General features: G+C 36.9%; 2 protein-coding genes across 6 annotated transcripts; one reads left to right on the forward strand and one right to left on the reverse strand.

Moving 5' to 3' along the window:
* The first annotated feature begins 34,200 nt into the window (after positions 1-34,200).
* Positions 34,201-36,372, forward strand: LOC109789326 (zinc finger (C2H2 type) family protein). Its single transcript, XM_020348244.2, has 3 exons — positions 34,201-34,534; positions 35,076-35,138; positions 36,151-36,372. Exons 1-3 carry the CDS (start codon positions 34,341-34,343, stop codon positions 36,251-36,253), a joined length of 360 nt encoding a protein of 119 aa, XP_020203833.1. The 5' UTR covers positions 34,201-34,340; the 3' UTR covers positions 36,254-36,372.
* A 770-nt stretch (positions 36,373-37,142) lies between these two features.
* On the reverse strand, positions 37,143-53,124 carry SAR1 (SUPPRESSOR OF AUXIN RESISTANCE1). Of its 5 annotated transcripts, none has more exons than XM_020348240.3 (28): positions 52,834-53,124; positions 52,625-52,757; positions 52,258-52,528; positions 51,907-51,967; positions 51,619-51,776; positions 50,222-50,307; positions 48,432-48,536; positions 48,246-48,340; positions 47,533-47,653; positions 46,759-46,941; positions 46,476-46,665; positions 45,733-46,304; positions 44,994-45,156; positions 44,438-44,712; positions 44,132-44,319; positions 43,586-43,662; positions 43,150-43,496; positions 42,540-42,608; positions 42,168-42,453; positions 41,555-41,683; positions 41,304-41,412; positions 41,129-41,200; positions 40,791-40,914; positions 39,927-40,034; positions 39,471-39,611; positions 38,099-38,272; positions 37,901-38,018; positions 37,143-37,806 (listed from the first exon to the last, which is right to left on the reverse strand). In XM_020348240.3, exons 1-27 carry the CDS (start codon positions 53,016-53,018, stop codon positions 37,980-37,982), a joined length of 4,461 nt encoding a protein of 1,486 aa, XP_020203829.2. In that variant the 5' UTR covers positions 53,019-53,124; the 3' UTR covers positions 37,143-37,806; positions 37,901-37,979. The 5 variants fall into 5 exon arrangements, with proteins under 5 accessions (XP_020203829.2, XP_020203828.2, XP_020203827.2 ...); XM_020348239.3 differs by having other exon boundaries at positions 41,555-41,686; XM_020348238.3 differs by having other exon boundaries at positions 42,135-42,453.
* Positions 53,125-72,089: the final 18,965 nt, after the last annotated feature.

A 72,089-nucleotide genomic window follows, 5' to 3' on the forward strand; every position in this document is an offset into this window, starting at 1 on the left:
TTAGGCGAGCCTCTCCAGGCTCAGTTATTCTGAGAGAGTATTGTTTCGGCAAGCCTCTCCAGGCTCAATTATTCTGTATGATGAATTGGTTTTTTGTTCAGCCCAAGAATGCAAGCTGAGATGTCTTTTGGAGAGTATTATTTTGGCAAGCCTCTCCAGGCTCAGTTATTCTGTATAATTTGTTGGATTTTCTGTATTTTGCCTTTTTGTTGATTTTGGCTTTTTCTGTGTTTTCGCCTTTTTTGTTGATTTTGGCTTTTTCTGTGTTTTTGCCTTTTTTGGTTGATTTCGGCTTTTTCTGTACAGAAATGTCTCTGAGAAGTATTATTTTGGCAAGCCTCTTCAGGCTCAGTTATTCTGAGAGAGTATTATTTTGGCGAGCCTCTCCAGGCTCAATTATTCTGTGAGAGTATTATTTCGGCGAGCCTCTCCAGGCTCAATTATTCTAAGAGAGTATTATTTCGGCAAGCCTCTCCAGGCTCAGTTATTCTGAGAGTATTATTTCGGCGAGCCTCTCCAGGCTCAGTTATTCTGTATGGTGAGAGAGTATTGTTTCTGCAAGCCTCTCCAGGCTTAATTATTCTGAGGAAGTATTTTTTCAGCAAGCCTCTCCAGGCTCAATCATTCTGTACAAACTGAGGAGTATTGTTTGTATCCTTGCCTTTTTTCGTTTTCGGCTTTTGTTGACTGCTGTCATACACAAGCAATTTTCTATTTTTTCTATTTTATGCAATTGCCTCATGATGAGGTCTTTGAATGTGCAATTAATGTGCGCGATGCACAAAATGCAAGTTTAATTATTTTATTTTTGGAAAAAATGAATGGCTCCCCCTATCCTCTTCTTCTTGGAGGAATTTTGTCATTGATGTGAGGGAGGATTTCTGTTATTGCCAATACGGCCGTTATTCATTTTAGTATGCCCGTATTGAATTGAAAATTTGTTCATAACCCTAATTTTGGTACGGGCATACTGAACATGATACGGGCGTATTGTTTTTCTGAAGTTTATATATATTTTTTTTTTGTTTTTTTCAATAAACAGAGAATAAGTGATCTTCCATTACACCTATCATCTGTATGCATGTATGCAGTATGATGCACCTAATTCTATTTGATTCACTTTTCAAAAGAATTAACCGATGCGTTTCTCTGTTTGGATTTTTGCCATTCCTCTAGACGGGCTGTGTGCTGCCGATTTCTGTAACCGAGGAATGATGCATGTTATATTGAGATTTGGTGTCATCAACCAAATGATCCTTCCCTTCCTTTAAAAGATATGTCAACCCTCCTATTGACCACTATATCTCCATGTTTCCACTAGATTATCCTAAAATCGTTTGGGACAAGAGAGAAAAGAAAGGAAAGGTATATTCTTTTTTGAAAGTTTGTGTTTTAGAGGGGATTATTTATTTTTTGAAAAATGGATTTTGTAAGAATGGCTTGGCCAATGGTAGGCTTAAGTGTTTAGACTTGTTTGATTAAACACTTATGAAGTTAAGCACGTCTTGGTTATTAACATTTGTGATTTGACAACTTGGATAGCTTTTCTTGAGCCCCTTTGTTGAATTCAGTTGGTGGTACCATCATGGATTTATTCTGTTTTTCGATTGCCCTAACTTTTGCCTAAAACACCCATTTGTGGAGTTTTAGCGGGCTTTTGTTTTTGTTCATTATTTTGTAACCCTAATTTTTTGCCTAGGTCACCCTTTTGTGGGATTCCTAGCGGGTCTTTTGCTCTTATTTTTGCGCAGTCCCCTTTTTGGGTTTCCTGCCGAGCTTTTTGTTTTTTAGGATTTTTGTCCTGAATGGATTTCTTTTTATCCATGACGGCACTTATTGAGGCCAAGGAAAGGTGCTCCAAGTTGTCACACACACTTCCACATAAAAATGATGCGGGTTTATTGATTATTAAGACGATTTTAACCTCACTTATGTTCATTCAAACAGGGTTAAATAATGTGGTTTAGAATTTTTATTGCAAGCAAGAAAAGAAGCAATAAGAAAGAATGATTTTATTATAATCATAGTGGAAAACATGTGCCCTATCGAGGCTCGGGGGTCGGGCTGTCCCCGAGGAGTGATCTCTAATAGTCACTGAATTTACACATCCCTATTAGAAGGAAAAGGACACTTGATGACGACAGCTGGCCTTGACGTTTGTGAACCAGCCTTCCTAAAGATCTGGCTTAAAGAACGTCGAGAAGGATCTTGATTCCTCTTCGTTCTTTGATCATTAACAGGGTTGTATCCTAACCCTTGTTTCCCCGGATTGTCCTTGATAATGGGTAGCTCCGGGATTCCTTGGGAGTCCTTGCCTAATCCTTGTCCTGGCAAGTATCCGTTCTTAGTGAGCATATGGGCTACTTTCTTCATTTCTCGGGGAAACGTCTCAACATTGGCAATTTCCAATGCTTGGAAGGCGGTTTCCAAAGCTTCCTCTGCTGCATCCACATAAGGTATGGTGGATGGCTTGCTGATGAGTATGTCATCTTCAGCTTGTACGGTCACCAGTTTGTCACCCACTATGAACTTGACTTTCTGGTGGAGCGTAGAGGGTACAGCTTTCGCATCATGAATCCAAGGTCGGCCAAGGAGACAGCTGTATGCCGGAGTAATGTCCATCACTTGAAATTCGACGTTGAAGATAGTGGGTCCAATTTGGATTGGAAGATTGATTTCTCCCACTACTTCTCTTTTAGAACCGTCGAAAGCTCGAACGATCATGTTGCTCGGGCGCATTTGGACTCCCTTGATTGCCAATTGCTTGAGCGTTCTTTTTGGCATCACATTCAAGGAAGATCCATTATCTACCAAGACTTTAACGATGTGATACTCCTTGCACTTTACAGAGGTGTGCAAGGGCTTGTTGTGATTTGGTCCCTCAGCGGGGATCTCTTCATCGGTGAAGGTGAGGTGATCACTAGCCGTGATGTGACTAACAATCCCCTCAAACTTGTCTTGGGAGATAGTGTGCGACACATATGCCTCGTTCAAGACTTTTAACAGAGCTTGCCGATGCGGTTCGGAGCTTAGGATCAAAGACAACAGCGTAATCTTTGCTGGCGTCTTATGAAGTTGATCCACGATGGAGTACTCGCTCTGTCAGATATATTTTAACAGCTCGTCTGTCTCCTCCTCGGATTCTTTTTCCTCGGTTTTCTTTTCTTCTTTTTCTTTATTCTTGGGGGCTTTATCATGAAGATCTTCGGGAGTGTAGATCCTGCCACTCCTAGTCATGCCCCCAAGTCCAGCGATGTTGGAAATATCGCTGTCGACAGAAGAATGGATGTCGTATATCCATGGCACAGCCTTATTTGATTCGTAGGGAAAAGGCCTTGGAGCGATGATCCTTAATGGCGTTGGACCTTTCCCTTCGTCTGTCTTGATTACCAACAACGGAGTTGACGTGCGCTCGCTTGGCGCGGTTGTTGGCTTACACTTAATAACAAATGGCGTGCGATCCATCTTGAACATACGCATCGATTATTTCTTTCTTTTTATTAATGTTTATTAATGAATTACTAGGAGGGATGTATGAAATGAATGACTCCTAGATCCCTCCATGATCTATATGCATGATATGAGATGATGATGTTGAATATGCATGCATTATGTTTATTGAACTAAACATTATCATGTTTTCGGGATGTCCCTAAGATGATGCATGATATTGCTTGGTTTTGGGTAAATATCATTTTTCTTTTGGATATTTAATTTGTATCTTTTTTGTATTTTTTGGGTGAAAAGGGAAACTACCTATATGAATGCAATGAAGGTAGATGTTAACACCATGTACTAGAAGATCTTTATTTCTATTTATTCTTTTTATTTAAAAAAGAATGTTGTATGTTTAAAAGGTGCAATGTATGCTCATACAATGTCACATAAAAATGCACAAACAATTCACTCATCCACGAACAGTCACGAGCGAATCACGAGGTAGGGGTATCCTGCAGAAAAGTGCATATTCAAGGTGGTTCTAACTGTTCTCACCGGTCTGAGGCCCCCAAGGTGCCCCCATTATAGGGACCCAATTCCTCTCGTCGTAAGTCGATGGAAAGCTCCAACGCACTGTCGGACTCGAGTTCATGGTTATCACCTTGAGTGATGCTTTCCGACAACGGTCTACGGGCACCTATAGACCCATTCGACAACCGGCCGTACTAACATCCACTCCCTATGGCTTACCACTCATGCCCCCGGGTATAGAGGGAACTGTTGTGTGCAAAGGTTTGTGTGCAATTTATATTTCAAACAATTGCGAGAATTTAAACATACAACAGTTATTAAAGCCAAATAGATAAACATGTTATCATACAAGCAAGGGGTAATGAAGTAATTTTAACTTTTATTTGTTAAAAATAATCTGTCACTAAATGGGACTGACTCTCGAGGCTTCCCCAGTGGAGTCGCCATCTGTCGCCACCGGCCCGAAACGGGCTTTCGGCATTCGCGAAGGATGGTTGGACTCTTTTATTTGTTAAAAAATATGGATTGCTAGAATGACTTATTCTCAAACTGAGACCTCGTCAAACGAGCAATTTTATTAAAAGGCTCACCAATCCATGTTAATCCCAAGCGGGACCCTCCATGGATTAGCGGTTTTCATAAAAAGGAAGGGTTCATGGAGTCGCCACCAATGTTTTACTCAAAACATTGGAAAAAGAAGTTTAAGGCAATCGATTCAAAAATCGACTTCGGCCATTACAACCAGAGTCGGGTAAGGGAGTCGGTTACGCGTGGGGAAGGTGTTAGCACTCCACAGCGCCCCTTTCGGGTTCCCTATGACAGATTATTTAACAATTATAGTGCGAAATTACTAAATTACCCCTATCTATTCTAAGCAATTATAAATTAACTATCTACATGATGACAGTTTAAATATGTACAATCAGAAAGCAGTAAAAGAAGGGATTTTTAGAAAAGACCTCTTGAAGCGTGCTTTTTATATATCAAGTAAAACTGGGAAGCTTTTTGGCGTTCCCTCGCTCTACAAGCCCGCTCACTCCTTCCTAAAAATTTTAACTATGGAAATCCGGAGGATTTCCCTTCGACTAAGTTCGAATCTCCAAGCTAAATGCTCGGAATTCCAGAACTTCGTCGGATCGACTCCCAGAGAGACTTCTAGGGCAGAACACTGCTCAAAAACCCCAGAATACTCAAGGAGGGAGTCAAAACTCAGTGTAAAAGTGTAGAATGACGTCCCATTGACGTCATATTTATAGGGATGAGGCTCAATACGGTCTCTGGGGGTCAATACGGTCCGTATTGAAGTTTTGAACTACAATACGGCCGTATTGAATTCAATACGGCCGTATTGAAGTTCAAAAACCTCAATACGGCCGTATTGAAGTTCAGTGCAGCCGTATTGAAGTTCAGTGCAACCGTATTGAATTCAATGCAGCCGTATTGAAGTTCAGTGCAGCCGTATTGAATTCAATGCAGCCGTATTGAAGTTCAGAAACTTCAATACGGCCGTATTGAGTTCAGTGCGGCCGTATTGAAGTTCAAAATGTTCAATACGGCCGTACTGAACCTCTGGGAGGCCGTATTGGGCTTCATTCCTCCCACTTTTCTTATTTTAGCTATCCTAAGACCTCTAGACCTATAGAGAACCCTCCTTGGGCCTTCTGGAAGTCCTTCTGGCTGATCTTCCTTCAGTCTTCGAGAGTCTTCAAGCTTTATTTCCGATCCGGACAATTTTAGGGGTCTACAGCCACCAATGTTTTACTCAAAACATTGGAAAAAGAAGTTTAAGGCAATCGATTCAAAAATCGACTTCGGCCATGACAACCAGAGTCGGGTAAGGGAGTCGGTTACGTGTGGGGAAGGTGTTAGCACCCCACAGCGCCCCTTTCGGGTTCCCTATGACAGATTATTTCTAAAAATAATAGTGCGAAATTACTAAATTACCCCTATTTATTCTAAACAATTATAACTTAACTATCTACATGATGACAGTTAAATATACACACAGAAAGCAGTAAAAGGAAGGTCTTAAGAAGAAACCTTTGAAGCGTGCTTTTATATTCAAGTAAAACTGGGAAGCTTTTTGGCGTTCCCTCGCTCTACAAGCCCGCTCGCTCCCTCCTAGAAAATTTTAACTATGGAAATCCGGAGGATTTCCCTTCGACTCAGTTCGAGACTCAAGCAAAAAGCTCAGAACTCGAGAACTTTGTCGGATCAACTCTCCGAGTGATTTCTAGGCAGAGCACTGCTTAAAAACACCCAGAATACTCAAGAAGAGGGTTAAAACTCAGTGTAAAAGTGTAGAATGACGTCCAAATGACGTCTTATTTATAGGGAACAGGCGCAATACGGGCCCTGGAGTCAATACGGCCCGTATTGAAGTTTTGAACTACAATACGGCCGTATTGAATTCAGTACGGCCGTATTGAAGTTCAAGAAACCTCAATACGGCCGTATTGAGTTCAGTGCGGCCGTAGTGAACTTCAATACGGCCGTATTGAGTTCAGTGCGGCCGTATTGTAGTTCAAAATGTTCAATACGGCCGTACTGAACTTTTGGGAGGCCGTATTGGGCTTCATTCCCTCCACTTCCTTATTTTGAGCTATTACAAGACCTCTAGACCTACAGAGAATCCTCCTAGGGCCTTCCATGAGTCCTTCTGGCTGACTTTCCTTCAGTCCTCAAGAGTCTTCAAGCTTTATTTCCGACCCGGACAATTTTAGGGGTCTACAGCTGCCCCCCCTTTACTTAGTCAAACGGCCTTTTGGTGTACCGTTTGATAAGTAAAGGAGTTGACCCAATTGTCCGGGGAATGTGCCATCCTTCTGACTTGTAGTGTCTTCAGGTGGGAAAATTGTTGAGTAGCCTCTCCAGGTTGGTGCATACCTCCGCGCTTCTAGTCACTTTGGTAGCATGAGTCTTGCCCTCTCCAGGGTGAGTTTGCCCTCTCCAGGGTGGCTGAGTTTGCCCTCTCCAGGGTGAGTTTGCCCTCTCCAGGTGAGTTTGCCCTCTCCAGGGTGGCTGAGTTCGCCCTCTCCAGGGTGAGTTTGCCCTCTCCAGGGTGAGTTTGCCCTCTCCAGGGTGGCTGAGTTTGCCCTCTCCAGGGTGTTGAGTTTGCCCTCTCTAGGGTGTTGAGTTTGCCCTCTCCAGGGTGGCTGAGTTTGCCCTCTCCAGGGTGGCTGAGTTTGCCCTCTCCAGGGTGAGTTTGCCCTCTCCAGGGTGGCTGAGTTTGCCCTCTCCAGGGTGAGTTTGCCCTCTCCAGGGTGAGTTTGCCCTCTCCAGGGTGGCTGAGTTTGCCCTCTCCAGGGTGAGTTTGCCCTCTCCAGGGTGGCTGAGTTTGCCCTCTCCAGGGTGTTGAGTTTGCCCTCTCCAGGGTGTTGAGTTTGCCCTCTCCAGGGTGGCTGAGTTTGCCCTCTCCAGGGTGAGTTTGCCCTCTCCAGGGTGAGTTTGCCCTCTCCAGGGTGGCTGAGTTTGCCCTCTCCAGGGTGAGTTTGCCCTCTCCAGGGTGGCTGAGTTTGCCCTCTCCAGGGTGAGTTTGCCCTCTCCAGGGTGGCTGAGTTTGCCCTCTCCAGGGTGAGTTTGCCCTCTCCAGGGTGAGTTTGCCCTCTCCAGGGTTTTGAGATAAGTTTGTCTCCACAGTCCACGATGCTGCTTCGACGATTTGTTTTTGATTTTGGTGCCGCTGAGGGCTGGATAACGCAGGGATCCGTCTAGGGGATGTGCAGTTACTCATAGGTTCTTGTGTCCCAACTTTCCATTGCGTAGTTGGTACCCATTGAGGAATTTCTGTTTCCTTGGGGTGTAGACACGAAGATGCTCTTTCTGATGTGAGCGATGCCTTATGATTGGCTGACGTCCTTTGACGTTGGTGGAGTATCCCGGTTATCCTTATTCGGGTGACTCTTTTTGTTTTTCTGGTTTTGTTGCCTCTATGTAGGCTATCATCCACTGGGGGATTTTGTCGTTTTGTTGTGATTAGCCTCTTCTGTTAGGCGGATCATCTTGACGTTCAATGATTGGCTGAATGCCGAATTCCGCTTGGGGAATGATTATTGATCTTTCGATTTTTCCTCTTTTTGAAGGAGTGCCTCTGAGTAGGCGAATTATCTTGATGTTTGGTGTTCGGCTGAGTGCCGGATTCCGCTTGGGGAATGGTTATTGATTTTTTTTATTTTTCTCCTTTTGTAGGGGTGCCTCTTGAGTAGGCGACTGGGAATTTGGGGATCTTATGTATCCCAGAGTATTATTTAGGAAGCCTCTGCAGGCTTAGCCTCACTCAGCGCTTGAGTCAGAGAGCTATCTTCCACTGAGGAAGTTTCAAGTCCTTTGACTGAATATTTTGCTTGGATGATCGCGCTTCCATTGGGGATTTTGACGATCTTGCTTTGATAGCTCTCGCTGGGGATTTGTTCCATGAGCTTAAGCTGAGGTTTCTCTGGGGAGTATTATTTCTGCGAGCCTCTCCAGGCTCATTTATTCTGTACAGTTGGGGAGTATTATTTCAGCAAGCCTCTCCAGGCTCAATTATTCTGAGAGAGTATTGTTTCGGCAAGCCTCTCCAGGCTCAGTTATTCTGAGAGAGTATTATTTCGGCAAGCCTCTCCAGGCTCAGTTATTCTGAAGGAGTATTATTTCGGCAAGCCTCTCCAGGCTCAGTTATTTCTGAGAGAGTATTATTTCAGCAAGCCTCTCCAGGCTCAGTTATTTCTGAGAGAGTATTATTTCAGCAAGCCTCTCCAGGCTCAGTTATTCTGTATGAGTATTGTTTCAGCAAGCCTCTCCAGGCTCAGTTATTCTGTACAAACTGAGGAGTATTGTTTGTATCCTTGCCTTTTTTCGTTTTCGGCTTTTGTTGACTGCTGTCATACACAAGCAATTTTCTATTTTTTCTATTTTATGCAATTGCCTCGTGGTAAGGTCTTTAAATGTGCAACTAATGTGTGTGATGCACGCGATGCAAGTTTTTATTTTTGTTCTTTTATTTAGAAAAGTGAATGGCTCTCCCTATCCTCTTCTTCTTTTAGAGGGACTTCTGTTATTAACGCGAGGGAGTATTTTCGTGAGCCTTTTAATGCAGGAGATTACTGATTTTTATAGGAACCCCTCCAATTTTCTTTATTTGACCGATTATTAACAGAGTTTCGTACAATTTTTGAATCATCAATTTAAAGGCATAATCACATGGTCAAGAGAGAAGAGAAAATGAATAGATATTTTATTGATATTCACAAGTGTTTTTACAGAAAGATATACAGAAGGAATTTCTGAAGAATGGCTGGCCAGGGTAGGCTATATACATTGGGCTTAACAATTATATCTGTAATTGTTGCTCTTTACATTCCCCTAGTTGCTTCGGGTGAGATGCCTGAGCCAGGAGTGTAGATGCTGCAAGACGCTTGCTTCTAGAAGATAATCACTTGAGCCGCCTTTCGGTTTTCGATTCAAGTGATCGTTGCTTGCTTTGTTTTTGTATCTTATTCTTTTGCCCCTAATTTTTGCCTAGGACATATCCTAGCGGGGATAAATTCGCCTTTGTTTTGCCTAGTACCCTTGTACTGGCGGGCTTTTTATTTTGCCCTAACTTTTGCCTAGGACGCCCTTTTTGGGTTTTCATCCTAGCGGGCCTATGCAAGCAACGTCTTCAAGCATAGTACTTCTTTACCACGTCAGCGTTGACTGGGTATCGAAGTTCTTTTCCATCCATGTCTGTGAGGATCAGTGCTCCTCCTGAGAAGGCTCGTTTTACCACGTATGGTCCTCCGTGATTTGGGGCACACTTTCCGATTTTGTCCTTTTGAGTTGGTAGCAATTTCTTCATTACCAACTCTCCCTCATGGTAGACTCGAGGGTGGACTTTCTTGTCAAAAGCCTTTTTGATCTTCCTCTGATAGGCTTGACCATGGCATATGGCGTTCAGCCGTTTTTCTTCAATGAGGTTCAACTGGTCATACCGGCTTTGAACCCATTCTGCTTCGGAAAGTTTTGCTTCCATGATTACCCTTAGAGAAGGTATCTCGACTTCGACGGGTAGAACTGCCTTCATCCCATAAACGAGGGAGAATGGAGTAGCTCCTGTAGATGTACGTACTGAAGTCCTATAGCCATGAGGAGCGAAAGGTAACATCTCGTGCCAGTCTTTAAATGAGACAACCATCTTTTGCACTATTTTCTTGATGTTCTTATTGGTTGCCTCGACTGCCCCATTCATCTTTGGCCGATATGGGGAAGAATTATGGTGTTGGATCTTGAATTCTTGGCACAGTTCTTCCACCATTTTGTTGTTCAGATTAGATCCATTATCAGTGATGATTTATTTCTCCATGCTTCCACTAGATTATTCTAAAATTATTTGGGACAAGAGAGAAAAGAAAGGAAAGATATTTTTTGTTCTGAAGTTTGTGTTTTAGAGGGGATTTATTTTTCAAAAATGGTTTTTGTAAGAATGGATGGCCAAGGTAGGCTTATGTGTTTAGGCTTTGTTTGATTAAACACTTATGAAGTTAAGAAAATCTTTGTTTATTGACGTTGTGATTTGACAACTTAGATAGCTTCCCTTGAACCTTTCTTTTTGAATTCAGTTCATGGTACCATCATGGATTTATTTTCGTTTTTTGATTGTCCTTATTTTTGCCTAAAACACCCTTTTGTGGCGTCTTAGCGGACTTTTGTTTTTGTTCATTTTTGCAACCCTAACTTTTGCCTAGGTCACCCTTTCGTGGGGTTCCTAGCGGGTCTTTTGCTCTTATTTTTGCGCAGCCCCCTTTTTGGGTTTCCTGCCGAGCTTTTTTGTTTTTATGGTTCTTGTTTTTAAAGGATTTTCTTTTTATCCATGATGGCACTTGTCGAGGCCAAGGAAAGCTGCTCTAAGTTGTCACGCACACTTCCACATAAAAATGATGCGGGTTTATTATTATTAAGATGATTTTAACCTCATTCATGTTTATTTAAACAGGGTTAAAAATAATGTGGTTTAGAATTTTATTATAAGCAAGAAAAGAAGCAATGAAGAATGATTTTATTATAATCATAGCGGAAACATGTGTCCTTATTTCATCACTGATATGGGTCCCAATGTTGACCTCTTATATCTCTCGGCCATGCCCCAAATTCACAGTCTCCAATTTCTCTTGACGAGTTGGAGTAGGTGAGCTTCTCGTTCTAGCAGTCTTTGCAGATCCGGAGAGATGGTCTCCTCATCACTCTCCAACTCAACCCATTCACTTTCGGATCCCGGTCAGAGCGAACAATTACAGACATAATTATTTTATTGGTTCTGTTTAGGTTTAGAATTTTTAATGAGGAAAGAGAGAAAAGAACAAAAGAGAGAATGATATGTGAAAAATGCCTCTTTATTGATATGTATTAAAACTGTACAAAAACCCTTATTTACATGAAAAGGTTCTCATGATCTCGGGTACTGATCATGAGTCCCTAAAAGAAGAATATGGAGGGGCCCTATTGTGGCTTGCTCTTCTCTCTACTCCTGCTTCGACAGAGGATTCTTGCTCACGTCGGGCGCTGTTGAATTAAAAGTGATCCACCCTGCATCGATAAGGTCTTGGACCTTATTTTTGAGAGCTCTACATTTCTCCGTTGAATGCCCCGATGCCCCCGAATGGTATAGACATTTGTCTTGCGGTTTGTACTAATAGGGATGAGGTGGATCAATCTTCTTTAGTGGAACGTAAGCTAGAAGACGTGCTTCCACTAGCTTCGGCAGGAGGTCGCTATATGTGGTCGGAAGTTTATCAAACTTCTTCACAGGGTTGTATTGCGACTTTCCTGACTTCGAAGTGGAAGAAGATGAAGAAATATTTACGGCATTGACTCCTCCCTCCTTCTTCTTCCCGTAGGTCTTCTTGGCTTCAAATGATTGGGAAAGCCCAGCTAGCTTCCCACTTTTCAGCCCTTGTTCCACTCTTTCGCCAATGGTGATGATGTCCGAGAAGAGTGTTGTCGTGTTCCCTATCATCTTGTCATAATAGGGACCGGTCAACGAGTTTATGAATAGGGACACCGTCTCCTTATCCGACAGCGGGGGCTCTATTTGTGCCGCCAACTCCCTCCATCGTTGGGCGTACGCCTTGAAGGATTCATCATTTTTCTTACTCAAGGCTTGAAGATCGGACCTATCGGGTGTTAGGTCGATGTTATATTTATAGCGCTTGAGAAAGGCGTCGGCCAACTGCCTCCATGTGCACACTTGACTTCCATCCAGCTGCATATACCAATTGAGTGCGGTGTCAGCCAAGCTCTCTTGGAAGCAATGGATCAAGAGCTTTTCATTGGTAGCATATGCAGCCATTTTTTCGGCAATACATGGTGAGATGACTTTTGGGGCAAGTCGATCCCACATATTTTGGGAAATCGGGCACTTTGAATATGGGAGGGAATTGGATGTCCCTCACTAAGCACATGTCGGCGGCATCTTTAATATCAAAATCATGCCCCTCCATAGCCCTCAGCCGGTCTTCTAGAGCGCGGAATTGGTCTTTTGAAATTTCAGGCTCTCTAATCGTAATCCCCGCCCCAAGGGGTACAGCTCGCGGAGGGTCTTGTTCTTCCTCATGATCCTCCTCATGATGGGACTCATGGTCACTGTGCTCAGTCCCTTGTATGTTGTGGTGATGCATGAGTTCCATCATTTGCGCCATTTGCTCCTTGAGCTGTGAGAGCTCGGCTGTAAGCTTCTTATTTTGTTCCTCCAACGCGTCCATCTTCTTGATTTTCTGCGCGCGCGTGAGGACAGAGAGATGACCAGCCACTTTCTAAAATGAATGTTTAATTAGTTTATTTATGGGATGAATACGCTCTTGACATGAGCTTGATAACCCTCCATTTTTAAGGCGCTGCCTTTTTAAAACAGAGTGTTACTACCCTCCTTGACTTATGATCTCTCCTCAACGGAGAATCTCGATAATTATGGGTCTCTTTTACTCATTGTCGCCACCGGCCCGAAACGGGCTTTCGGCATTCGCGAAGGATGGTTGGACTCTTTTATTTGTTTAAAAATATGGATTGCTAGAATGACTTATTCTCAAACTGAGACCTCGTCAAACGAGCAATTTTATTAAAAGGCTCACCAATCCATGTTAATCCCAAGCGGGACCCTCCATGGATTAGCGGTTTTCATAAAAAGGAAGGGTTCATGGAGTCGCCACCAATGTTTTACTCAAAACATTGGAAAAAGAGGTTTAAGGCAATCGATTCAAAAATCGACTTCGGCCATTACAACCAGAGTCGGGTAAGGGAGTCGGTTACGCGTGGGGAAGGTGTTAGCACCCCACAGCGCCCCTTTCGGGTTCCCTATGACAGATTATTTAAAAATAATAGTGCAAAATTACTAAATTACCCCTATTTATTCTAAGCAATTATAAATTAACTATCTACATGATGACAGTTTAAATATGTACACACAGAAAGCGGTAAAAGAAGGGACTTTAAAGAGATAAACCTTTGAAGCGTGCTTTCTTATATATCTTGACAGAAATTGGGAAGCGTTTTGGCGTTCCCTCCCTCTACAAGACCGCTCGCTCCCTCCTATAAAATTTTAACTATGGAAATCCGGAGGATTTCCCTTCGACTAGGTTCGAGACTCAAGCAAATGGCTCGTGACTCAAGAACTTCGTCGGATCAACTCTCCGAGTGATTTCTAGGCAGAGCACTGCTCAAAAAAACCCAGAATACTCAAGAAGAGGGTTAAAACTCAGTGAAAAAGTGTAGAATGACGTCCAATTGACGTCATATTTATAGGGATGAGGCGCAATACGGCCTCTGGGGGTCAATACGGTCCGTATTGAAGTTTTGAACTACAATACGGCCGTATTGAATTCAGTACGGCCGTATTGAAGTTCAAAAAACCTCAATACGGCCGTATTGAGTTCAGTGCAGCCGTATTGAAGTTCAGTGCAGCCGTATTGAGTTCAGTGCAGCCGTATTGAAGTTCAGAAACTTCAATAGGCCGTATTGAGTTCAGTGCGGCCGTATTGTAGTTTAAAATGTTCAATACGGCCGTACTGAACTTTTGGGAGGCCGTATTGGGCTTCATTCCCTCCACTTTCTTATTTTTTGTTACTCTAAGACCTCTAAACCTACAGATTGTCATCCTAGGGTCTTCCAGGGTCTTCCAGGAGTCCTTCCGGCTGACTTTCCTTTGATCTTCGAGAGTCTTCGAGTCTTATTTCCGACCCGGACAATTTTAGGGGTCTACAGCTGCCCCCCCTTTACTTAGTCAAACGGCCTTTTAGTGTACCGGTTGATAAGTAAAGGAGTTGACCCAATTGTCCGGGGAATAAGGCCATCCTTCCGACTTGTAGTGTCTTCCGGTGGAAAATTGCTGAGTAGCCTCTCCAGGTTTTGCTTCGCTCGTCGCCCGAGCCGGAAGCTGCATACCTCCGTGCTTCTGAACACTCTGGTAGCGTGAGTACCGCCTCTCCAGGCTCAACTTCACTCGACGCCCGAGCTGGAAGTTGTGAGTACCGCCTCTCCAGGCTTAGCTTCGCTTGCCGCCCAAGCTGGAAGCTGTGAGTACCGCCTCTCCAGGCTCTGCTTCGGTGCTTCTGACATCCTAGGCAGTTGAGTTTGCCCTCTCCAGGGTTAACTTCACTCGACGCCCGAGCTGGAAGTTGTGAGTACCGCCTCTCCAGGCTTAGCTTCGCTTGCCGCCCAAGCTGGAAGCTGTGAGTACCGCCTCTCCAGGCTCTGCTTCGGTGCTTCTGACATCCTAGGCAGTTGAGTTTTCCCTCTCCAGGGTTAGCTTCGCTTGCCGCCCAAGCTGGAAGCTGTGAGTACCGCCTCTCCAGGCTCAACTTCACTCGACGCCCGAGCTGGAAGTTGTGAGTACCGCCTCTCCAGGCTTAGCTTCGCTTGCTGCCCAAGCTGGAAGCTGTGAGTACCGCCTCTCCAGGCTCTGCTTCGGTGCTTCTGACATCCTAGGCAGTTGAGTTTGCCCTCTCCAGGGTTAGCTTCGCTTGCCGCCCAAGCTGGAAGCTGTGAGTACCGCCTCTCCAGGCTCTGCTTCGGTGCTTCTGACATCCTAGGCAGTTGAGTTTGCCCTCTCCAGGGTTGTGCATACCTCGGTGCTCTGGACATCTGGGTAGCTGAGTATTGCCTCTCTAGGCTTGTGCATACCTCGGTGCTCTGGACATCTGGGTAGCTGAGTATTGCCTCTCCAGGCTTGTGCATACCTCGGTGCTCTGGACATCTGGGTAGCTGAGTATTGCCTCTCCAGGCTTGTGCATACCTCGGTGCTCTGGACATCTGGGTAGCTAAGTATTGCCTCTCCAGGCTTTGTGCATACCTCGGTGCTCTGGACATCTGGGTAGCGTGAGTTTGCCCTCTCCAGGGATTTGTGATAGTTTTGTCTCCACAGTCCACGATGCTGCTTCGACGACTGTTTTTGATTTTGGTGCCACTGAGGGCTGGATAACGCAGGGATCCGTCTAGGGGATGTGCAGTTACTCATAGGTTCTTGTGTCCCAATTTTGCATTGCGTAATTGGTGCCCATTGAGGAATTTCTGTTTCCTTGGGGTGTAGACACAAAGATGCTCTTTCTGAGATGAGCGGTGCCTTATGGTTGGCTGACGTCCTTTTGACGGTGGTGGAGTATCCCGGTTATCCTTATTCGGGCGACTCTTTTTGTTTTTCTGGTTTTGTTGCCTCTGTGTAGGCTATTATCCGCTGGGGATTTTGTCATTGATTTTGTCTCCACAGTCCACGATGCTGCTTCGACGGTTGTTTTTTATTTTGATGCTGCTGAGGGCTAGATAACGCAGGGATCCGTCTAGGGGATGTGCAGTTACTCATAGGTTCCTGTGTCCCAACTTTCCATTGCGTAGTTGGTACCCATTGGGGAATTTCTGATTCCTTAGGGTGCAGACACAAAGATGCTCTTTCTGATGTGAGCGATGCCTTTTGATTGGCTGACGTCCTTTCGACGTTGGTGGAGTATCCCGGTTATCCTTATTCGGGTATCTCTTTTAGATTTTCTGATTTTTGCTGCCTCTGTGTAGGCTGTTATCCGCTGGGGATTCTGGATGTTGATTTTGATTGGCCTCTTCTGTTAGGTAGATCATCTTGATGTTCAATGATTGGCTGAAAAGCCAAATTCCGCTTGGGGAATATTTATTGATATATTTTTTTTATTTTTCTCCTTTTGTAGGGGTGCCTCTTGAGTAGGCGACTGGGGATTTGGGGATCTTATGTATCCCAGAGTATTATTTAGGAAGCCTCTGCAGGCTTAGCCTCACTCAGCGCTTGAGTTAGAGAGCTATCTTCCACTGAGGAAGTTTCAAGTCCTTTGACTGAATATTTTGCTTTGGATGATCGCGCTTCCATTGGGGATTTTGACGATCTTGCTTTGATAGCTCTCGCTGGGGATTTGTTCCGTGAGCTTGAGTTGGGGTTTCTCTGGGGAGTATTATTTCTGCGAGCCTCTCCAGGCTCAATTATTCTGAGAGAGTATTATTTCGGCGAGCCTCTCCAGGCTCAATTATTCTGAGAGAGTATTATTTCGGCGAGCCTTTCCAGGCTCAGTTATTCTGAGAGAGTATTATTTCGGCGAGCCTCTCCAGGCTCAGTTATTCTGAAGGAGTATTATTTCGGCAAGCCTCTCCAGGCTCAGTTATTCTGAAGGAGTATTATTTCGGCAAGCCTCTCCAGGCTCAGTTATTCTGAGAGTATTATTTCGGCAAGCCTCTCCAGGCTCAGTTATTCTGTATGAGTATTATTTCGGCAAGCCTCTCCAGGCTCAGTTATTCTGTATGATTTGTTGGATTTTCTGTATTTTGCCTTTTTTGTCGATTTTGGCTTTTTCTGTGTTTTTGCCTTTTTTGTTGATTTCGGCTTTTTCTGTGTTTTTGCCTTTTTTGTTGATTTCGGCTTTTTCTGTATTTTTTGTTGATTTTGGCTTTTTCTGTATTTTTGCCTTTTTTGTTGGTTTTGGCTTTTTCTGTACAGAAATGTCTCTGAGGAGTATTATTTTGGCAAGCCTCTTCAGGCTCAGTTATTCTGAGAGAGTATTATTTCGGCGAGCCTCTCCAGGCTCAGTTATTCTGAGAGAGTATTATTTCGGCGAGCCTCTCGAGGCTCAGTTATTCTGAGAGAGTATTATTTCGGCGAGCCTCTCCAGGCTCAGTTATTCTGAGAGAGTATTATTTCGGCAAGCCTCTCCAGGCTCAGTTATTCTGAGAGTATTATTTCGGCAAGCCTCTCCAGGCTCAGTTATTCTGTACGTTTTATTGATTTTCTGAATTTCTGCATTTTGTTTGCTGCTGTCATACACAAGCAATTTTTCTATTTTTTCTATTTTATGCGACTGCCTCATGATGAGGTCTTTGAATGTGAAATTAATGTGCGTGATGCGCAAAATGCAAGTTTTTATTTTTGTTCTTTTATTTAGAAAAGTGAATGGCTCTCCCTATCCTCTTCTTCTTGGAGGAATTTTGTCATCGACGTGAGGGAGGATTTCTGTTATTGCCAATACGGCCGTTATTCATTTCAGTATGCCCGTATTGAATTGAAAATTTGTTCATAACCCTAATTTTGGTACGGGCGTACTGAACATGATACGGGCGTATTGTTTTTCTGAAGTTTATATTTTTTGTTTTTTTTTTCAATAAACAGAGAATAAGTGATCTTCCATTACACCTATCATCTGTATGCATGTATGCAGTATGATGCACCTAATTCTATTTGATTTACTTTTCAAAAGAATTAACCGATGTGTTTCTCTGTTTGGATTTTTGCCATTCCTCTAGACGGGCTGTGTGCTGCCGATTTCTGTAACCGAGGAATGATGCATGTTATATTGAGATTTGGTGTCATCAACCAAATGATTTTCCTTTCCTTTAGAAGATGTGTCAACCCTCCTATTGACTACTATATCTCCATGTTTCCACTAGATTATTCAAAAATCGTTTGGGACAAGAGAGAAAAGAAGGAAAGGATATTTTTTTCGAAAGTTTGTGTTTTAGAGGGGATTATTTATTTTTTGAAAAATGGATTTTGTAAGAATGGCTTGGCCAATGGTAGGCTTAAGTGTTTAGGCTTGTTTGATTAAACACTTATGAAGTTAAGCACGTCTTGGTTATTAACATTTGTGATTTGACAACTTGGATAGCTTTTCTTGAGCCCCTTTGTTGAATTCAGTTGGTGGTACCATCATGGATTTATTCTGTTTTTCGATTGCCCTAACTTTTGCCTAAAACACCCATTTGTGGAGTTTTAGCGGGCTTTTGTTTTTGTTCATTATTTTGCAACCCTAATTTTTGCCTAGGTCACCCTTTTCGTGGGATTCCTAGCGGGTCTTTTGCTCTTATTTTTGCGCAGCCCCCCTTTTTGGGTTTCCTGCCGAGCTTCTTTTATTTTAAAAGATTTCTTTTTACCCATGATGGCACTTGTCGAGGCCAAGGGAAGGTGCTCCAAGTTGTCACACACACTTCCACATAAAAATGATGCGGGTTTATTGTTATCAAGATGATTTTAACCTCACTTATGCTTATTCAAACAGGGTTAAAAATAATGTGGTCTAGAATTTTATTGCAAGCAAGAAAAGAAGCAATAAAGAATAATGAAGAATGATTTTATTATAATCATAGTGGAAACATGTGCCCTATCGAGGCTCGGGGGTCGGGCTGTCCCCGAGGAGTAATCTCTAATAGTCATCAGGTCTATACATCCCTATCAGAAGGAGAAAAGCACTTGATGACAACGACCGGCCTTGACGTTTGTGAACCGGCCTTCCTAAAGATCTGGCTTAAAGAACGTCGAGAAGGATCTTGGTTCCTCTTCGTCCTTTGATCTTTATTAGGGTTGTATCCTAACCCTTGTTTCCCCGGATTATCCTTGATGATGGGTAGCTCCGGAATTCCTTGGGAGTCCTTGCCAAGTCCTTGTCCCGGCAAGTATCCATCTTTGGTGAGCATGTAGGCTACCTTCTTCGTTTCTCGGGGAAACGTTTCAACATTGGCAATTTCCAATGCTTGGAAAGCGGTCTCTAAAGCTTCCTCTGCTGCATCCACGTAAGGTATGGTGGATGGCTTGCTGATGAGCATGTCATCTTCAGCTTGTACGGTCACCAGTTTGTCATCCACTATGAATTTGACTTTCTGGTGGAGCGTAGAGGGAACAGCTTTCGCATCATGAATCCAAGGTCGGCCGAGGAGACAGCTGTATGCAGGAGTAATATCCATTACTTGGAATTCGACATTAAAGATGGTGGGTCCAATTTGGATTGGAAGATTGACTTCTCCCACCACTTCTCTTTTAGAACCGTCGAAAGCTTGGACGATCATGTTGCTCGGGCGCATTTGGATTCCCTTGATTGCCACTTGCTCGAGCGTTCTTTTTGGCATCACATTCAAGGAAGATCCGTTGTCTACCAAGACTTTTGCGATGTGATACTCCTTGCACTTTACGGAGATGTGCAAGGGCTTGTTGTGATTAGGTCCCTCGGCGGGGATCTCTTCATCGGTGAAAGTGAGGTGATCATTAGCCGTGATGTGACTAACAATCCCCTCAAACTTGTCTTGGGAGATGGTATGCGACACATATGCCTCGTTCAAAACTTTCAACAGAGCTTGCCGATGCGGTTCGGAGCTTAGGATCAACGACAACAGTGTAATCTTTGCTGGCGTCCTATGAAGTTGATCCACGATGGAGTACTCGCTCTGTCGGATAAACTTTAATAGCTCATCAGTCTCCTCCTTGGATTCTTTATTTTCCTCGGTTTTTTTCTTTTTCTTTTTCCTTTTCTTTATTCTTGGGAGCTTTATCATGAAGATCATCGGGAGTGTAGATCCTGCCACTCCTAGTCATGCCCCCAAGTCCAGCGATGTTGGAAATATCGCTGTCGGCAGAAGAATGGATGTCGTATATCCATGGCACAGCCTTATTTCATTCGTAGGGAAAAGGCCTTGGAGCGATGATCCTTAACGGCGTTGGACCTTCCCCTTTGTTTGTCTTGATTACCAACAACGGAGTTGACGTATGCTCGCTTGGCGCGGTTGTTGGCTTACACTTAATAACAAATGGCGTGCGATCCATCTTGAACATACGCATCGATTATTTCTTTCTTTTTATTAATGTTTATTAATGATTTTTTAGGAGGGATGTATGAAATGCAAATCTAGATCCCTCCATGATCTTTGATAAGAATGCATGATATGAGATGATGACGTTGAATATGCATGCATTGTGTTTATTCAACTAAGCATTATCATGTTTTCGGGATGTTCCTAAGATGATGCATGATATTGCTTGGTTTGGATAAATAACCCTTTTTTTCTTTTTTGGGTTTTTTTATTTATTATATTTTTTTGTATTTTTGGGTGAAAAGGGAAACTACCTATATGAATGTGACGAAGGTAGATGTTAACACCATGTAACGGAAGATTCTTATTCCCATTTATTCTTTTTTTTTTTAAAAAGGAATGTTGTATGTTTAAAGAATGCAATGTATGCTCAAACAATGTCACATAAACAATGCACAAACAATTCACTCATCCACGAACAGTCACGAGCGAATCACGAGGTAGGGGTATCCTGCAGAAAAGTGCATATTCAAGGTGGTTCTAACTGTTCTCACCGGTCTGAGGCCCCCAAGGTGCCCCCATTATAGGGACCCAATTCCTCTCGTCGTAAGCCGATGGAAAGCTCCAACGCACTGTCGGACTCGAGTTCATGGTTATCACCTTGAGTGATGCTTTCCGACAACGGTCTACGGGCACCTATAGACCCATTCGACAACCGGCCGTACTAACATCCACTCCCTATGGCTTACCACTCATGCCCCCGGGTATAGAGGGAACTGTTGTGTGCAAAGGTTTGTGTGCAGTTTGTATTTCAAACAATTGCGAAAATTTAAACATACAACAGTTATTAAAGCCAAATAAATAAAGCATGTTATCATACAAGTGAGGGGTAATAAAGTAATTTTAACTATTATTTGTTAAAAATAATCTGTCACTAAATGGGACTGACTCTCGAGGCTTCCCCAGTGGAGTCGCCATCTGTCGCCACCAGCCCGAAACGGGCTTTCGGCATTCGCGAAGGATGGTTGGACTCTTTTATTTGTTTAAAAATATGGATTGCTAGAATGACTTATTCTCAAACTGAGACCTCGTCAAACGAGCAATTTTATTAAAAGGCTCACCAATCCATGTTAATCCCAAGCGGGACCCTCCATGGATTAGCGGTTTTCATAAAAAGGAAGGGTTCATGGAGTCGCCACCAATGTTTTACTCAAAACATTGGAAAAAGAGGTTTAAGGCAATCGATTCAAAAATCGACTTCGGCCATTACAACCAGAGTCGGGTAAGGGAGTCGGTTACGCGTGGGGAAGGTGTTAGCACCCCACAGCGCCCCTTTCGGGTTCCCTATGACAGATTATTTAAAAATAATAGTGCGAAATTACTAAATTACCCCTATTTATTCTAAGCAATTATAAATTAACTATCTACATGATGACAGTTTAAATATGTACACACAGAAAGCGGTAAAAGAAGGGACTTTAAAGAGATAAACCTTTGAAGCGTGCTTTCTTATATATCTTGACAGAAATTGGGAAGCGTTTTGGCGTTCCCTCCCTCTACAAGACCGCTCGCTCCCTCCTATAAAATTTTAACTATGGAAATCCGGAGGATTTCCCTTCGACTAGGTTCGAGACTCAAGCAAATGGCTCGTGACTCAAGAACTTCGTCGGATCAACTCTCCGAGTGATTTCTAGGCAGAGCACTGCTCAAAAAAACCCAGAATACTCAAGAAGAGGGTTAAAACTCAGTGAAAAAGTGTAGAATGACGTCCAATTGACGTCATATTTATAGGGATGAGGCGCAATACGGCCTCTGGGGGTCAATACGGTCCGTATTGAAGTTTTGAACTACAATACGGCCGTATTGAATTCAGTACGGCCGTATTGAAGTTCAAAAAACCTCAATACGGCCGTATTGAGTTCAGTGCAGCCGTATTGAAGTTCAGTGCAGCCGTATTGAGTTCAGTGCAGCCGTATTGAAGTTCAGAAACTTCAATACGGCCGTATTGAGTTCAGTGCGGCCGTATTGTAGTTTAAAATGTTCAATACGGCCGTACTGAACTTTTGGGAGGCCGTATTGGGCTTCATTCCCTCCACTTTCTTATTTTTTGTTACTCTAAGACCTCTAAACCTACAGATTGTCATCCTAGGGTCTTCCAGGGTCTTCCAGGAGTCCTTCCGGCTGACTTTCCTTTGATCTTCGAGAGTCTTCGAGTCTTATTTCCGACCCGGACAATTTTAGGGGTCTACACTCATGTCAAGAGGTATTGGTGAACCTAAAATGCATGGTTTATGAGGATGCATGATGTCTTATTGGTAATGATGTACATGCTCCTCACTTTTATTATATTTTCACACATGGTCTTTTCTCTCATGTCATGGCATTTTCATGCATGGGGATTTATTCTTAGACCTTATCACGAGGTTATTTATTAATGCACAAACAATTGCACATAAGCATTTACACAAACAATTCACTCATCCACGAACAGTCACGAGCGAATCACGAGGTAGGGGTATCCTGCAGAAAAGTGCATATTCAAGGTGGTTCTAACTGTTCTCACCGGTTTGAGGCCCCCAAGGTGCCCCCATTATAGGGACCCAATTCCTCTCGTCGTAAGCCGATGGAAAGCTCCAACGCACTGTCGGACTCGAGTTCATGGTTATCACCTTGAGTGATGCTTTCCGACAACGGTCTACGGGCACCTATAGACCCATTCGACAACCGGCCGTACTAACATCCACTCCCTATGGCTTACCACTCATGCCCCCGGGTATAGAGGGAACTGTTGTGTGCAAAGGTTTGTGTGCAATTTATATTTCAAACAATTGCGGAAAATTAAACAAACAACAGTTATTAAAGCTAAATAAATAAAGCATGTTATCATACAAGTGAGGGGTAATAAAGTAATTTTAACTATTATTTGTTAAAAATAATCTGTCACTAAATGGGACTGACTCTCGAGGCTTCCCCAGTGGAGTCGCCATCTGTCGCCACCGGCCCGAAACGGGCTTTCGGCATTCGCGAAGGATGGTTGGACTCTTTTATTTGTTTAAAAATATGGATTGCTAGAATGACTTATTCTCAAACTGAGACCTTGTCAAACGAGCAATTTTATTAAAAGGCTCACCAATCCATGTTAATCCCAAGCGGGACCCTCCATGGATTAGCGGTTTTCATAAAAAGGAAGGGTTCATGGAGTCGCCACCAATGTTTTACTCAAAACATTGGAAAAAGAAGTTTAAGGCAATCGATTCAAAAATCGACTTCGGCCATGACAACCAGAGTCGGGTAAGGGAGTCGGTTACGTGTGGGGAAGGTGTTAGCACCCCACAGCGCCCCTTTCGGGTTCCCTATGACAGATTATTTCTAAAAATAATAGTGCGAAATTACTAAATTACCCCTATTTATTCTAAACAATTATAACTTAACTATCTACATGATGACAGTTAAATATACACACAGAAAGCAGTAAAAGGAAGGTCTTAAGAAGAAACCTTTGAAGCGTGCTTTTATATTCAAGTAAAACTGGGAAGCTTTTTGGCGTTCCCTCGCTCTACAAGCCCGCTCGCTCCCTCCTAGAAAATTTTAACTATGGAAATCCGGAGGATTTCCCTTCGACTCAGTTCGAGACTCAAGCAAAAAGCTCAGAACTCGAGAACTTTGTCGGATCAACTCTCCGAGTGATTTCTAGGCAGAGCACTGCTCAAAAAAAACCCAGAATACTCAAGAAGAGGGTTAAAACTCAGTGTAAAAGTGTAGAATGACGTCCAAATGACGTCTTATTTATAGGGAACAGGCGCAATACGGGCCCTGGAGTCAATACGGCCCGTATTGAAGTTTTGAACTACAATACGGCCGTATTGAATTCAGTACGGCCGTATTGAAGTTCAAGAAACCTCAATACGGCCGTATTGAGTTCAGTGCGGCCGTAGTGAACTTCAATACGGCCGTATTGAGTTCAGTGCAGCCGTATTGTAGTTCAAAATGTTCAATACGGCCGTACTGAACTTTTGGGAGGCCGTATTGGGCTTCATTCCCTCCACTTCCTTATTTTGAGCTATTACAAGACCTCTAGACCTACAGAGAATCCTCCTAGGGCCTTCCATGAGTCCTTCTGGCTGACTTTCCTTCAGTCCTCAAGAGTCTTCAAGCTTTATTTCCAACCCGGACAATTTTAGGGGTCTACAGTCCCGCTTGGGATTAATATGGATTGGTGAATCATTTAATAAAATTGGTAGCTCAACAAGGTCTCAGTTTGAGAATAAGTCGTTCTATCAATCCATCACTTTCCAAAACTTTAAAAAGAGTCCAACCATCGTCGCGATTGCCAAGGTCCGTTTCGGCGGGTGGCGACAGGGCCACACCTTGAGATATCCAATTTCTGTTATTTTGTATATATTATATTAGTATAGGATTCATATATTTTGGGTCTTGTATTTTGGACCACATAGAGTAGCATTTTGGGCCACAGGCTTATTGGGCCTAGTTTTGAGCTTCATGAGCCTTTGGGATTTTGGTACCCAATACTGGGCTCATTTTGATTCTTGTAATTTTTCTTTTCCATTGTATTTGATTGGCCATTGTATTTAGGCCATTAGAGTAGGATTATGGAAGGATTAGTTAAATAGGCTAATTAGGCAAAACTAGGTTTAATTTGAAAGTCATTTAAGTTGCATTTGAGTCACATGTTTTTCACCATGAGTGGCTGAACATGTGCAGACTCAAATCAACCCTAAATGCTTGCCAAATTAAACTTAGATGCATGGAAGCACCAAGATTCACGGCCAAGCACATGTGGGCTGAAAATTTGAATTCAAATTCAAATTTGAATTCAAATCTAGGCGTCAACTTGTGAGCTTTGAACTTGGCGCCAACTAGCTTCAAATTCGTGCCTATATAAGCTTCCTTCCTTCATTCATGTAATCACTTTTGAGCTTAGAGAATTTTGAAATAAAACTTAAGTTATTTTCTCTCCAGGAGTCACCCAAGTTCTAGTCATAGCTTTAGGGATCTGAAATCTCCTAAAGCCTTTTGTGAGCTTTCCTTGGCATTCTTTGCTAGAGTGCTTCCATCTTAGGTTTGGACCATCCAACCTAGTCTTCTTTTTCATTCCTTCCGCTCAAATTCAAGGTCTCAAGGAGGAGATAAAGTTCGGATATAAGCAAGGGAGATTCATCCATTCATCTCTTCTACTTGCATCCATCAAATCACCTGGGTGGTTCATAATACTCACTGCTAGCCTGAAGAGGTTGAGAAGAATATACTAGCATTGATGAGTGAAGTCAACGGGCCAAAAGTGGTCAACAATACTTGAGTACTTCATTTCATATCTAGTGGAACCCTTCAAGTTGAAGGAGACTGGACGTAGTTCAGTTGAGCAAACCAGTATAAAAGTGATTACACTACTCTATCTATATTTTAGATGCAGATTATTGTCAATTGTCAAATCATAATTAATCTTCGTCTACTGTCTATTCTTCATTAAAACTGTTTCTTAGACGAAGACGCAAATTTTGTTTAACAAACATATTAGACTGAAAAGCCTTATCCTCTACTTGTCTTCAAATGAAACTATCTTGAAAAGGAAAATGTTAGAACTTCAATAATTATCATTATAAAACATTTTTCTCAATAGACGATAAATTCTTCAAATGCAATGACATTATGTTAACCAAATTCTGTGTAACCGTTTGACATTCAAAAGTGCATTAGAGAATAACATTACTCTTGCGAAAACGTTTCTAAAATTCCTTCATACTAATACACACATATTCAACCCCCCTCCCCCTTCTATGTGTTTTTCCGCTAACTTCATGATTTAGTTTTGTCCATCGTTCGTGGTTTTGTATCATCTAAGGCTTCACTAATTTTCTTTCTTATGCTGGGCTTGTTTTTGCTTGATTTCTTCATCTGATGTCTTGTAGCTTTTTCCCTTTATCTTGGTTGCTCATGCTCTGTTCTTTATTTTGCGTTGTGTCTGGTATGTTTCCTTCTTTTGATCAACATTTATCCGGTGCTTAGCTCATTATGTATTTGTTCTGGTGTAGAAGGTGGTACATGCATATTCTCTATTCTTTAACTTGCTTGTACTTATGTTTTTATCTGAAACACTAACACATTTGTTAGAGATAACAATATGCATTATATTTATCTCATTCAAAACCTTGCTGGGAATTTCTTCGTCTAACTTAACACTACAATGCCAGGAAAGTACAAAGATGTCTAGGTCATGATTAATTCCAGACATAGAAGTAAACAAATAGTACAAAAGAATTGGTGAAACGTAGATTCTGCAAGCAAACATTTAATGCAAGATCAAATGCATTAAATGCAAGATCTATGAAGCCTAGACAAACTAAACAAGAGAATCAGATGATCGCTACTCAAGCATCAAGATCAGGTCCAATCACAGACGGAAGAACATTCAATAAACACTAGATGAGGCTTACTACAAGTCGAGACATTGAAGCATCAGATGAAAAGCCAAAACAAGGCTAAACCTGGAAAAATAAATAGATGGGTTAAACATCAGATGAAACCAGATGGTCAACTCTAATAAAAGAACAGTCAAGGCAAGGCACATCACACCAAACAAATCAAATTGAAAAAGACAAAGTACAACATGTGCACCAGACAACTATGAGTCCAATATCAAATGAAGGTGTGTCAAGGACAACCTCCAGTGCAACATAAGGAATTAAACGAAGCATGAGACAAAGAATAGAAGAAAGTCAAACGAAGGATAGCACAGATTGAAAGACACGTCAGACAAAGAACAAAGTCTGTCAACCTAAAATGTTGACCAGACTACGAGAAAAAGTCAAAACACTAAACCCAGATGCTCAGACGAAGGCCAAGATTAAGATGCATTGGACCAACAAACGTAGAAGAAGACTTCCACCTAAGCAATTAAAGAATCGAGTCTTAAAAGACAAATCAAGGCAGTGTCTACAATCACTCAAATGCTCTCAACGTAAAACTCATGATTAAAGAAAAGAGAAGAAGAAGAAGAAAAGCACGCCAAAGCAAAAGCATGCATGTGTCAGAAAATGTACATCACTTTTTCAAATAAGGACAACACTTAAAAACTATGTGACCAGATAAGGACAAAAAGGTTCCTAGGTATCTGCTGAACTCAAACACAACTGCTAACAAGGCAAAGAAGACTACACGTAATGTCTATCACATGAAGCAACATTTAATGCAAGAAATCAAGCATTAAATGAGAGATCAAACTAGTCATGAACGACTATATCTACTTCAACGGACACTTGCAAAGGGCAGATTCTACAAGATAATATATATATCAGTATCTCAAACCTTGAAAGGTTGGCTTCCATTTTTGTAATCTTAACAAAGTGATACCAAGCCCACAAAACAACGAAACCAGAGATAGAGCGTATAGAGTCAAATGTACCATAGTGTATTCATCTCTGTAAACTAAGGAGTTCCAAACATGTGCATCCTGGGAACAAAACCTTAGTGAGTGTGCCAATTTGTGTATCCTCTCTGTGAGAGTAAGCCAAATACTCAATCATTGTAAAGACTAAGGTTACATACCTTAGTGAGTGTAGAAACCTATGTATCCTTTTTATGAGAGTAACCCAAACACTCAAACCAAATCTATCCAGTTGATATTTGTAAAGCCTGAAGAGGCTAGGGAAAGAATACTTGTAAATCCTGGAGAGGCTTGTCAAAGAATACTCACTATGAGCCAGAAGTGGCTGAGTAAAGAATACTAGCGTTAATGAGTGAATTCAACGGGTCAGGAGTTGGTCAAGAATACTCACTAGGAGCCAGAAGTGGCTGATCAAAGAATACTAGCGCTAGTGAATGGAGCTGGCAGGCCAGGAGTTGGTCGATAATACTCACTAAGAGCCAAAAGTGGCTGAGCAAAGAATACTAGCGTTTATGAGTGAAGCTGACGAGCCAGAAGTGGTTGAGAATACTTGGGACCAGGAGTGGTCGTGACCTGGGTGGTCTATAATACTCACAGCGAGCCTGAAGAGGCTGAACAAATAATACTTGTACTTTATTGATTATCTAGTGGAACCTTTTGATTGAAGGAGACTAGACGTAGTTCAGTTTGAGTGAACTAGTATAAAAATATTTGCTCCACGCTTTAATGTTTTAGATGCATTTTATTTTATTGATATTATATATTGAAAACTTCGTTTAATGCTTATCGTCTATTAAATTTGTCTTCAGACGAAAACTATATTTGCTCAACTGATTATCCTAAAAGAACAATTTTTATTCATGAAGCATTTTTCTCTTAGTAGACGATGAAACTCCCAAATGCAAAACGATTTTGTTAAACCAATCCTGGGTAGTTTATGTTCAAGAATTCACTAATATTATTTTTACTGGACGGAAGAGAGTGTTATTGCGAAAAGATTTTAAAATTCCTTTGTTCACATACACCCACAAATTCAACCCCCCCCCCCCCCCTTTTATGTGTTTCACTAAACTTCACATTTAGGGTACCTTAGGCAAGATGTTTTAGTTTTTAGGGATCCCACTTTCATTTGATATAGTCTTAGTTTCATTACATTTCTAGGTTTTAGCTACATACATAGACTTTGCCTAGGTAAGGATCTTCTTTCTACCTTTAGAGAGTCTAGTGATCTTAGTGTAAATTTCTTTGCTAGAATGATTCATCTTTGGGTATATCCATCAAGTCCACCCATTGAACATGTCACCTCTCATGTATTGTATTTTGTTATTGTAGTTCATGATATCTGTTATAATGATCCTCGTGATTTGAGGACAAATCATTTTCAAGAGGGAGGGGATGATGGAATCATGCCTAGGAAGGCAAGATGAGACATCTTGAAGGAACCAAGAGGAATGGGCTAGTCAAAACCCAATGGGCCCGATGGGTTTGGAAGGCCCAAGATGATTTTCACATGGGCCACACCTTGAGATATCCAATTTCTGTTATTTTGTATATATTATATTAGTATAAGATTCATATATTTTGGGTGTTGTATTTTGGACCACATAGAGTAGCGTTTTGGGCCACAGGCTTATTGGGCCTAGTTTTGGGCTTCATGGGCCTTTGGGCTTTTAGTACCCAATATTGGGCTCATTTTGATTCTTGTAATTTTTCATTTCCATTGTATTTGATTTGCCATTGTATTTAGGCCATTAGAGTAGGATTATGGAAGGATTAGTTAAATAGGCTAATTAAGCAAAACCAGGTTTAATTTGAAAGTCATTTAAGTTGCATTTAAGTCACATGTTTTTCACCATGAGTGGCTGAACATGTGCAGACTCAAATCAACCCTAAATGCTTGCCAAATTAAACTTAGATGCATGGAAGCACCAAGATTCACGGCCAAGCACATGTGGGCTGAAAATTTGAATTCAAATTCAAATTTGAATTCAAATCTAGGCGTCAACTTGTGAGCTTTGAACTTGGCACCAACTAGCTTCAAATTCGTGCCTATATAAGCTTCCTTCCTTCATTCATGTAATCACTTTTGAGCTTAGAGAATTTTGAAATAAAACTTCAGCTATTTTCTCTCCAAGAATCACCCAAGTTCTAGTCTTAGCTTTAGGGATCCAAAATCTCCTAAAGCCTTTTGTGAGTTATCCTTGGCATTCTTTGCTAAAGTGCTTCAATCTTAGGTTCGGATCATCCAACCTAGTCTTCTTTTTTGTTCGTTCCGCTCAAATTCAAGGTCTCAAGAAGGAGAGCAAGTGCAGATACAAGCAAGGGATATTCATCCGTTCATCTCTTCTACTTGGATCCATCAAATCACCTTGGCCTCCTAACTCACTTCCTTGGCCGAATTGACTTAGCTTCTTCTACACAGTTGTAAAGTTTGTGCTACAAGCTTCTAACTTAGCTTGCTTCCCAAGCTTCTAAGTTAGAAGCTTGCTCCACAAGCCTCCTAATTAACTAGACTAGTTAGCTTGAGTGTAAGAAGGCTAACCAAGGTTCTCCTTGAACCATAGTTAGTCTAGCTTGCATCACAAGCTTCTTCCTCATTATATAAATCTTTTCCTTGACTTTGTAAACACTTTTGATGTTAATGAGATCAGAATTTTCATAAATTCTCTCTACTTTCAAAGGTCCAAACCTAGGAGAAAGCCTTCTCCTTAAGAACCTTCATAAAGGATTCCTTCCTTTGTGCCTTGGTTCCTACTTCTTCTTCTTCTTCTTCAAGAAGAGTGTCGCGCCATTCATAGCTGCATCCTTCAAACTTTGAAGAGTTTGAAACTTTGTTTCGTGAAGTTCAATACCTCAAGAAAAGATTGGACGTAAAGATGGAACTAGGAGAAGATCAATAATCACTTCTACTAGTGTCTTCCATCTTTTTTTAAATAGAAGTGAGAATTAAATTATTTTTTATTCTTTAAAAATATTTTTTATTTGCGATTAGGGAGGAAATTTTCATATGCAGTTAATAAAATATATATATATATATATATATATATATATATATATATATATATATATATATATATATATATTTTGAAAGATGATAATGGAGTAATTTATAACATCAACGAGGGATAAAATATTTTAAAAAAAATTTAGACATATACTTTAGTTTCTATACCTTACAAATTCTCAATATAGTCTTTATATATAAAAATTTATTAAATTGATCCATATATACATACAAATATTACTGATTTGATTTTAGTTCTCATGCATTAATTCTTAAATTTAGTATACATTCTTAATTTAATCTTTGTACATATAACATGTTCTTAATTTGATTTCTACATATGTTACATGTTCTTAATTTAGTTCTCCTATTATGTTATAATAAAGACTCCACGTTATAATAAAATAAATAATAAAATAAAAAGACTCCACATACATGACCAGTTTTTACCTTTACATTTTTAAATAAAAAATGAGAAAATTGTTACATATGAAACAGTTATTTTTGGAGGAACCGAAATGGAGCTACTCAATACATGGGGGGATTGAAATGTTTTTCCTTGAGTTATTATGATCATGTGGGCTTTGATCCACACATTGCTAGTTGCGCCGATTATACCGTTATTGGGCCTAGTTCTTACATCCGGTGCATCATTGAACCTAGATTCATGATATATACACCTCCTTTTTTTTTATAAGTATACCTCCTTTTTTTAAAAAAATAATTAAATTTCTAAAATATTTTTTATTTTTTATTTTTTATTTTTTTATTTTTAATTTTACATTCACAATATTTGATTTAGTATTTTTTTTTTACACATCTTCTCTCTTTTTTTCAATTTTTATGTGCACACTCTTACCTTTCTTTCATTCACCTATTTTGATAGCATGTGAAAATTAAAAGAGAAAAAAAATGTATAAAAAAAAAAAGACAAAAGTAGCAAATTAAAAGTTAGAGGTGTAAAATTAAAAATTTTAAAAAAAATTATAATATTTTATAATTTTTTAAAAAAATAAAAAGAAGTGTACTTATATTTAAAAAAAAAAAAAAAGTGTATATATCATGAGCTTGAACCTATCTATAGGGGCCCATGCCTCTAGGACAACGAGTGTCTTGCTTTATTATATGTGACAATAGATTTGTCTTTGGGACAACAAGTTTATTTATTTCTTTTTTTTAAAAAAAACCACATCTCATATATTAATAAAAATTAAAGAAGAGGTTATACAAAGTAAAACAAATTTATTGATGTAGTGTGTGATTTCAGTGTTCATTGTTCAATATTATATTTTATTACTTTTATCAATTGGTGTTCTGTTAGTTTGTAAGATTTACTTCATTGATTATGCTTATGTGATGCATCCTTTGGACTTTTACGTTTTCATCATTACTCACTATTTGTATTTGTCTTGACAAAAATTTAACAAAATAATTGGACAAAAGAAAAAACCATAGTTAATAGAGAACATTTGACCATGACCAAACACTTCATGTGGTCCATGGCACAAGTTAATAACCTTCAAGGGTCAGTTGCATCCAACTGTACAAAAATGATATTGTCCATAACTTGCATGAGGAAGTGCAGAGAATAATCATATAAACCACCTGATCAACACTTAACATTTTTGTGAAATTACAGCCATGATTTTAGTGTAATAAATGTTCATCTTTCACTTTTTTAAGACATTTATTCTTTAATAACTGAAACTTTCATTTATTAATCAATATTCTTATTTATCATTTCTACACTTTCTCTTTTAATTTTATTTGCTAGTAACCATCTTATTAATATGAAGTATTTATTATTGGATAGTTACTTTTTTCCTTTTAATAACTATAACTTTCCTTTTAATAAAGTTATAATTAATGTGTAAACACAAAAGCTTAAATCCAATCAACTTTCTTTTAAATTGTAATTGCAATAATAGGGTATTCACTACTAGAATTTCTCTTATTACATGCGATTTTTCCTGCAAATTTTTATAAAAAATTCGTAGGAAATGTTGTTCCTACAAATTTTATCTGTAGGTAATACCTTCGTGGATAATATATTTTTGCGAATTTTAAAATTCGCAGGAAATTTTCTTGTGAAATTTCTTGTGAAAAAATCGCAAAATTGCAGAAAAGTTTCCTGTGAATTTTTTCACAAGAAATTCTGCAAAAATATTTTTTACGAAAAAAATTAAAGAAATACTATAAATTCTATGTGATACATAATCTTTTAAATTCTAAGATTGTAGATTATAAGCCTAACACTCAACCATACAAATCAACTTGTAAGGTAAGTATTACCCCAACTTATATATTCTTTAATTATTTTATTTTCAATCGACGTGGGACTTGAAGTTTTTTTTAAAATATTAAACTTATAAATTTAATTTTTATTTTATTTTTCTTGCGGATTAAACTTTGCATGAAAATCTGCAAGAAAAGTTACTTGTAAATTTTTTTTACCATTTAGTAAACATTACTTGCGAATTTATTTTTACAAGAAAATCTGCAAGAAATAAAATAAAATTCTTACAATATTTTTCTGTAAATTTTTACCATGAAAAATAATTTCTATAATCATTAAAATTGTAGCAAAATTTGTAAGAAATATTTGTAAATTATTTTTGGCAAATATTTTTTTGCAGGAAAATTTGCAAGAAAATGATACTTTTCTAGAAGTGTTTAAATTGAGTTTATATTTTTTATATTTTATTTTTTATTTAAATAAAATGCACAATAGCACTAGTATATAAAAATATAGATAAAATAAAATATATTAATTGTAACCATAAATAAGTGTTAGAAGTTAAAAGCAAAATTTAGCGTATATAAAATATTGGCCTCAGAAAGAATATTAATAACACATATAATACAAAATTTATTATTTTTAGTTTCACTAATTACAAAAGATAAATAATAATAAAAATCAAACTAGATCAAACCGAGCTGAAAATAAATTTAAATCCGTGTTTTTATTTTTTATTTTTCAATTTTTTAACATAAAATATCAACTTATATTTTCAAATATTTGCACAGGAAATACTTAAAATATTTTTTTGTGTTCTTTATTTTCTATACAAATCTTTAAAACAAAAAATATGAAACAATTTTTTTTTAAGATCTGCAGAAATTATAATAACAATATAATATTTAAACTTAAGATGTCGCGTATATTTGTTCGACCTCACCACAAGATAGAGCGGGTTATAAAACAATTCAGGAACAATATAACAGTTTTATAATTGAAAAATAAAAACAGTTAATAACGCAATTAAACGGGTCATAAATATTCACAGTACAACTAAGGTTCATGGCCTCCTTTTTTCTATAAGTACACCTCCTTTTAAAAAAATAATTAAAATTTTAAAATATTTTTAATTTTTTGTTTTAAATTTTTTAATTTTACATTCACAACATTTAATTTAGTATTTTTTTTTACATATCTTTCCTCCTTTTTTCAATTTTTACATGCACTCCCTTATTTTTCCTTCACCCCACCTATTTTAGTAGTATGTGAAAATTAAAAGAGAAAAAAAAAAAGTGTGTGAATAAGAAGAAGAAAGTAACAAATTGAAAGTTGAAAGTGTAAAATTAAATTTTTTAAAAAAAAATTATAATATTTTATAATTTTTTTTAAAAAGGAGGTGTACTTATAAAAAGAAGGAGATGTATATATCATGAGCCTACAACTAAACTCCTCATCGGAAAAAAAAAACAAAAAAAAAACAAAAAACTCTTTTCATCGAAGATATGGGCCAACCCATTTTAATCCTTTATAGCCACCATGGGTCCATAGGCAAAGACGCCACTTAAAGTCTATCTGTTGTTTAAGCAGAGACATTTGAAGCGCCGTCGTTTCGTGCTTCCTTGCGTTGAAAGGGAAAACCCTAATAGGAAGTGAAATCAGAGCTGAAAAACCCTAACAATTCAGAAAAGCTAAGAATGGGAGGCAAATGTCCGCACCGGCATGTGAAGAAAAGAAGATATTCTCACAAAACCGCGCGCCGTACAAAATTTGAGCTTAAAGGGGACGACATGGTTTATGCGCAGCTTAATAAAACCGATGAAGAAAGACCCCCTTTACCTCTAGATGAAGATTTGCCTGGGATGGGCCAGTACTATTGTCTCCACTGCGAGTAATTTCTTTTTATTCCTATATTTTTCTGCCTTTTTTATCAATGTGTATAAAGTTTGTAAATTTGATGATTCTGTAACATGGGGTTGTAAAGTTTGGGGGTGTGGCTGCAACACTAGAATGGGAAGTGTGGGTGGTAGGAACAGAAGAGAAAAAGGGTTGAAGGGGAATAATATAGGAGAGAGAAAGCAGAGATTTTGTTATTCCGGTTATTTAAGATGAGTTCCTTGATATGCTGCACTTTAGGACCCATTACCTTAATTTTGCCCAATAAGGCTACTTCCTCAGCTAATGTATTTTCTAGTTAGCATCACTAGGGTTTTCTGCTTGCTGTTTCAATTGGGGTAGGTTTTTATCTTTCTCATTGGGGCCTTCTCCGTTTTGGAGCACAATGGGAGAAAAATCATTTGTTCCTTAATTTCATTTTATTATTATTGTTTAGGGTGCTGAAGTATTTGTCTCCAGCTCCTTTTTTCTCTCTCATATTTGGTTGTGTAGGTTTTATTATGTGTTATGAGTTAATATTGTTTTGATTTTTGCAGTCGATACTTCTCCAATGTAGCTGTAAGGGATGAGCACTTTAAGACCAAACGACACAAGAAGCGGTATGCTGCTTTTGCTTGTGCTCCTGTTTTTTAACCCCTTCATTTTGAATCCTATCCTACATTCTTCCCATATTTATATTTATGAAGATTAATTAGGTTTATAGAATTGCTTTTGAGTTTTGAGGCCTACATGTGTTCTTAAGTATCAGCTTTCAGTCGTGTGAACACATAAAGCAATTGGACACTATGAAAGGAGCATATCTTGGTTATTAATAGGGATAATTGAGTGGAGTTGAACATAATACTAGTAAACTCAAACTTGTTTAGATAAAATAGATTGAAATTGAGCCTTAATCGAGATGAAATCTATGCTTCTTCTAGGGTGTGTAACAAAAGGGGAAATCAAGGAGCTGGAAGGCCCAGTATAGATTATGGATGGGAAGTGGTTAATGAAGTCATGCACGTGGTTAACTCTTATTCAGTTTAATGACTTGATTAATTACTTTTCTTAGTCCTAAATATTATTACCTCAGCATGCCCTTTTGTGAATTATTCCCCTTAAAAGGAGTTTTTCCCTGCTAAGTATACACATAAATTCTATTAAGGTTAAATTACTAAGTAGGTCTCTAAACTATTTGGAAACTTTCAAGTAAGTCTCTATACATTTGCACATTTTAACTAAAAAAGGAATGCTATCAGCACACCTTATTTCAAACATTTACTTGGTCAAGTAAGTTAAAAAAATAAAAAAGACAATTTCTGAAGCACATGGTGTCTTCAATATAGGGTGTTGGTGGCACTTTTCTTTGACTAGAATCACTAGATGAATAATTTAGCAAGTTTTCACCCCCAATATGTTGGTATCAGGTTGTTGGGAAATTGAGTGAGAGTTAGGAGAGGAAGAAAGATAACGTTGTAGAAGATCAAACCTATGACGTTAACATCACACACTATAGTCTTAAAGGATTTAAATCATGCCAATTGAACTACAAGCACCGTGGCACATTTTTCTCACTTTATATATATTGGAGTAGTATGATATTTCTTCTGATATCGCAGTTCCTTTGTGCAGTGTGAAACAAATGATGGGTCCTGCACCACATACTCAACTTGATGCCGATTTAGCTGCAGGCATGGGTATGCCAGACAATGGACCAAAGCTGATGTCTATGTAAACTTATTTTTGGTAGTATGTGGGACAATTGTTTTAGGAGCTGGTGTTATAAAATATAGTTCTTGTTATTATATTACAACAAAAGCAATATTATATTTCGAATGCTATATTTTTGTTTAATTTCTCTAATTGTTTAAGATGAAATGTAGGAAAGCAGCATTTTAGCGTGTTAGAATTGGATTTACTGATGATTTTAATAATCGGTCTATTAAATAAGTAGTGTTTGGATATATCAAGTAAAAAGTGATTTTAAGATAAGTTATTTGGTTTGGATAAACCCAAGTAATTAGTTTTTATATAAATTACAAAATTGGTGTAAACTATTTTAATTAATTACTTTGATATTTAAATCGAATGTTGCACAAAAAAGAATAAAATTTTAATTAAAATAATTAACTATTTTTTAATCAATCATCTTCAAAATTGTGTTTATCATAAAAGAAATTATTAAGATTATATTATTATTTTTAAAGTTATTAAACATATATAACTATCAACAAACTATTTTATCAATTAATTTCTAATCTCTTACTGTTGTAAACGGTGCCACGTGCAACTCGTAGATATGAGGAAAACCTGAGTCAATTGTGCTGCAGGAAATGGATGATCCAATGCTAAAATTTGAGCGCGTTTGCTCAATCAATCTCCTCTAGAGTATCCTTGCAATTAGATGTATTGACATGGTAAGAGTTTTAGTATTTTCCCAATACAGATGGTCTTTTATGATAAATTTGATTTTTACACTTCACATCAAAAATCGTATCAACAATGATTTGTAGTTAAAATTAATTTTACACTAATGAACTAATAACACTGCATATATTGCCTATGCACTGATTAAAAGTAACATCTTGGGTTAGGGAATGACATTGATTTTTAAATAGTAACAATTTGACGAGAAATTCAAATTTATATTGAATGAATAATAATCAAATTTACTTTCGAGTTCAAGAAATTGCTATGCTTAGAAGGTCTTACAACTCAGTAAGATGTCAATCACTAATGTTTAACGAATGTCATTACAACCAAGACACATACATCGCCAACAACAAAACCAAAGGGATCTTTTGAACTGGCAATTTAGCAAGTGGGTTGAGACAAATTATGCCAATATAGATTACAAATTATGGACATCAAATCAGATCATGCCGTTCTCTAATTGGATTTGGGTAAACATTTTTTCGCAACTTTCAGTGGGGAAAAAACATAAGATATTCAACCACTAGTCATTCTATACTGAATCTCCTTGTAATCAGTTGGACTACTTTTGCGCAAATCCATACAGAATGATTCTGGATATCACCCATATCAAACAAAAGGTCAGTCATCCTTGTCCGAAATTCCCTGTAGATAAATCATATACAAATTTTACATTGATGTTCATGGACATGGAATTTAAGAACTACATGTCCAATTCCTGCGGTGGCCATCATTCGGTTATTTTTGTTGTTCCTGTTCCTGTTGCAAAGGAAATGGAAATGCCCTCTTCTGCCATGGCTTTTTCATCCCAAAATTTCAACATTCCGTGCCAAGGCCTTTTTACTGGACATTATGCTGTTCAACAGAGAAATCATCACATCAATAAACCATAATTGAGTAACTAAAAGTAAAGGGAAACGATAGTGGTGGTAAAAAACAAAAGACAAACCAGTTAACACAGCAAGTAGTTGACTGCACTGTGAACACACTATTGTCTACAACATCCAGTTGTCAGTATAAGAAAGCAATCAAGATACAGAGATAGCATCATCTGAGTCCACCTTCAACTGAAAAATAAATTGGCAGATATGAACACATGTGCCAAGCAACAGAAAAAATAAAATACAAAAGGAAGACATTAGCCTACCATCTTCAGATGATTCTGTAAGGAACCATGTAACACCTTTTTGAGCTTGTCACAATGATCTACCATGTGACCCATTCTGATTAATTCTTCGAGTCGGTACAGTAGCCTCTCAATAGTTGTGTATGGAAACCAAACAGCAAATGGTCTTTTCCTTCTAATTATATCTGCTGGTCTCTGCAGAACATAATAAATACTATTAAATACGTAATGGACAAACTTCACTACTGTTACATCAAGTGTTACATAAATTTTCCAGTTGCCATCATACTATATCATGAATGTCAATGCTTCACCAAAAAAAAATCATGAATGTCAATGACAAGATAAGAAATTCCAACCCATTTTAATAGGAAATTATCACGAGAAAATCATCACTCCAAACACAGCATAAAGAAGAACAAAGCCTGTACTACCCAATGTCAAAAAGAATAACTCATGCTCCTTAACCCTTGACATCCTCGGTTGCACCTACCTGGTTGGCAATGGCCAGAAAGACAGCCCAAGGCACTCTTGCTCTTAGCCTCACATAGGAGGGATGTATATCCGCAACACCCCATTGCAAACCCATGGCACCCTAGCTCGAACATAGGAGAAGAAAGAATAGTTTGAATGTCCACATTGATAGATCCAAACTTGCCAATGGTCACAAAATTCATGAGGGTAGAATAACTACAGACTCACCCCTCCTGAAACACAACCTTCCCTGATGTCCCATTAACACAAAATAGGAGCCAAAAACCTTCCTCATAAATCTTGAACCCCTTAACAAAACCAAAAATATTAAACCACATCAAAATTTCAGCACTATAGTTGCTCAGAGACTACAAGCCCCAATCAAATTTTTCAGCACCAACATTAACCTCCAAACAGACCATGCACCCATAATCCAACTGTTCAAGCCTCTCACATAAATCACCAATCCAAATGAACTGCTTCCATGTTAACAATACTCAGTTCAGAAATGAAAATCTTCCCCTTCCTATTCCCTCCAAAGTCCCACTCTCAACGTATCTTAATGAACTGTTTCTAATTATTCATTAAGTAACATTTAAACTGTAAAAAATCCTTCAACCTGTACCATGAAGTCCATTAACAAGAACAATTTTCCAGTATAGTGTAAATGTGACAACAAATATCAGACATTGGTAAACAGAAATCTGTAAAATAAATTTCAATTTTAACTAACATTATCAATTTCCATGACAAGACAAAAATATTCCGTTGAGTAAAATATATTACAAAATGGTAGACAAACACAACTCATGTTGAGAAGTCTGGTGTTAAAAATATTTAATTGTCTAGAGATATCATATACCAGCTGAACATACGAAACATATAAAATTGACCGTTAGTAAGAGTAAAAATAATTTACCATTGAGGCAAATGAGTCTATGCACTCAAGCAAAAGAGAAGTAGCTTCTGCATATCGATCATAGGTAACAAAAAGCTGAAATAAAGATGCAGGATTTGATTCCTTGCCAGTCATCCCCCACAACCTTTCCTTTTGGCCCTCCTGTCACAAGTCACAAACAGTATCAGCAATTGTACCACATCCTATATCATAGAAGTCAAGGCTGCTTGATAATAGAAAAAGGCATCCCTTGTATTTTGTATAGCAGATGCATGCAACCAGTCTAGTAATTTATATAGTTTCAGGGGAATTTTATTTAGTTTCACGGGATTCATAGGAAATTTTAGATAGATTCGGAAACAGGAATTATATGATATGTTTTGTAGAAATGCTACCAATACTGATTTTTAAACATGTAGGCACTCTTGCATCAATGAACCCCAATCAGCAACTGTAGTTTTCAGACAAGAAAATTACCTTAAACAATTGAACGAGCCAAAGAGGCAATTCAATCTTAGGATCTGCACGTAGGAGTGTTTCAGCAACAATAATCGGTAATCTACCATGAAAGTCCTTATACTTTTCCTGCATTTTAGGAGCAAATTTAAAGAAAGGGAGCAAATTTAAAGAAAGAGTGAACCAGGGACCCAAAAATGCAAATAAAAGCTACACATGTTGATTTAAATAATCCCACACACAATAAAATGACAAAATTTTATCCCAGTTAAAAGAACTATGAAGAGACTTGTACAAGGCAATGTCTTAGTAGGGGAAAAGTTTCATCTGTAACCACCTACAGAGCTGAATGAAATTCAAATGAATGTCATCCTGCTGACATGGTGGAGTGTAGAAACTGATTCTAATACCACAAGTTTTTAGGGGTTTAAGTTCCTCCCAACTCTTTAAATGTAGGAGTAAAAAATACTAGAATCTCAACTTAAGAGACAAGATGTCCATTATATTATAGGTTCCAGATACAGATCAAAAGAAAGCCAAACGAAAATGACACCATCCTAGCTCCAAGCAAAATATTAATGATTAGAAGAAAAAATATCTTTCTAAATAAATTTCTTTCTCAATAATAATAACAATAACAATAATGTTTGCTGAAAAAACTAACATTCTTTCTAACTTGATACATCAAATCACAATCTACATTTGCACGAAATTTTCCCATCTTTCCCTAACCATCACACAACTGCTAGAAATGCCCATATGTTTAGTGGAATACCCTTCATTCATTGAACATGGCAAAGTGAAAAACCAGTTATGAATAACTGAAGCATAAAAATGTAAAAACGACTAAGGGCCAACACATTATAACTAGCAGAAGATACGTACAAGGTAAAGCTTAAGAGTTGCCCAACAACTATTTCTGTCAGTTGGTGGAATTGTTGGAACTGTAATAGGGGAACCATGAACAACCATATCATGCTTTGCTGATGTCAATAAATGACTGTGTTCCCTGAAATCACAAAAAACATAAATTATACAATTCATAGTGACAGGAGCACTGTAGAGAAAATTTTGAAAGCTATCAAATTACTAAATAACAATAATAAATGCACAAATTTTAAAGCCATCATAATGACTAGTAAGCTAAGTCAGGCATCTTATTTCAACAATTTACAATAAATATAAAGTTCTTTAAAAAGAATGGTAAGGAATAGGTCACATACTCAACCCAAGTGGATTCCACTTTATCAAGACAGCATTTCAATGCAATAGAAGATAAAACTCTTTCCAGTTCCCTAAAGAAGAAACCAAGTCATGTACATAAGTATGACTAGACACAGATATATGTGTGGGTGCGTGTGTGTGTATTTGCAGGCAACTTAGGCACAAGATGTACACCTCTTCAATCCAGAACCCTTGAAAAATTTGAGAAGGACTGTGAAGGCCATATCATAAAAATTGTTCTGGACAAGAAGATCAGCAAAGTCTGATAGAGCTCCATGTTTTCCTTTAAAATGAAAAGGGGGGTAAAAACTTGTTCCAAAATGTATGAAATGAAAAATACAAAGCACACTGAAACTTAATATCATCAGAGTCACCATGGAAGCATCCATATGCTTCACAGACAATTGAAAAGACAAAGGACTTACCAGAAAATGTCCACTTGACATTTACCAGTGACAGCATATACTCTGCTGAAGTTAGAACAAACTCGTTCTCAAGTTTTTCAATATCAATAGAGGACGTCCAGCCTTGAGGCTCCACATCATTATCAGCTGCTGCTGAAAAGTTAAAGAAAATAAAGTGTCACCACCATTCCAAAAAAACAAAATAAAAATTAGTACAATTCTTTTAATGATAAAGAAGAAATTCATCAAAAAAAAAGATGATTATGAACTATAAAGAGTAAGGTAAGATCCTCCTAAACAAAAAAGAAAAAATAAACAAAAGAGAACAACAAAAGTATTAATGAAATTGAAACAAAGCTACTCAATCCTTCAACATATCTGCAAGAGAGACCCTCTTAAAAAGACTATAGAAGTACAATTGTGAAGAACAGAATATCCAATGTATAGAAATATAAAAAAAAATATAAAATAAAATAAAATTCTGCTGCTGCACATTTTATTCTTTTATTGGATAAGTAAAAATGTTGATATAACATCATAATTCATAATGAGATGCTAACTTCTTAACTACCAGCGTAACTTTTGTTGTTGAATTACTTACAAAGTTCATCTGGGGTTCTTTTAGCTTTCTTACTTGGATAATGTTCATTCACGAGAGAACTTCCCTCAGCCAATGAATCAATCCAAGCATATGCAGGATGAACAAGATGCAGTGCATTGACTGCTGCAGAGAGTGCATTCAGCCTCTCTTGCAACATCAAGGAACTTCCTACACTATCTTTCAAAGCTGCTTCAGTTCTCAAACGAGCTGAATACATGTATATGTAGTTTGCTGCTCGCCGCCAGTTATGCCGGTGCAATTGAAATGCATAAAGCAACTTATACAAGTTTGGCTTTGCAGAAATATCTGATCGTTCAGCCTACATATTATTACATGGGAGAAATTAAATATATTGAAGAAAACTTCAAAATTAACAGCACTCAAAATTGTTCAGCTAGGGCATACCTTCCAAGCAAGCTCTTGCTCCACTTTCTCCACTAAACCTATAAGGGGAAGTTTATTACTGCAAAGTATCTGAAAAGAATAAAAAAAATAAAGATGAGGGAGCAATACTAATTAAAATTAGAGAATGGAAACTTAACCAAAAAAATGTGAAAGGAAAAGTATAAAATTCCTGGAGGAAATGATTGAAATGCACTATCCTTTAACACACAAAATGTATTAGATATTACATATAACCCCGCATGTTAAGTGAGGAATAACATCACACTGTTTTTAACTAGAAAAGTACAGGAATCATAACAGATACAGTGGAATAAATTGGAAATATACCAAAATATCATTTGTAGAAAATAATAACTGATATGCAGAGACTTGCATACATTTATGAATTACATCTTTGCAAAATGATGTATCAGGGTTAAGCTTGTATAATTGAATTTAAAAACCCAGTTCAATTGTCACTGATTAATATTATTGTAATCAACCTTTGAAGACAGTAGCAGTAAAGTTTGATATCTATATCATTCTATTTTAAGCATCAACCTTAAGAAAACATTAAGTAGAGATCAATCAACAAAGAAAAGTCAGAAGGGTCTATCATAGTTTGTCCAACCTTTATGGCTCCCTGTTCATAGAGAATGTTTATGAATCGTCTCAAGCAGATGCATTTGCTCTCCTCATCTGGATTTGAAATTATTGCACAATATGCATCATAATATCGACCAAGGTCCAATGCAAATATGAAAACATTTGCCCATAGTCGTCCCTTGATGGTTGTCACTGATTCATTAACTGAGTTGTTCAAGTACTTTTCATCTTTCATATGTAGAGCCTCGTCAACTTGCTCGAGTGCAGCAAGAGCAAATTGGCAAGCACCTTCACTAATGCTATAACGTTCAAATAACTGCATTGCCCATTGATAGTATTGAAGCTTCCATTCAGCAATTGATGTACAACCACCTGCATAAAAACCACAAGTAATAAGCAATTAAAACTCAAGTTTATTTGTTTGTTTAAGATCGTTAGAATTCAGCTACAGAGATACTCACTAAAACCAAGATATGGAATTCCTAAGTCATCAGATAAACTCTGCAGAGCTACAGATGCACCATTTCCTGATGAAGACCTGAATTAAACACCAACAGTTGTGGGTCATACTTCTAAGAACCATAAGCAAATATGCAGAGCTTAAAACACATAAATTTTGTTGCCTTCTTTCTCCCTGACAGTTGATATCACCCTAATCACTTCAATCTACTCCTTCTTTATCTATCATGCATTTTCAATTAGGTTTAATTAAATTATAATTGTGATTCTAAGGTTATTTCTTTTATAAGCATGGGCGTGTGTATGTTTAAATATAATTTTGAACTTAAGATTATATGATTTATGAAATGATCACACAATTTACACAGCCTTCTCCAATCAACATAGTATCTTAAACCTCAATTAAGTGGAAATTAAACAATATAACTTAACTCAGTAATCAAAATACAGGCTTAAAATGAAAAATAAAAGTTGCATTTTTAAATTATGTATGACCACATGATGCAAATAATAATAAAAATAAATATTTCAAAGGTGAGTTGTTATACCTAAAGAAACAGCGAATGGCATCAGAAACTTTTTTATCCTTCTGGGTTCCATGTAATCCACACTGCACCTCTGCAAGTAGGCAACATCCTAGAAGATGATGACGTATGCACCATCCACCATCAGCATCTTGAATACTTTGAGATGTCTTCTCCTTTAGTAAATGTGCTTCCGCAATCGTAAGCAATTGCTATTGAAACATTTGTAAATTGAAATATAAGATATTTTCAGTAAAGATAACTACAGAGTAAGAAAGGAATGGAATAGACCAATATCCCATTCTGGAAGAAAAAAGGCATGTAAATAACCTCAGCAGCACCATACTGGTCATGCTTGAAAAGGATAAATGCAAGATCAATAGAACGACTCAAGAAAGTAGAAGATCCTCCAGCCTGGCCACAAATGATCCAACTGATGAAGTCTCTTGTCCTATTAATAAAGCTCTGCACGTTTGAAAAACGTTCTGAATAGAAGTGGCTATGGTCTAAGGATGAACTTCCAACATTTAGCAAGAAAATAAAAGCCAATGTAAAGTCACATCTGCCAAGCTTATCATTCCATAATCGTTTCCCCATGTTGTTATCTGTATCATGCAGAAAAAGTTTAACACAATATCAGCCGTATGGCTTATACATATTCAATTCAATAAGCCAAACTGTAAATGTTACAAACTCAGTAAAAATGGGGGAAAAAAGTGATTTTAGGGATTGACTGAAGATAAACAGAACAAGGAGAAAGATCGCCCCTCCAAAAGTTTTCCTTTACAACACAGCCACTACCATGTTTTACCCTTTTCTAACAAAGTTGAATCCCACTCCCTACTACTCCCAGCTACAAATTATATAAATACATTACGCAACCTACCTATTTGTAATGACGAAAGTTTAGAATTGAAATCCTCAGTTACAGCTGCTGCAGTTGGTGTGATGGTAAAGAAGATGATGATTAGCCATTCAAAAATAATGTCCTGAAGCATTGGAACTAACTCAAGCTGTACTTTGTTTATATCATCATGTGACAAATGGACCTGCATTTAAAAAAAAATCACAACATATTTAGTAGTGATCGCCACTCAGATTCTCAATGTTATTATTTCATGGGATTGGAAATAAAATAAAATCAATCAACATTAACATGTATTGTTGCCCAGAATTCCTAACCCTCGTCTCTCAACTGAAAGCTTTGGAACTTATTCAAATATGGCAGTAATAGACATAGACATAGACAATATTTAACATGTGATTCATCATATCCATGTAAACAAGAAAATTCCCATCAATATGGGCATGGAAACACAGTGCAAAGGCAGCAAAAAATAAATCAAAGTGACCATAATTGTATTCAATTACTTTAGTGGATTAGTTTGCCAGCAGCTCGAGAATTGACAAAACATTAATCCAAGTTCAAGTACATCAAGCATTGCACTTTGAGATTTTACTATCGAATAAAGGACAACAAAACAAACACAAACAACCTACAAGTGAGGATTTGCAATTTCTATCTGATTTAATTAAACAATTTCAATTAATGATGCTTACTTACAATGAGAAAACCATTACATTTAGGAGCATAAACATGAAAACAAAAATTAGTATAAACTCACCTGACCACTGATGTCCACCAAATAGCTTAAAAATAGAAGAAAGTCCCAGGCAGATTCAAACATAACCTTTGCAATCTGATATGTAGTATGTACTATAACTGAAGAATTTATGTTTGATGACATTTCAGTATCATACTTTTGTATTACTTTCTGCGGAACCAAAAATTTCAGGAAACACTCAATTACATTTAAAATCCTGCCCCATGCAGAAGCCTTTTTGTGCAAACCTTGAAGTGACAAAAACATATCAACAGAAAGTTTCCTCAAACTTTTATGATCTGCTAGCTCCTTCTCCAGAACTACTATATGATCACCAGAAGTAGAAGTTTGAAGCACTGGACTTGACATACAATATCCAGTTTCCAGAATCTTCACAATATAGCAAACGATGTCTTCAGAAGAGACCACTGTTGTAGTTAAAAGTGATTCATAAAATATAGAAGAAGCAGTTTTGCCCAACTGTTGGCTGAAACTTGCAACACATCTGAGCAATTCAATTAGAATTTCACACTCCAGATCATCATCAAATATATCCACGAGGCCTGTGAGCTCACTAACTTCATCTGAAGAGCCTACAATATAGGAACAATAGTCATATTAAGGAAAGCATAAGAAAACAAAGCACTGACTATAGTGAGCTAGCTAACTAACTAAAATCATTTAAGAAAAAGCCAGAATATTTTAATAATATAAGAATCCATTGAGAGAGAACAGAGAGAGAAGTATCCATAATTATTAATTACCTTCTACAATCCGTTCAATATCTTCCAAAGACCGAAAAAGTGAAATGGAATTTTTTCTGATTAAACCAACAGCATCTGAAGAGGAATCAACAAGCAAACCATATAACGCATTGTTCTTGCACCAGTTATGGAAATAGCGGGTGAAAAAACATTTCCAGCAGTGCAATAAAGACACTTTTTCAGATCCAACCTACCACATATCAATCTTGTCAGTTTACCACAATTTGCCCCTCCCAAAATTTAAGAGGGAAAAGAGAGATTAAATAAATAAGACAATGATAACCTCATGTTCTATAAGTGAAAGTATCTCTTTTTTTAGCCCATCAGCAGTTAATGTTTGTAGCTCAGATTCACCCAAATGCCTGCTATACTCAACTAGAGTTGCATACAAAGTAGCATTATGGTGAACCCCAGGAAGAAGCAACCTTCTTAAGAAAACAGAAGATACAAAAGGCAAAATATCATCCTGCAAAATAGAAATAACTGAGAGTCATACTCTTTCTCTTGATAAATTTCTTCTTCAAGTCATATCTTTAAATATATGAGAACTCCCAGCACAGTAAAAATTTACATGCTATTTCATACACAAGCTTTTTAGTCCAACACAGGTAAGTAGTTCAAACCTTCAAATATTTCATCTTCCATGTTTTTTAAAGCTTTAGAAGTCATGAAGGGTAAGTTGCTTCTGGCAACCGTTTACAGATATTGATAAACCCATTTCAGTGTAAATGTCACAAAAGCTATGAAAATAACCACTTAAATTGATACATATAAATATCCTAAACCATGAAGCTTGAGCATGAAATTACTATTTACAGAGTGTTTGGATGCAGACCACCACCTTGTTTTTAGAGTGGGAGTAACCATCTTCATGTAATATCACTAGAAGTAAGCAAGCCCAGTACACATGTATTTGAGTATATACATACACAAATGCAATGCAGCAAATGTGTATAGATGCACTCAACGAACTGTGAAGTACACCTTTTCCGATAATAGCAAAGGAATAAAAAGCCTCCAACACCTTTCAAGATGAAAATTATAAATGAAGTAATACCTTCGAAGATGAAAATATTGAATGTGTGATCCGCAAAATTTCATCTGCAAGATGCTCAGTACTTTGAAATAGTTGATCAGCAACAAATTCTTCCTGTAAAGCATAAGATAATGCTTCTACCCTGACAAAACATGATACAACAATTAAGCAAGAAGAATCACTGGATTTGCATATAGTAGGGTTAAGACCTTTAATCATCATTTTGATATATCACTATATAGATTTAAGAACCTCTGACACCAGTGTAAATTAAAATTAATCTTAGACATTGAATAATGACTTTTTTCATAAAGTCACAATTGACCAAATTAAAAGTGCCCATCATTGTATATTCCTAAATGAGTTTCATATTAGCCCAAAATTGATTTATACCACAATTCAAATGTATTATAATTTATGTATATTTTTTTTTCAAATATAAGTGAGCAACTATTTGATTATAATATCCAAATTTTCAGAAATTTAACTTAAAATAGTAACATGATGGCTACTTGTAAATCAATAGGATTGATGAAATCTGTTTTCAAAAGCAAATTATATGGTCTGAGTTTTTTAAACAACACGGGTTTTTTAAACCAACTGCCTTCTTTCCAATTGAATAGTAAAATGCTAAAACCATTGGAGTTATAATTCCAGGTTTTTTATACTACAACTACTTTGAAATGACAATTAAATGAACAGCCTGCTATTGAACAACTGAAAATGTTGCATACTCGTCAATATTTGTAGAGAACGCGTGTGATACTAATTCATCATCCTTCAGTATCCATATCTTATCCAATGTTAATTTAACATCAAGGCATCGTCCCTGGACAAAATAAAAGCAGTCTTAGTATCTTACATCTGGAGCAGGGGGGAGGAATCACATCCAAATCAAGCTGAATGAAAAAACATATTACCTCCTCCAGGGGAATGTTTTGTGCTGAAGGCTCCGTAGAGAAAACAATTCTGTCCCCAAAATTATATAGGATACTATATAAAGAGATCATCTCCGAGTTTTCATCCTTCACAATTAAGCCTAAAAACTCAGTTACAAAAAGAAAGCAATACAAACATAGCATGCCAAAGCATAACATCAATTGTTAAATCAACTTAACATCTGATGCTCCAACAGATTATACTGTCTTTAATGGACAGTTCATATTTCTCAACAAGTCAAAACAGAAGTAGGTTATTATGAACTGTTCACATTAGATAAACTACAAATTTTCCATTTCAGCAAAAATTTAAAATAAAAGATAGCATATTCAACCCTATCAGGGAGAGAAGGAAAAAAAAAAGGGAGAATGAAAGAACCATACAGTGACAGAAAACAACAGAAATGAAAACACAGCATCAAGTTGAAACAAAGAAGTGCAGATAGGGGAGAATTCCAAAGTTTAGCTCAATTATGTGTTTGATAAGGAAATTTGTGAACTAAATATGCAAACCACAAGCCACAATTTCAAGACATTAGTCAGTTTGAGCTATTGCCAACCCAACTCATTCAACTCGTTAGCTGGCAATTAGCATATAAAAGGGTAAAGGGATAAACTGTTAGAGCTCTCAGGAAACAGAAATAGAAAAACAGTTGCAGTGGTATTGCAATTAACTGAAAGGAAAACAAGTACAATACTCTGGTGGAGATCAACCTCTCAACCACAGAGAGACTATGCCCTCTATGAGAAACTATTTTCTCACTCAAAAGACATAACTCACTGCTACCCCCACCCCCAACCCAATGCACCCTCCCTGAATAACAGACCTAGCACATGTCACACACACCTTCCCTCTCTTCTAACAAATCGCCAACTCACTCCTTTAAGGCCCTTCTTTGGCTGCCTCAGAGTAAACTTTCCACACTCCAGGCCTCTCATTCCTAGCCTCTAATATTTGGCAAGCTCATCCTCTTGGGCCCTAACATAAACCAGTATGCATACACATTGAATTTGGAGTTTTAATATCATTAAAGGAGACGTCCAGGGATATTTTTCACCCTCTATCAAATAAACGCTGATATAATATTTCATATGAATTCTATTTCTATATCATCAAATTTTATTCCCTTTTCACTATTAAATGCTTAAACATAACATCTTAATTGGTTACAAAACACAGTCCCTTCCAAGTCAAATTTAAACAATAATTAGCATTACGAAATTATTACATGACCCATACTTCAAAGTACTATTTTACAGATTCCTCTGACTCCACTAATTGCCAACTTAAAGTATTGGATCACCATTTTTGTTAAATGATGGCACCATGGATGAATGGCGTGGCAGATTTTTTGTCAACTGCCATAGGCTGCAATGGTGTGTTTATAATATATGGCGGGATTTTGGTCTTCCACCATCTGCCATTGATAGCATCATAACACTGGATTACAAGAAACCAAATTGAATTCTTTCATAGGCTTAAAAGTTTGAATAGGACTGTAAAGTTATTATTTTGAACTGTAATGATAAATACACTTAAAACAGGAAATCTTCAATCCTTATATGCATTTTTTAACCCTTAAATTAAGATATATGTCCTCTTTTAACAATTTAAATGAAAAAGTTTATGACATTTATGCTATCATCAAACTTTAAAAACTATGGAAGTTTCTTTCAAGTGTACATGTAAACAGAAAATAAGCTAAATAATCAACATTATATATTTGTATTTAAAAAATGCGTAAGAAATCAGAATGTCTTTAATTGCATACCGATGTGTCTCTGTACAAAATTGCCAAGGGAATTATACTTGAATTGGGATAAGATGGGCCCACCCATAACCTTACAAAGGTAGCACCTAAAGAACAAACAATGAAGTGTGAGAGCAGATCTGTGTTTAAGTAAAAGTAAACAAAAGAACTGTGAGGACATAATATATCAATAAACAAAGAAAAGTAGAGATCAAATGTAATTCCCTTTCAATTGTATTCAATATGCCAGCATATATTCGACAATGTTTAACATTCTGATAGACACAAGAAAATTACACAGACAAACTTAGTAGGTCTATTTAGGCTTAAATATGTTTGAGGTCCTCCCATACATAGAGGTTTTTCTTTTTAATCCCAGCAAAAGTTTTTTATCACTACAATATTCGTTGTCACCTATTTTGATACCCAATGCTAGGAAGCCCAAATACATAGTACTATCAATATTATGGAATTAGAGAATAACGTTATTAGTACAATATGGCCTTCCCTTCAAATTTTCTAAAATTATTTTCTTTAGAACTCCTAAAGGAAGTTACAAAATTGCACCTACCACTTGCCTTTTATCCAAGTTTAATGTCCCATACAAGATATCAAAAGAGGCCATGAAACACTATTTCTTCTATCACCAATAAAGCCTTAAATCCCAGAAGCCTATTTTCACAATAATCAATCTAAATTTGTTGTAAGAAACCCGTTCAACTTCTAGACGCTGAAAGGTCTCCCAGAAGCCATTGGAATAACACCAAAGCCAGCCAGTGGTTGGCCATGAACACCCCAAATTATCTGTAATAACCTAATACCATGAAGTGCATACCATTTCCCTAAATTTCACAAACCTATAAATACAAGCCAAATCATGGAATACTGAAACCTCCATGTAAAACCCACAGGCAAGTTTCCATGTTTATCCCATTCATATAAACATGAACACTGCAGAAATCAAAATTAACAGGCCTCTTCAGTGTTTGTGCAAATAATGGAGCAAGCATAACATGAATATACCAACATGTCGATGTCAAAGTGGAACTAAACTCAGATCCATTAAGCAAAGTCTCATATTTGAGTCTTGCAAGTGAAAAAAAAAATGGTTGGGAAGAAAAACTTTACTAAAAGCAATCAGTCATGTTCCTTGGCAAAACTTAGGATAAATTAATTATTGACAAAGTCGATGAATACTTCACACTAATAATATGGTGATCCAAAAAAAAACAGCATAACATGAATATAAAAAAGAATATAGAAATTAACTGGCGAGTTTCCTTATTTATCCCATTAATATAAACAACATTGCAAAATCAAAATTACCAGTCACTCTTTGATTGTTATGAAGGCCTGTGTGGTAATGGATGAATGTAAACAAGTATAGGATGGAATTAAATTTGAGAGGTAGGCAGTACCTTCCATTGTCATAATGCCCATGTTATAACTAAAGACCCTGCTACCAGATGCAAGATCCCAAATTCGTAATGTCCCATCCAAATGAAGCACAAATACAAACTTTTTGTCATGCAACTCCAAAATTACCAACTCCTGTACAGTACCCACCATTTTCCCCCTAGAAGACACATTAAATGAATGTCTTATAATTCATAACAAAGAGGAAGGTTCAAATCCAAGAAAGAGAGAATAGATTGGAGAATATATCAAACATATTTATTGGCCATTAGAATTTAAGAAGAAAATACCGTGATATTAAACCCCACAAGCGACTGATTCCAGATTCATCCCTCAGCTCACGCACAAAACCTTCAATAATAACCAAATTCATTGATAAAATATATATCAACAAAATGTCAAACAAGAGGAGAACTCCAACACAATCAAAGGCAAACATATGTTGCTATACCGCTGAACTCTTCCCTATTTTTATAATCCACCGTCAAAAGTAAACAACCCTCAAAAACCAGCCTACATCAATCTAAGGGTGCAGTTTGAATACAACCTTAAGTTCCAATTGGACATGTAATACACTATAAAAGCATGCATATACTAGAATAAACATGTGATCAGAGAGAAAATGGCCAAGTTAACCATACCAGGAGCACTAGGGTCGACTACACCAAGTTGAAAACAGAAAACAGAACCATCACTCGTGCCAACAAGAAGACCCCCAACAGTAGCTGTCACAGCCGTTATCGCCGCCGTGTGATTAGGAATATAACCACGCACATTAACCTCCAAAAGCTCATTCACAGGGAAAATGGAAAGAGACGCGTATGCAGAAACATTTCGAATTCTCAAGAAGTAAGCCACGCCAGACACAGTCAACACATAGAGCAAGTAAGGGAACCTAGAAGCACCAGAAATCTGCATCATCGAAAAACACAACCAAATAAGAAAATAAAATTTTAAAAATGAAAGATAAAACACGAGAACTGTAATCAACAGCGGTGAAGAAGTAACCTCGTTTTTGCAAATGAATGCGAAGGGACAAAGCGCGTCCGTGAAGGTGAATCTCAACCCCACGCGCGGGAATTCTTTGGAAGCGGTGAGTTCGAGCAACTCCAGAGTCTGAGGTTGAGCCTTGTGGATTTTCCTGCGGTTAGTGAAACGGTGAGTTTTTGAAACGCGGAAATTGAAATTGGCAAGAGAGAAAGAGAGAGGAAGTGAACCAGATGAGATAAGTAGGAGGATCTCCGATGACGAAGCAGGAGGCGCGGTCGTCGGCGGTGGGAGGGGCGGCGGCGTCGGCGGCGGCAATGTTGGAGGAAGAAGGAACGGAGAGATCGATCCAGCGAACGACGTCGCTTCCGACGACGGGGACTTCTTTTCCGGCTAAGGCCGAACCGGTTCCCATTTCCTTGAAACGGAATGGCAGCAGCTAAGCAAAACCCTAGTGTAGTGAAGCAGGGTTCTGACTTCTGAGACTTGGCGCTAAAATGTGAAAATAAGATAACGTGGAAGAGTTTTTCTTTTCTTTCTTTTTTTCATATTTGAGTCCTCTATATTTAGTTTTTTTTTTTACATTGTTTTTCCTGTTATTATTAGAAGCGTTAAAATCATTTTACTAGCGGTATTAATTAATTCTTCTCACTTGTTTTTTTTTTATATATAAATGACTGTTTTAAAGTTGTGGAGTCATTATTCAATCATGAATGATGCGAGTAACATCTTTTTAAATTATTATTTTACCCGAAAATTTTAATGACTAATTAATTATTGTGATTGTGGTGTTGAAATTATTGTATGTTGTTGTACGCAACTAAAGAAAATCTTGTAATAAGATTTTAGAGTTGTACTAATAGAAGGATAACGGTTTTAGAATTTTAGTTTTGAAAAATGTCTCACTTGATTAAATTTTGTTTTTAAGGAAAGATGTCATGTTAATTAAAACATAATATAAGATATCGCTCTTTAACGAATATTATTATTTGTATATATCATTTTAGATTAGAATATGATATAGGAGAATGTTATTATTATTAATGATTGATATTAGATTATTTATAATATTATTAATTTTTTTATTTGTTGTATGTCAAGTATTTGTTAGTATAAGTCTAATTTATAATATATTTGGAAATTATTGCTGTTTAAGCAAAATATTTTATAGAAAGTCGACAAAAAATTTCATTAATAATTAATTATTTTATTCTTTGGAACAATTCGAAGAATGAATAACATAAATTTTTTCAGGAGGCTTTAATAATAATAAATAGGTTTTATCCAATTTTTAACATATGACAATTGGTTATTTACAAATTAGTGATATTTACTATTTTTTGCCGTTTCTATTTTGGCATTGATATCTATGATGAAGTTCATCTAATGATAAACTTAATTTCAATTATGAGAAATTTTATATCTTCCAAAGTAAAGTAGGTAAATAATCATTTGTTTCATTCAAAAATTAGCACTTGTCAATGAATTTATTGCACAAAATTCATTTAATTTAATATTTTAAAATTTAAACTTTTCCAAATTTATCTCTTCCGATTATGACATCCCCTCACACATGTCAACATTAATGAAGCAAAAGATCTTTGATGAAGTGAAGGCAATTGTCATTATCGTATTCATCCCAAATATTGTACGAGACTTAAGCTCAACATCACCCGACCAAAGAAGTCATTTTTGGGTATGCGATTATTATAAGGTTTGGTATTTTGCTTGAAAATATGTTGGTTTTCCAAGTGAAGAGGAGTTGTCTTGAAAAATTCCCACAATACATCTAAAAGATTATAGATGTGTTTCATATTGAGTGAGGCATTCTCAAATATACTTTGATGGGAGGTGGTGTCTTTGTCATTAGAATAGACATTTTCTAATTACTTAGTTTGTGATGCAACAAGTAAAAGGTTTGTATTTTGCAAAGTTGCATTTGGCTCAAATAAACACTACATGAGTGCATGATCCTTTTTCCTGCATCTTTTTTGTGTGTTTTGCCTTGTATCAAAAGGTGGTCCAATTAGATTTTTTTATGAGATCTTTATTTTGAAGGTTGTATATTTATCTCATATGTAGATGATTTTCTGCTATTTTGTGTTTATTTTCTAGTATATCCTCCACCATGAGAAACAAAGTGCAAAGCTCTCTCGACAATAATTCATTCTTAAGATTATGTGAAGCTCTCTCAACAATAATGACCTTTGATGGATGAGATTTGTTGGTTAGAACATAACTCCAATAATTTCATTATGAGAAAAGATCTTCAACAATGAGATTATATAGGATGACATGTGCATGTGTAATTTTATCATGTGAAATAAATGACATGTTTAGGAAGAAGAAAAATTTAAAAAGATTAAATTAGAAAATGATTTACGGTCAATTATTTAATAATGTAATTAAACTTTGTGTTATTCAACTATACTTTTTTAACTAATATTTTTGGAGGATTTAGCATTTCTCTTGAAATATAGTGCTTTAACATAATCAAATCAAAATGAAATAAATGATGAATTGAATCATACTAGACTTCAATGGGAGTTATTACTCATTTTTGTACTTATTATTTTATTTTCAAATTATTTCTTTAAGTAATAAAAGAAATGAGAATAATGTATAACTAATAAACATCAGACCCCCTTTCTCTCTCTCTCTCTCTCTCTCTCTCTATATATATATATATATATATATATATATATATATATATATATATATATGTGTGTGTGTATATATATATATATATATATATATATGAGGGGGCTTATAAAAACACTAGTGTAACTTTTATTAAGTATTACATTACTCAATAACTTTATATTAAATGTGAATTTTGTAAATTCAACCGTTAGATTGAAAGTTATTTACTCTTAGATCATATATACAAAATTTTATATTAATCTAAGATGATTTGATACTTCATTTTTATAAAACAAAATTGACATAATATATTTATTTCAAAATATACTAAAATATGAACACTTTGATTACCTTTAAGTTGTTGTTCAATTTTAACAAAATTTGATATACACATATAAAGTGATATGAACTTTCAATCTAACGATTGAATTTACAAAGTTCATAATTAATATAAAGTTATTTAGCGGTGTAATACTTAGTAAAAGTTACACCGGTATTATTATAACTTTCCTATATATATATATATATATATATATATATATATATATATATCAAAATTCATGAATTATGAATATCAATCATTTCTGACAATTATTAATCAAAACCAAACCAAACACAATAAAAAATTAAAGCATAAATAGAATAAAAATGGGTGATGACACCCTAATCACAAAGGGGATCATGAGTCTAAGGAGGATTCAACATAGGATAAAATTCTTTGATGAGAATCGTGTTCTTGATCAAGAACACATAAAAGCTCACAAGGTTTTAAGAAATCTCAAATTCCAATTTGCCAAAGGTGTTCCACAAGCTTGGGAATGACCTATATATGCTTTGTCAATAAAAATAGTACTAAGCACTCTAAAAGACTCAAGAAAAGTCAAACACAATTAGTGTGCAAAATAGATTAAAATATAACTAATTATGAATGCAAAATCATTGAGCAAATTTGAATTTGCTAAGTGAAATAAAAAATTGTTAAGCAAATTTAAAACCATTTAGCAAACATGCCAATAAACGAAATTTAGAATTTGAACAACTCAAAAGTTGATTAGCAAAGTTGTCAATTGCCGAGTGATCATGGACATGAAAACAAACCTATGAAATTAATTTGGTTTGACCTAAAAGTTGATGAGTGATTCTAAAATTGCTAAGTAAAATTTAGGACAAATTGACTGCGGAACCTCTTGAAGAATGATTGGCGTTTTATTCAAGCTCCATCTTCCATGTCCCTTCTTCTCTTGAGGCTCTTCATGATGGAGGAGGCCCATGGGCTAAGGGCCCAACTACTAGAGCAATGGCAAGAAGGATGCATGAAGAGTGGGCCCAAGCCTAAGGAAAGCCCACCACTTTATTTTGTTGGGCCTTGAATCAAGCCCAATTAGATTAGGGCTAGTATAGGAGTAGGCCTTAGTGCCATGTATTTCTTTTGGGCCTTGTATTTTCGGCCTAGTAGCATAGGAGTTTCATTTGAAGGTCATTTGAATTTAGGTTAATTAGAGTTACATGTGGAATTACATTAGCATTTAATTAGTAGCACATTTGGTGTGCATTTCGGCCATGTGCAACACATGCACATGGTGTGATCCGAAATGCAACTCAAATGGCTTCCTAATTACATGCCAAATGTGTGCACATGGGAGGGTGACCGGTTGGCACCAAAATTTGAATTTTAGAATTCAAATTTTGGCGCCTAGAGTTAAGATAACCATACCATGGTTTTACTTAACTCTAGGTAAACCCAACTTAAACCCTTAACCTAATTTAGCCTATAAACTTCCTTATGACCGAGTTTTGTAGACACTTTGGACATTATTGAATGAGTATTCTTCTCAAAGAAATCTCTCCTCCGAAGTCATTTTGCTCCTAGCCTCTACCCTCCTTGAGAGCTTCTCCTTGTAGAGCTAGGACACCTTACCTTCTTAGAACTTAGCTTTTATGCAAGCCTAGGTCACCTTGCTCCTTTGAGGCGTCTCTAGTCCTTGAAGAATCATCTAAGGAATCCGAGAAGGAGTGAAGAATCCATGTGCATCCAAGTGGAAGCACATCACTTCACGTCAAGGAGGAATGCAATAGGTTCAAGCTTCAAAGCTTGAAGATGCAACTAAGAGAGGTTCGGTTTCTCCTTGAAGGTGAGAAACTTGAGGAATCAAGCACAAATAAGGAATTCCTTTGTGGAGTTCCTAAGCAGAAAGAAAATTTTGCATGGATTATGACTCTTGAGGGAGAGAGAATTTTCAGAAAATTTATTCTCATAAATGTCAAAAGTGTTTACAATGGAGAGGTTTAGGAATTTATAGAAGTAGGTAGCTTAGGGTGCAAGCTAAGCTTAACCATGGTTCAAGAGAATCATGGTTTGGTTGCTTGACCGACCACCCTAGTTTATGAGGCTTGTGGAGCAAGCTTCTACCTTAGCTTGCTTGGGAAGCAAGCTAAGTTAGAAGCTTGTAGCACAAGCTTCCTAAGGCTTCAAGTGAAGAGAAGCAATTCTGGCCAAACAAAGAGCTCAGGGCCTTAGCTAGTTTTGCTCACTTTAATTATTTCAAAAATTGTTAATTTGGTTTAGTTAGGTTCATCCAAAAATGGTGAGATCTAGCTAAATCAAATCCTTGAAAAATATGGAGCAAAACAAGTCCAATATGTAAAATTTTGCCCAGGCCCAATTCTGACCCAATTTCTAATCACACTTTCAAGCCTTGTTATTTGCCACCCCACTTCTACTACTGAAAAAGTAAAAATGAATGACCTTTAATACAGGGTCAAATGGTGTCAAAGTCTCCAAAGAACCTACCCTAAAAATAATATACAATGTTTTATAAAAGGAAAACAAAGTGCCTCACGAATACAAAGGCAAAAAGTGACCAATACAATGAAAACTATGTACAAGTTGTATACAAAAGAACTATGCCTTCTCTTCATGATAGGGTGGTCCAAATGAAGAGAACCATGGGCTTAGAAAGCCCATTGGTCTTCAAGCTGTCCAATCCCTCCTGTATGCTTCTGGCCATAGCTCTAGTAATTGGGCCCTTGGCCCATGGTCCATCATCCCCTCCCTCTTGAGAAGGATTTTTCCTCAAATCTGTAGGTTCGACCTCCTCATCATCATAACCTGCAAAGGGAATAAGATAACTAACATTAAAAGTGTTGCTTACTCCATAATCACTAGGGAGATCTAACCTATAGGCATTATCATTGATCCTTTGTAGGACTTGAAAAGGACCATCTCTTCTTGGATTGAGTTTAGACTTCCTTTGAGAAGGAAACCTTTCCTTTCTCAAATGAAGCCAAACTCAATCTCCTTCCTTAAATATGAGGTCTTTTTTGCCCTTACTTCTTTCTAAAGCAGTTCTCTCATTTTTCTGTTGTATATGAATTTTAACCTTTTCATGTAATTTCCGTATAAAATCAGCCCTAGATACCCCTTCTTTATGAAAATAGTGAGAAGAATCAAACAAGGGTATTAGGTCCAAAGGAGTGAGAGGGTTAAAACCATAAACAACCTCAAAAGGTGAGATTTTGGTGGTCTTATGGACTACCCTATAATAGGAAAATTCAATATGGGGCAAGTACTCATCCCAAGACTTGTGGTTACCCTTAAAGATTGCCCTTAACATGGTAGATAGGGATCTATTAACTACTTTTGTTTGCCTATCAGTTTTGGGATGACAAGCAGTTGAGAAAAGTAGTTTAGTTCCTAGCCTACTCCAAAAAGTTTTCCAAAAATGGCTAAGGAACTTAGTGTCCCTATCTGACATAATTGTCTTGGGTAGACCATGAAGTCTAACCACTTCCTTAAAGAAGAGTCTTGCTATGTTGCTAGCATCATCTTGTTAAGTCAGACGAAGCGCATCTGCAATCCCACCAATGTTTTGAATATGACAAATATAATATATATTGTTATTAGTAACATGTGCATTAGTGTTTCAGTCAGATAATGAAAAGTTCGAATAGTGGAATATGTTCAAGCATAATCTGGCTTGACAAAACATTAGACGATAGAAAGGCCAGCATTAAGACCAAGGTTGATTCAGGCTAAAATCAAGATACAAAGTCTATCAATAGAAGCTTGAGGCATCAGACGCAAAATTGGCCAAGACATCGACATAAAGTGACCATCAGAAAGAACCAATATAGACTAGAAGACGAAGTTATCACTTGCATACTCAGACGAAAAGGGTAGTCAGGATCAACCGTAGTATCTTGTAACCAAACGATGTCAAGAATATTGAAGCACGTCTGAAGTCCACTAATCACATTGAAAGAAATTATACAAGAAACACAAGAGGACATCAATGTGAATAAAAAAAATGGGCAAACATGCATTCACAAGTCAAAGCTGAGTGCGTCAGAGAAAGGACATCTACTTTTCAGAAAAAGACAGCACCATAACAGCTAAACTGATGAGGAAAGTACAAATATACCTAGATCATGATTGAAGTCAAAAATCAAAGAAATCAACTACACATAGAGACTCCACGAATACAAGCAAACATTTAATGCAAGATCAAATGTATTAAATGAGAAGATCTGCATGAACATGATCAAAGCCTCCATCTGCAAGTCAAAAAGCTACGCTCCAACGGACAAATAAAAATTCAAACAACGGGTAGATTTATCAAAAGTATATAAGTATCAAGACCAAGAAGAATGAGATATAGAACAGAGGAACAAAAAGAAAGCGTGTAATACATATCTCAAGAAGAATCAACTATTTTCTGAATATCTGTGTAAAAACTAAGATAATTTATCTTAATGAGTGTTGCCAATAGTTCATCCTCATTACGAGAGTAACCAAACACTCAGACACTTATCTCTGAAAAACTAAGGTTACGCACCTTAGTGAGTGTAGAAATTACTCTATCCTCTCTATGAGAGTTATACACACACTCAAAACCTACAACTACTGTAAAGCCTGAAGAGGCTGGTAGAAATAATACTTGTGAACCAGAAGTGGTTAAGAATACTAGCGTTGGTGAGTGAAGCCAACGGGCCAGGAGTGGTCAAGAGTACTTGGAGAACCATAAGTTGTTAAGAATTCTAGCGTCTAGTTGACGAGCCAGAAGTGGCTGAGAATACTTGTAATCCTTTGTGATTAGTGGAACCCTTCTATAGAAGGAAACTAGACGTGGCTCAGATTGAGTGAACCAGTATAACTGTTTGTGCATTCTCCTCACTTTTCAGGATTACTTACTTTGCTCGTGTTCTATTTCATTTTTCAACAAAGCTTTGGACGAAAACATACTTGACCTTGTTAAAACTACTTTACTAGACATTAACATTTTTCAGACGGAAAACTAGTTTACTTAATCTCTTACATTGAAAATCAGTGTTGCTAAAAAAATCATTAGACAGAAAAGTCTGCTTAAGTTTTCCAACCAAGAGTATTCTTGCAAAATAACTCTAAAATTTTCCTTCGAATCCAAACACACACATTCAACCCCCCCTTCTGTGTGTATTTTCGCTAACCTTAATTGGTATCAAAGCTTAACCCCTTAGGTTGAGCATCTAACACTGCAGGGGAAACAATCATGGCAAACGAAGGACAAGCCGTAAACCGACCACCTCTCTTTAAAGGAGCAAAATATGACTACTAGAAGCAAAGAATGATTGCATTCTTTGATGCATGTCATATAGACATGTGGGACATCGTTGAGCATGGAAACTACATTTCCCTAGATCAAGCTGGCAACGAGAAACCCATAGCACAATGGACTGAAGAGCACAAGCAAAGATTCATGCTAAACTCCAAAGCACGAAATGCACTCATGTGTGCTATGTCTGAAGAAGAATACACTAAAGTTCATAGCTTTAGAAGTGCAAAACAAATGTGGGACACCCTATCTCTAACTTACGAGGGGTCTCTAGAGGTAAAACGCAAAAAGCTAAGCTTGTTGGCACGTAAGTATGAACTTTTTGAGATGGAAGAAAGCGAATCTATACAGACTATGTTTGGAAGATTCCAAACCATTGTAAATGAACTTTCCTTCCTAGGTAAAACTTATGATAACTTTGATCATATTGACAAATTACTTCGTAGTTTACCCAGGAAATGAAGACCACAAGTTACTACTCTAAGAGCATCCAAAAATCTAGAAAAGCTCTCCCTGGAGGAACTCATTGGACTACTTAAAGTTCATGAGTTGGAGTTACAAGATGATGCTGGGAGGAAACAAAGTCTATTGCATTAAATGTGCAAAAGACAAAATCAACACCATCCTCCTCAAAAGCTCTAAGGATCAATGAGACGTCCGATGAAAGCTATAGTGAAGGAACCTGTGACACAGACAATGAAATATCCTTCCTGTCAAGGAAGATTCATTCAATGATGAAGAAAAAGGGAGGAATACGATGGAGAAAATACAGTAGACCTTTTAGAGAAAAGGCACAACCATTGTGCTATGAATGTAAGAAACCTGGACATTATAAAACGGAATGTCCGGAACTCGAAAAAGAAAAAGAAAAAGAGAAGAAGAAGTTGATCCCCTTCAAAAAGAAGAAAGCCATGATGGCCACTTGGGAGGATCTTGACACAACATCGTCAGAAGAAGACGAAGAAGCAAACATCTGTCTCATGGCAGACGCAGACTCATCATCAAAATTAGATCATGAGGAGGTAACTGAATCTGACTTAAAATTTCTTGAGCATTCATACAATCAACTTTTATCAGATTTAGCAAATATTTCTACAGCATATAAAGAACAAAAGAAAAGAATTTTGGAATTACTTGAAGAAAATCGTCTACTAAAAAACGAAAATACAAAACTTCTTTCAACTTCTAAAGAAGTAATCAAATTAACCAAAGAAAACAATTTATTAAAATCTGATTTGTCAAAATTCACACTAGGAACTAAAAATCTTGAGCATCTTCCAAAGTAATTAAGGAGTGGGAAAAATAGAACAAGATTAGGATTTGTTGAATCTAAGTTCGAAATCAAGACAAAAACTTATGCATCTTCCTTGTCTGGAAAGAATGGACATTTTACTTTCGAATGCAGTCACAGGCATAAGAAGAGGGATTCCAAGACCTCTAGTACTAACACTCATGGACCCAAATCCATTTGGGTACCAAAAATTGAAATAGTGCCTGTTGTAGATCTATTCAACAAAAATAAAAAGTGTCCAGTCATGGTACTTGGACAGTGGCTGCTCGCGACATATGACGGGCGAAAGGTCTATGTTCCTAGACCTCAAGTCCAAGAAAGGAGGGCAAGTCACAGTTGAAGGAGGAAAGAAAGGATATATCATGGGAATAGGTAAAATAGGTATAAACTCCTCTATTTCCATTGATAATGTTAAAGGATTAACGCATAATCTACTAAGCATAAGTCAATTGTGCGATAGCGGTTATGAAGTATTCTTCAACAAAGATAAATGTATTGTTAGTCAGCCTGATTCATCCATATTATTCACGGCTAATAGATGCAACAAATTTTACAAAATAATGCTTAATGAACTAGAAAATCAGAACGTTGATTGTTTAGTTTCATATGAAAATTAGTGGATCTGGCACAAGAAACTTGGTCATGCAAGTTAAAGATTAATCTTAAAATTGAAAAAGAATAACCTCGTAAGAGGACTACCGAATCTTGTGCATCCGACAAACAAAAGGGAAGCATGTTAAAAGTTTATTTCAAAGCAAAAATCGTGTTTCCACTCTTGAACTGCTCCACATAGATCTATTCGGTCCCACTAGAACAACATCTGTGAGTGGTAAAAGATATGGATTGGTCATTGTGGATGACTACACTAGATGAACATGAGTACTATTCATAACTCACAAGGATGAGTCTTTTAGGGTATTCTATGTATTATGTAAAAGAGTTCAAAATGAAAATGGAATATCAATTGCATCTATCAGAAGCGATCATGGGTGGGAATTTGAAAATGAACAATTTCAAGAATTATGTGAAGATAATGAAATAACACATAATTTTTTAACACCTAGAACTCCACAACAAAATGGGGTTGTAGAACAAAAGAATCGTTCCTTACTAAACGATTTCTCCACCCCTAAACATTTCTGGGTAGAAGCAGTTAATACTTCATATTATATTCAAAATAGAATATATATTATGCCCTTACTAAAAAAGACTCCTTATGAATTGTGGAAAGGAAGAGCACCCAACATATCATATTTTCATCCGTTTGGATGTAAATGTTTTATCCTAAACACCAAAGATAATTTAGGAAAATTTGACTAAAAAATCGACGAAGGTATCCTACTAGGATACTCTGAGAGGTCAAGAGCCTATAAAGTGTTCAACAACAGAACTAAAACTGTTAAGGAAGTTATTCATGTTAAATTTGATGAGCACAGGCCTGATAAAGAAATATCAGAGCTAGGCAATTTCTTTGAGAATATGCAGGTCAACAATGATCAGTCAAAAAAGGCTGAGTCTGAAGAAATAACAACTCAACAAGATGAAAGAGAGGATAGAGAGTCAGTCAATCACAACTGGCAGATGAAGGCTCATCATCTACGAGAATAAATCATTGGAGAGGCAAAGGATGTAGTAAGAATTAGAAGCTCGTTCAGAACGCAAGCACAATACGCTTTGCTATCTCAAAGAGAGCCAAGAACCACGGGCAAAGCATTATCAGACGAAAGCTGGATTCAGGCCATGCAAGAGGAATTAAGTCAATTCTAGAAGAATGATGTTTGGAAACTTGCTCCAATGCCTAAGGACAGGACAATCATAGGAACAAAATGGGTATACTAAAACAAATTGGACTGTCGCAACCCGAAAATTTTTGATATCGCGACCTATAGTTTATACATCCTTTTAAAAGTCTCATTAATTAAGGAATGCCCGAACACCAGACTAATTCTTAATTAATGGTTTTGAAAATAGGTTCATGGAGTCGCCACCAATATTTTACTCAAAACATTGGAAAAAGAAAAGGTTTTTAAAGATCCAACAATGACATTGATAACCAGAATTGGGTTCGGGGATCGGTTACGTATAGGGAAGGTATTAAGCACCCCTACAGCGCCCTCAATCGGTACCCTATAATGAAGTTAACTTGATAAGAATTAATAAATTAAATATTGAATCCCCTTTATTAATATTTATTTACATATTTAAAATTTAAATTATACGACTAACCCTAAAATATCTACATGATTGCGTTTGTTATAAATAAAACATAGAGATAAAGATGAGAAATAAAAGATATAGAAGAAGATTGATTGAAATACCTCTTGAACAAGCTCTATTGAATCTTCAAATATGGAGAAGGTGCTTTGTGACTACCTTTCACACTACAGTATGCCTCACAAATCTCAAGAAATACAATACGAGGGAGAGAGAAGATAGAGATGCGACACAAATCTCAAGAAATACAACATAGGGGAGAGTATAATGAATAAGTTTCGGCCAAACTTAAATTCAACAAAATTCAAGTCAAATAAAAGAAGTTAAACTAAGCACATCTTGAAGTATTGACATTCAAATGACTAAACATGACTTCTAGACATTTCATAAGATTCAAAAATCAAAGATCACATGCAATTCAAATCAATTTGATCGAATGAAAAATTTAGAAGACTCAAACAAACAAAAATCGGACAGGGTAGAAGCCTAGACTCCATGTAATTGTCGGATTTAACAAAATGCAATAACATCCATTGGATCCATCAAAATTCAATCAAAAACTAGATCTAGATCAGCCAGACAATTATGAGACAATTAAGAACTCAAAAAGAAAGAACAAACCAGTGAAAGGAAGCACTTAACCTCAAGGAGTGAACCAATGCTCTTGATACAAAAAATGATGGCAAAACTAGGTGAAGAAGATTAGGTTTCTTTCCTTGGTTTTGCTCCGGACACTAGATCTTCTCCTTGAAGCAAATATGGATTTCAAACTCCAGAATTGATGAAAATGATTTGCGGAATTGAGTGAAGATGGAAGCACTAATGCCAAAGGAGCAATGGATTGCTCACAAATTGCCTAAACAAATGGATTTGCCTATCCATGCCTTTCATAAATAATTCAATCATGTATTTTTTTTTATTTTTGTCACCCTAGGTTAGAGTAACCAGTGAAAAAGAGACATTTTATATCTTTATGTATTTTTAAAAAGATAAAAATTAAAAAAATAAAGATAAGTAATGTGAAATAGTTGTAAGAGTAAAATAAGCTAAATAAAAATATATACATAAAAGCCATTTGTATTTATATATATATATATATATATATATATATATATATATATATATATATATATATTATCATTGGGTTTATGCCTCATTCTTGACCTTAATAAATAGTAATTTTAGATTAAGTCCTCAATGTCACCTACTTCTTGTTTGAACATAATCTTTGAGTTTGTATTTGTATAATATGAAATGAGTTCTGTAACGCCCTCTACTCCACATTCATAATTACACAATAAATAGGAGTAATTAAAATCTTTCATAAATAAAACTAGAATCTCAAATATCTTACGTAGAGGATTCAAATTCATAAACTCATAAACAATATCTCCAATGCAGCAATTACAAAGGAAATAAATTGAGGTTTTCAAAATAGTTCAATGGAAATAACATCCTAAACTAGTCTTAATTACACTCCGATGTCACATATCCTATCAGAGCAAGCCCAACTGAAGTCTAAGCTTCATCACCAACATTCTCATGTCGATGGTCATCTGCAACACAGTAAAAGACACACAGAACAAACAGGGGAGTGAGAAACATCTCACTTAGGTTAAGGTGTAAAAATAACGATCAAGCAACACACACAAATCATAACAAAGCACATCACAAAGCACACATTAATCAAGCACAACAAAAGTCATATATACATTAGTAGCACACACACAGTCACTCATTATGCAATGATGCCATGGACTCAACTCACAAATGCATGCATGTGGCGCTAGTCACATATCACATATCACTGGTGTGCTGCCTAAACAACACACCTAAGGTAGTCTAGGAGTACATGTAGGGAGCTACCCATACACTCTCAACTAGAAGGGTGTATTGCTAGGGTCAGGTCGGGATAGCGAAGCTGAGCAAGTTACGTCTTGTGACAAATGGGCAAAATCCAAACATCTACACCGTACTATCCCCTAAGACTCTCCCAAGTTGTTACATAAGGAGGGTCTTCCCTAACGGTGTACTCCGCATCATACCCGTCACATAGATGCACATGATGCATGTCACACACTCACACTTCATTGACCCATCATTTCACTTGTCATAGTTACTCATATATCATGTCTCATTGTCACATATCATCATGTCTCATGTCTCATATTCACTTTTCACATTGTCTCATCATATTCACATAGTCTTATACAAGGGACTTCTCATAAACATATACATCAGAATAGCACACAAACCATAATAGGAAATTATTCAACTTCATACACATTCAATTCACAATTCATAACATATGAAACATAAAGCTCATAAACCCAACTTCATGATTTCACACATTTTTTTTTACAACTAGCCAAGTGATATAATATTTCAATTGGTCAAAAAACTCCAAATGTTACCCAAAATACAAATCCATCATTAATTTTATATATAATGCCTCAAAATTCATCCAAAGATCATATCCCTAATTTTACTTCATAGGGTTTCTCATAAGAACCCACAGAGCACACTAATTCATATTAAAACTTGTCTATTTTTGAAATTAAACACATATTTACACTCAGCAAACATCAAGGAACATAACAGAAAACTCAGAAGCCAAAACAGAAAACATTCAAAATTTGTCTATTTCTCACAGGGTTTCCCGTAGGAACCTATAGAGCACTCTAATCCATATCAAAACGTATCCAAGCTCAAAATTAATCATACATTCATGCTCAGTAATCATCAAGGAATAAAATAGAAAACTTAGAAGCTAAAACATAAAATATTCAAAATTTGTCTCATAGGGTTTCCCATAGGAACCTATAGAATACTCTAATCCATATCAAAACTTATCTATTCTTGAAATTGAATGCATATTCACACTCAGAATCACACAAGAAACACAACAAAACAATCAGAAAGCAAAATAGAAAACTTTCATAAAGTGTTTGTTCCTATCAGGCAAGGGATTGGGGGTCAATCCTGCTACCCAACAGTTATTCCCACACCCCCGAGTGAGGTTTCTCACTCCCTCTTACCTTGATGAGTAGAAGACAAAGTGCATACGGTTCTCCGGTGACCTCCTCCTCATGTTTCTCTTAAGTCTTCAAAGCACAACGCATAGAAAAGAAAGAGAAAGTGAGAAGCGTGAAAATAACTCCTGACCACCTAAAAATAATAAAAATGAATAATAATAATAATAATAATAATAATAATAATAATAATAATATTTAGTAAAAGACCACTACGTCTCTCCTTCTCTTCTCATAAAATAATTAAACATATTTCCTCCATTGAATAAATGACAAACATAATTCTTGATAAAAACATATTTTCATAAAAATAGTCTTATAGCAAATAATCCAAATATTAATTAAAAATTATTTTTATATTAAAATAGATCTCACATAAAATAGATAAATAATATAAAATATACTTCTCCCTTTTAGTAAAAATAACATATGTTTTATATAAAAATAAAGTTCATATCAAATAACTAATAATATTAAAAATCTTTCTAATAAATATATTAAAATATTAAAATAAATATTATGTATTATTAATATAATTTTATAAAAATTGGGGTGGTACAAGTTCAAAATTTTCACTTCGTTACATATAGAGAGTGGCTTGTGAGGAATTATTAGGTATCTTAAAATATTAAGTATTCAGGTCACAATCAATTACTATATGACATGAATTCATTTTTTTTTTCAATTTACAAGAAAAAAAATTAATAACACTTGATAACATATCTTATAAAGATTAGTTAGGAATTATGTGGTCTAAGACCACCTAATAAGTTCCTGTGACTTGGAGGTGAGTTTAACTTTCTTTGTTTCCATCTCTGAAAAAAAAAATATTTGTGAAAAAAAATGTCTGTGGTCAAATTTAAGATAAATGAAAATAAATAAAAAATTAAACCAAACCTTATCCTTGTTATTTTTTTTTGTTGGTTTTCGAAAAATCTGCAAAGAACAAGTCTTCCTAGATTTTAAAATTTAATTTACTCACATGTTTTTAAATAAATCACATAGTAGATTTGATGGCAATTCCAAGTGAAGATGATTAATGTTCTTCACTCCTTGAATTGCACGGCCACTTGATCACTTCTTTGAGGAAGCTAGATGTGAATCCAGCCAAGGAGAAGAAGGATGAAGACGAATGATGAAGAGAAGGAAGCACTAATGCAAAGTGAGTAAGAGATTACTCACAAAAGTTGACCTAATTCCTAGAAGAAGTCTAAGAATTACTCGGCCAAGGGACTTTGAAGTGAGAGAAAAGTTGAAGCAATTTTTAGAAAATTCTCTATAATGATCAAAGTGAGTACAAGATGAGTGAAGGATGCAATATATAGGGCCAGATTAGACTAGCTAGTGGCGCCAACTCAAGCTAGCATTTTAGGCACCAATATTTGAATTTCAAATAGTATTTGAAATTCAAATTTTGGTGACCCATGTGCTAATCTGTGAGTTATGCATATGGCTCTCATCTAAGTTTCATTTAGAGCTTATTTGAGTTGAATTTGGTGCGCACATGTCTAGCACCACCCATGCTTAAACCATGTGATCCAAATTCAAGTCAAATGTCTCCTAAATTAAACTTAGATTAAGCCTAATGGTCCTATTATTATATTCCTTCTATAATCCTAATCTAATGGCCTAAATACAAAGGCCAACCAAATACAATCAATAGGAAAAATTACAAGAATTAAAATGAGTCTAATATTGGATACCAAAAGCCCCAAGGCCCATGAAGCCCAAAACTAGGCCCAATAAGCCTAAAGCCCAAAATTCCTCTACTAAAGGTCTATAATACAAAACCAAACAATATGAAATCCTATATTACTCAAGGTGCAATAAAAGGTGGTCAATCATGCAAAGCCCAAGTGAAGAGTACCCTGGGCCCACCAAGCCCATTAGGCTCACTAAGCTCTGAAGCAGTCAAATCTTTAAGTAATCTCCTTTCCATGGCTCTAGTGGTTGGACCCTTGGTCCATGCTCTTCCATCATCCCCTCCCTCTTGAGAAGGATTCGTCCTCGAATCTAAAGACTCATCCTTATCATCACTAGCCCCTACAAAAGGTTTTAAATCACTAACATTAAAAGTAGGGCTAACACCATAATCAGAGGGTAAATCAAGCCTATAAGTGTTATCATTGATCCGATGTAAGACTTGAAAGGGTCCATCTCCTCGGGGACTAAGTTTTGACTTCCTTTTTTTGAGGGAAATGTTCTTTTCTAAGGTGAAGCCAAACCCAGTCACCTTCCTCGAAGATCATATCTCATTTGCCTTTGTTATTGGCCTTAACATATCTCTCATTTTGTTGATGTATGTGAGATTTAACCCTTTCATGTAATTTTTTTAATAAAATCAGCCCTTAAAGCCTCTTCCTTATGAATAAAATGGTTAACATTAGGTATTGGTATCAAGTCCATAGCAGTTAAAGGATTAAACCCATACACAACCTCAAAAGGAGAGATATTGGTAGTCTTATGGACTACCCTATTGTAGGCAAACTCAATATGTGGGAGATACTCATCCCAAGATTTATGGTTACCCTTCAAAACTGCCCTAAGCATAGTGGATAGAGACCTATTGACTACCTCAATTTGACCGTCAGCTTGAGGATGGCGAGTAGTAGAAAATAGGAGTTTAGTTCCTAGTCTTGACCACAAGACACGCCAAAAATGGCTTAGGAACTTAGTGTCTCTATCTGACACTATGGACTTAGGAAGTCCATGAATTTTAACCACATCTCTAAAGAAGAGTTTAGCAATATTTCTTGCATCATCTATTTTGTGGCATGGAATGAAATGGGCCATTTTACTAAAACAGCCACTACTACAAAAATAGAATCCATGCCCTTTTGGGTCCTATGTAACCCTAGCACAAAATCCATGCTAATATCCACCCAAGGGGATGAAGCAACAAGCAAAGGTGTATATGTATCATGAGGCATAATCTTAGATTTAGCTTGTAAATAAGTTGAGCATCTAAGACAATGCCTTTGGACATCTTTGTGCATATGGGGCCAAAAGAATTTTTCTTTAAGCAAATTTAGAATTTTATCAACTCCAAAATGCCCCATAAGTCCACCTTCATGACCTTCTTTTATCAATTGTTTTCTCATGGATCCTTGGGGTATGCATAGTTTTCCCTCTTTATACAAGTACCCCTCAACCATGTAAAAACTATTGAAGGCCTTTTGTTGACAATTGGAATAAATACTAGCAAAATCTAGATCTTTCTCATACATTTCCCTAATATTATTAAATCCAAGGATTTGAGTTCCCAAAGACACAAGCAAAGTATGCCTTCATGATAAGGCATCAGCCACAACATTAGCTTTGCCTTTCTTGAATTTAATAATATATGGAAATTGTTCAAGAAATTCTAGCCATTTTGCATGTCTTTTATTTAACTTACCTTGGCCTCTTAAATACTTTAGTGACTCGTGGTCACTATGTATCACAAACTCCTTGGACACTAGATAGTGTTCCCAAGTTTGTAAGGCCCTAACCAATGCATACAACTCTTTATCATAGGTAGGGTAATTGAGGGAGACACCTTTTAGTTTTTCACTAAAATATGCAATGGTATGTCCTCCTTGTAATAACACAGCCCCTATACCAATTCCAGATGCATCGCATTCTAGCTCAAAAGTCTTTTCAAAATTTGGTAGAGCTAGTATGGGTGTATTTGTAAGTTGGTTTTTCAAAAGTTGAAAAGCATGGTCATGTTTATTATCCCACTCAAAGGGCAGATCCTTTTTTACAAGTTCATTCAAGGGTGAAGCAATGGTAGAGAAGTTAGGCACAAATCTTCTATAAAAACTTGCAAGCCCATGAAAACTCCTAACTTCACTAACATTCCTTAATTTTGGTCACTCTTGAATGACTTTGATTTTCTCGGGGTCAACTCGAACCCCTTCTTTGCTAACAATGAATCCTAGGAAAACCACATGGTCCACACAAAAAGTACATTTTTCAACATTAGCAAACAAGTAGGGGTGGGTAGATGGACCTGGATCCGCGGACAGATCTGTAAGCCTGCGGATTTCGCGGATAACGAACCCATTTTTTTTTAAATCTGTATGACTATGTTTAATTTTTGAGCCCGGCCCGTTAAGTCCGCGGGCTCACGGGCTAGTCCGTGGACTTCACTAATTAATATTTTTAAATATTACAATTTTAATATTAAGTTGTGTATTTAATTTTTTAAATTATTATGACATTAAAATTATGTTTAGTTGGTATGTATTTGTCATTTGAATTATTTTTATGACATTTTGATGATGTTATTATTGAAAGTTTGGTACTATTATTTAAATATTTATAATTATTTTTATTTTAATATTTTAATATTTAGTATTTTAAACCATTTTAACTATTAATAAATTTTAGTATGATAAAATTTAGCTTATAAATAAAAAACATATTTTTTCTTCTAATTTTATGTATTTTTATTTTTTAAAAATTTATTTTTTTGAACCATTATTTAGGCGTGCGGACCGGTCCGTCATCGGCGGATTTTGACGGGCTAGATACGGACTTAAAAAATAAGTCCATTTATTTTACGGACCGGACTTATCCGGCCCGTATAAAACACGAGTTTTACGGATCGGGCCTTAAACGGGCTGGACCGGTCCATATACCCACCCCTACAAACAAGTGGTTTTGCCTAAGAATCATCAAAACTTCTCTAAGATGTCCTAAATGACCATATGGAGACCTACTATAGATTA

Source organism: Cajanus cajan, chromosome 7 (assembly GCF_000230855.2).
Source record: "Cajanus cajan strain Asha chromosome 7, NIPB_CcT2T_4, whole genome shotgun sequence".
Taxonomy (NCBI): domain Eukaryota; kingdom Viridiplantae; phylum Streptophyta; class Magnoliopsida; order Fabales; family Fabaceae; genus Cajanus; species Cajanus cajan.

What these genes read in the sequence shown, in the direction of transcription:
- LOC109789326 (XM_020348244.2), top strand. Translation starts at nt 34,341, where the DNA reads ATGGGAGGCAAATGTCCGCACCGGCATGTGAAGAAAAGAAGATATTCT. An exon ending in TACTATTGTCTCCACTGCGA is followed by an intron (nt 34,535 to 35,075) that starts GTAATTTCTTTT and finishes TGATTTTTGCAG; the next exon opens with TCGATACTTCTCCAATGTAG. An exon ending in ACCAAACGACACAAGAAGCG is followed by an intron (nt 35,139 to 36,150) that starts GTATGCTGCTTT and finishes TCCTTTGTGCAG; the next exon opens with TGTGAAACAAATGATGGGTC.
- SAR1 (XM_020348236.3), bottom strand. Translation starts at nt 53,018, where the DNA reads ATGGGAACCGGTTCGGCCTTAGCCGGAAAAGAAGTCCCCGTCGTCGGA. An exon ending in TTGTGGGGTTTAATATCACG is followed by an intron (nt 51,777 to 51,906) that starts GTATTTTCTTCT and finishes TGTGTCTTCTAG; the next exon opens with GGGGAAAATGGTGGGTACTG. An exon ending in TTTCACTTATAGAACATGAG is followed by an intron (nt 46,666 to 46,758) that starts GTTATCATTGTC and finishes GATATGTGGTAG; the next exon opens with GTTGGATCTGAAAAAGTGTC.